This window comes from Quercus suber, unplaced genomic scaffold (assembly GCF_002906115.3).
Source record: "Quercus suber isolate HL8 unplaced genomic scaffold, Cork oak 2.0 scaffold_143, whole genome shotgun sequence".
Taxonomy (NCBI): domain Eukaryota; kingdom Viridiplantae; phylum Streptophyta; class Magnoliopsida; order Fagales; family Fagaceae; genus Quercus; species Quercus suber.
The window spans coordinates 828,188-900,276 of NW_027069604.1; the positions used below are offsets into that span (position 1 = coordinate 828,188).

The 72,089-nt window shown below is 33.4% G+C and overlaps 1 protein-coding gene across 6 annotated transcripts; it reads left to right on the forward strand.

The window, feature by feature from the left end:
• Nucleotides 1-20,409: 20,409 nt before the first annotated feature.
• Nucleotides 20,410-58,093, forward strand: LOC112022486 (probable LRR receptor-like serine/threonine-protein kinase At1g56140). Of its 6 annotated transcripts, none has more exons than XM_065776862.1 (25): nt 20,410-20,754; nt 22,041-22,227; nt 23,330-23,401; nt 23,617-23,688; nt 23,798-23,869; nt 24,179-24,250; nt 27,638-27,709; nt 27,832-27,903; nt 28,394-28,465; nt 28,698-28,769; nt 28,851-28,922; nt 30,452-30,523; nt 30,618-30,683; nt 33,653-33,721; nt 33,929-33,967; nt 37,745-37,809; nt 39,602-39,996; nt 49,757-49,985; nt 50,083-50,232; nt 50,751-50,869; nt 51,792-52,002; nt 52,101-52,332; nt 52,425-52,575; nt 54,697-55,054; nt 57,872-58,093. In XM_065776862.1, exons 1-25 carry the CDS (start codon nt 20,631-20,633, stop codon nt 57,913-57,915), a joined length of 3,159 nt encoding a protein of 1,052 aa, XP_065632934.1. In that variant the 5' UTR covers nt 20,410-20,630; the 3' UTR covers nt 57,916-58,093. The 6 variants fall into 6 exon arrangements, 5 of the variants coding, with proteins under 5 accessions (XP_065632934.1, XP_065632936.1, XP_065632935.1 ...); XM_065776864.1 differs by having other exon boundaries at nt 49,757-49,910; XR_010630246.1 differs by lacking the exon at nt 57,872-58,093 and having other exon boundaries at nt 52,444-52,575; nt 54,697-54,809.
• The last annotated feature ends 13,996 nt before the right edge of the window (nt 58,094-72,089 follow it).

Genomic DNA, 72,089 nt, shown 5'->3' on the forward strand with positions numbered 1-72,089 from the left:
TCTAATGCGAAATAGTTAATGAATCTAATTTTTATTGTGTATTTGGAGCTAGTGGAGGATTTACTTTTGGGGTTTGTAATGGTGGGTATTGTTATATATGTTGTTGTTTTGTAGGTCTCTTGAAAATGACATGTATATTGAGGAAGAAATTCATAAAGTGTTGGGATCTCTTATGGTAAAGAAGAGGCTTTGAATGACATGATTATAAATTGGAGTCTAAGCCTTGTAAATGAAATTGTTGATAGACTTTGGAAGTGAAATACATTATTTGTGAGGTTAATTACTAAGCTTGCCTAATTAATTGCTTAGTTAGCAATCTCTAATTCATAGTTAAATGCAATGTCGAACTTTATGCTTATTGTGGTAGGTTTGCTTGGTATTGTTTATGTTCTAGCTAATCTCCTTTGGAGCTCAGAGAGTTAGGCCTTTTGCAGGTTGCAAGGTAAGTAGTTTTTTAATGGGATTTTTGGAAAATAATCATGTTGCATAAATGTTGTTTTTCGGTCAAACACATATTGAAAAATTATTTGTAAGATTATGTCTTCTTAAAAAGTATTGTGTTGTGGCCCTATTATATATGACTATTTATGTATAGTGCATCATATTTGGTAATGCGAATGGGGAAATGCATGATTCTTGGGAATGAATTCTATGGATTTATTGCATTATTTGCAAATTCTAAAGATGTTTTATCTTGACTTGTGAGATTTGGGAAATTGATAGAAAATTTTATTGACAAGAAACGATTTTGGAAAACTTGAAAACCTTGTGGATATATGGGGTATTTCAAAGGTTTTTGTGAAACTACTTGAAATTGAATCATGTTTGATTTCATGTAAACTGTGAGCTCTTTATGTTTTCACCCTTAAGCCGTGACATGTGATTACCCGGTGATTACCCAACTTGATGCCTTAGTCTTGGTGACATTAGTATCTTGGCACCCCATCTTTGTGGCAGATTGATGTCTTTGTGGCATAACTTGATGTCTATGTGGCACACTTAACGTCTAGCGGCTTGTTATGTGGCCTTGGGTTGGGTTTTCAAGTTTTAAAAGGGTGTTTTGATAGCTAACAGTAAATAGTACGTAGTTTCATGTTGGAATACTTTGAAAAAGTTTGGTGCTACATTCTATTAATCATTCTTGTCATTTTATTAAAAAAAATGGATTTGCTAGATTTTCATAGAAATTTCCAAATTATAACACGTTTTGTAAAATGTCCATTATCATGAAACTTGGATTTCCCCCACCCCCATTTTGTGCTACTTACTGGGCTCTATCTCATTCCATTTTTTTACAAAGTTTTTCAAAGTAGGCGACTATCTTTTTGAGACAGCTTTTTTTTTTTTTTTTTTTTTTTTTTTAGAATTTTATAAAAGATGCTTATCATTTCCAATCTAACAAATCATGCATTTCTCCATTCGCATTACCAAATATGATGCATGTTTCGTAAATAGTCATATACAATAAGGTCACAACACAATACTTTTTTAAGAAAACATAATCCCACAAATAATTTTCCAAAATGTGTTTGACCCAAAAATAACGTTTATGCAATACGGTTATTTTCCAAAAATTCCATTAAAAAGCTACTTAACTTGCAACCCGCAAAAGCATAATTTTCCAAGCTCCAAATAAGATTGGCTAGAATCTAAACAATATCAAGCAAACTTATCACAATAAATATAAAGATTGACATTGCATCTAGCTATGAATTAGAAATTGCTAACTAAGAAATTAATTAAGCAAGCCTAGCATTTAACCTCACAAATAATGTATTCCACTTCCAAAGTTTCTCAACAATTTCCTTACAAGGCATAGACTCCAACTTGTCATCATATCATTCCAAGCTTCACCTTTACCATAAGAGATCCTAACACTTTATGAATTTCTTCCTCAATATACATGTCATTTTCAAGAGACCCACAAAACAACAACATATATAACAATACCCACCACTACAAACCCCAAATGTAAATCCTCCACTAGCTCCAAATACACAATCAAAATTAGATTCATCAACTATTTCACATTAGAAAGCCAAAACTCCCAAATCTTCACCACTTAGCTAACCACCATTGCAAAAATCATAAACCCACTCATCAAATACATCCACCAAGACCAAAACACATAAATATCACTTCTAGTGCTGATAAATCACATGGGTATTATTATTAACGTTTAGATAAACGTAACCTCAAGCAAAAGCATATAAACCCACAAAAAGATTAGAAATTTACTTCAAATAGTAGAGGTGAGTGAGCCTTACCGTTTTCCTATGGAGTTTTCTAGTAATCTTGCTGGAAAAAGATGGTGGAGGTGATGAAAAGTGAAGGTGCCAGTGGGAGAGTGAGGGAGTGTGAGAGAGAAGTGTTTGTATTGTGTGAAAATAAAATAAAATAAAAAAGAAAAAAAGAAAAGAGAATATGGTGGAAAGGAGTGATGGCCGGTCAAAAAGGGAGGGAGATATTTGTTAATGTGTGGTGAGGAAATAAGAGATAGGTGGGTCACATGTGTGGCTTCTTAAAAAAATATTTAACTCCCCCCCCCCCCCTTTTTTTCTTGATTTGGGCTGGGGCGTTACAATTCCTCTACATGTATAAATCCACCATATGCCATATTCAACCATCTCTTTAGGTAATATAAACCATCTTTCAAACACAGCCTTGTTTCTAAAAAACCAAATAATCAAAATAAGGCAATGAATAAGACACCTTTCATCAAAACTACAGCCAAGAAATTATCGAAATCATGTTTAAAATAATTGGTAATCACTAAAAATTTATTGATTGAGGTTACAATAAATCAAACCTTGATGCTACAAGCAAACCACATTGCTTTGGCAATTGAACAAGCAAACATAAATGATTCAAAGTTTCTTGATTCTCTCTCTCCATAAAACACAAGCTGAAGATATGCTTTGTCTTTTGTGTAGTGGGCAGAGCATTTTGAACCAACTTCAATCATGGTTTTCAGACCTGGACCGTTCAAAGAATCAGTAAAGGAGGAGGTTCAAGGTTTTTAAGGTCGAACCTAGGTTAGACCGAGGTCGAACCGTTTGTCTTTTGTGCAATGGGTAGACCATTTTGAACTAGTTTCAACCATGGTTTTCAGACCCGGACCGTTCAAGGAACCAATAAAGGAAGAGGTTTAAGGTTTTTAAGGTCAAACCTAGGTTAGACCGAGGTTGAACCGTTATGATGTCATAATTACTTTAGTAATTAATTAATATGAAATAAATAAAATAAATATATACAAATTAAAAAATATCTATTAAAATTTAATCTAAGATGATTAATTTTGATGATGCACGAAAATTAGTAGGCTGAAATACTTCAAGCTATGGTAATGGCTATGAATCCTAAAAAGAAAGAAAGAACTGTCAAAGGTGATCGGTGTGACCTGGCCAAGGACCCTCCGATGGTTAAGTTAGTTTTCTCTCTAGGATACAAGGAAAGAAAATAGTGAATGGTCTGGACTTACCTTGAGTGAATAGGATTTACCCCTTTTATAGAGAGTTAGACGTGGGTCTACTTATTTGGATACATTACCATCATGGGTAATGTTGGCAGTTGAGAAAGAAAATGGGTTATATGGAGCGTTGTGTGTGGAGTTCCTTCAATGTGCCGTGCAACGTGTCGTATTCTCTTTTATTTGAACATAATAGAGAATCATTTGAAAAATTCACCAAGTATGATTTGGTCATCCATATACTAGCCGTCCGTAGATCATCCCATCCATAAAAGACCGTTATATAATCCTATAATAATGGATGAGTACTATTGGACGAGTTGATGTAATTTTGTCTGTGCTTTGGATAACGACACAAGAACGAGTAACACTTAGTATTCATCCCCATCAGTTTCCCCCTTGTCCTTAAGTTGTCTGCCAATATATATATATATATATATCATTTTTTTTAAATTTTTTACTTGATTGTTGACACATGGCTTGATCCTGAAGTTTGTCAATCATGTTGTTTCGTCCTTCAAGAAAAATGCCACATGTTTCCTTTCAATTGGTCGCGTCGTTTCCTATGACCAACTGTGTTGACTATAAATAGTAGAATTCCTCTCCTACCCTTTCACATTTCCAATATTTTCTTCTTTGAAATTTGTCATCCAGCGCCTCGTCTAGAAGTCTTCCTGCGTCCTTAGGCCTTCTTTGTTTAGAGTCAAGTATCTTCTCCATCTCGTCTTTAGGTTTTCCTTCATTTTTTCAAGATGTTTGAAATCATTGTATCTTCATCTAGAAATAGCAATAATACGGAGATAGACAAGTATCAGGATAGCACTAGTGATAGTGGCTCTAGTAGTAGTAATAGTATCAGAAGTAGTGGTAGTGGTAGTAGTAGTAGCAGAGGGAATACTATGGACGAACAATACGTGTCTGGAGTTCCTGGGGTTCCTTCAGAAGTCCTTCAAGAGGAGCTAAGGATAAGGGTTGCTTCGAGGTCGCATGTGGGTACTTCCACTAGTGCTCCTTCATCCACCACTCAAGACAAGGTAAAAACCATTTATAGTTGTTCTGTAGGTGTCCATTCTAAGACTGATGAAAGGAGACTTACCTCCCTTAGAAGTTGGTATCAGATTCCAAATGAACTTAACCCTAGATTAGCCATCTGGGGCAAGTGGTGTTGTGACCCTCGTCTTATAGTGGGTATTTATGAGGCTTACCTCTTGGGGGGACTTAGGTTGCCTTTTAATGCATTTTCTAGAGAGTTACTCACTAGGTTAGATTTAGGAGTTTGTCAACTTAACCGCAATGCATGCAGGCTTATCATCTCTATGCAGATTTTGTGGAGGGAAGTGTTTGAGGGGGATTATCCTCTTACTGTGGACAAGTTCCTCTATTGCTACAAACCTTCAGAAATTAGTCAATCCCTGGGTTTTTATCAGTTCTCAGCCAAGGGTATAAATTGTAGATTGATTAAGTCTCTCCTTTCGTCTGATAGGAACTAGAAGACGGAGTTCTTCTTCGTCTCTAGTTTTTGGGCTGGGAACCCTATTGAGGTAGTTAGGAATTCATTTCCCCCCTATACTGGAGAAATAGGGAACCTTCATCCATAAGGTATGCTTCTTTTCTACTCAATATTTTCTATCTTTTTTGTATTCGTCTAACCCCCCCAATTTGATTTTTTCATGGGTTTTTGGGGCTTGGAAGTGGAGAAACCAGGCAGCATTTTGGGGAAAAAAAAGGAAAGGGAAGAAGGCACGAGCATTCAGTAGGAATTTAGTTTGAATTTCTATACAAAGAATTCGACTCTACTGGAGTCGTTTTCTATGTATAGAAAACGACTCCAATGGAGTCGATTTCTTTGTATAGAAAACGACTCCAGTGGAGTCGATTTCTACACAAACATGTTGACTTCACTGAAGTCGATTTATTTAACTACGTGTCACAAAATATAGGCAATATGAACAGTAAAATCGACTCCTCTAAAGTCGAATTGTTAGAAATGCAATATGTTTGAAACGTTGTCTAACTAATAATATTGTTTGGGTTTTGTAGGTATTTTCTAAAAAAATATCTTTAAAAATATCACATTAATATATTTTAACTTTTTAATATTGGCAAGTACAATTACAAAATTCCAAATATCAAGGGGGCTTAGTTGTAAACCATTCCGACAAAGTACAAGTACAATCAAAACAAAGAATTCCAATCCCATTAAAAAAAGAAAAAGTCCAATCCAAGTATCAAGTGGCTTAGCTGTAAACCATTTTGACCATTGCTTTTAATCCAATGGCCAGTAACTGTGTTGGGTTCTTCAATGTTCATACCAAACTTCAAACCCTACAGACGTTATTGTCTTCTTCTCTTTTTGGCTTTCCCCTACTGCCTCCGCCTCTCTCACCCTCCTTTGTCAACCTCTTTTCCACAATTTTCAAAAAAACAAAAGTTGCTCTTTCACAATTTTCCAACAAGCAAAGAAGAATCAGATGAATATGCAGAAGCTAGAAGCAGATTTGTAGTCTCTCTTCCACAGTTATCTATTCTTCTTCTTCTTCTTCTTCTTTCCCTGGGGAGATCTGATGTTGGGAGATTCATTTGGCAATATTTTGTGATTTTTTTAAGGACTGTCAGACTCTTGCCCGGTTTTGAAAATCGGGCGGTTTGATCGTGGTTTAAAAGATTCACTGAAAAATAAAAATTTCCAATTTTGGTAGTTTAAAAAACTAGAATGGTAAATGGTTTCCGGTTACTGCAGTTCGACTGGCCGGTCCGGATTTCAAAACCATGGTTTCAACAAGATCGCCATGGTGAAAGAAATTGAGAAGGTAGTCAAATTTCATGAATTAGATTGCAAACAACATAATCAAAACTTATTTTCTGTACTAATAAATAAATTAACATTGGCCATATGAGCTTAAGCCAAACAAATAAATAATTTTGTAATTCCATACAATTATGATCAACCTTCCCATTAAATTTCTAAGGTATAGCCAATGAAGAAAATTGGCCTTTGTCCCTTTCGTGCAAAAAATCTAGCATTTTGCCTCATTTCTCAAACTAATTAGACAAATGCTCTTGTTTTGAAACTCAATTTTCTCATAATCGAGTTTCAATGTAAAACTCGATTTGTAGAAAATCGAGTATGGGGCGATCAAACTTAATTTTTTTTTAAAAAAAAAAATTGCATGGAACTTGAGTTCATGAAGCTCGAGTTCCATTTAAAACGCCACTATAGGGTTCCCTGAATGCAGCTATAGGTATGAGACGATCAAACTTAAGAAAAAAAAAAAAAAAAAACCTTGCCTGGAACTAGAGTTCATGGAGCTCGAGTTCCATTTAAAATGCCACTATAGGGCTCCCTGAATGCAGCTATAGGTATGGAGTGATCAAACTTAGAAAAAAAAAAAAAAAAAAAAAAACTTACATGAAACTCGAGTTCATGGAGCTCAAGTTCCATTTAAAACGCCATTATAAGGCTCCCTGAATGCAACTATAGGTATGGGGCTATCAAACTTAAAGGGGAAAAAAAATTACATAGAACTCGAGTTCTAGAATTTTTTTTTTTTTTTTTTTAATTTTCAGTTTGTTATAACTCGATTGTCCAAAAATCAAGTTTTAAATTGAAACTTGATTTTTAGAAAATCAAGTTTCAAAACAGAGGCATTTCTTTAATTAGTTTGGGAAAGTGGGCAAAATGATGGATTTAAAAAAAAAAAAAAAAAAAAAAAAAAAAAAAAAGGGCAAAAGCCTATTTTCTCTTATAGCCAATTATGTACCTTTTAAAATCTAATTCAACGTTCCCCTTGAATTTTGCTGTTTTGCTGTAATTACTTCTTCCTCTAATTTAGCAACTTCAGCCATGAATTCAACCCATCTTGTTGTTCTTCTCCCGAAGGTTCCGCCTATTCGCTTTTTTTTATATAGTTATTATAAGTAGATATGTGCAATTTGTATTATTTATTGCCGACTTGTTTAAATTTATTCACGACCTTACTGTTTAAGCTCACCAACTTTACATTATTTGCGATTCAAAATTTGTCATTTTACAGTTCCCACTCTGGTAGTCTTACTGCATGGATCTCTTAGTTTTTTTTTTTTTTTTTTTTTTTTTTTTTTTGAGAGAAAGGATTTCTTGGTTCGTATAACTTGTCTCAGTATAGAATATCATAGCCAATCAGTTATATTCCTCGAAGATTCTCTAAAAATACAGTCATATATGCCAAAGTTTAAAAAAGAAGAAAAATGTAAATAATATTTATTAATAAATAATTAAATAACAAAACGAAAAGAAAAGATTGTGCAATAAGATAAGCACGTACGCTCCATAGATATCCGAAAAACCACGTACTATACGTCAATTAGCACGAGAAAGACAAGAAACTAGGGAGTTTCAATAATTCAGATTTTTTATTTTTATTTTTTTTGGAGAATCCGCTCAGCATAGTCAATATTCAATATATATATATATATATATTATTATCTATATATATATATATATATAAAACCGAAGCTTTTAAAGCTCCCACAATTTTCCACGTCACCGCTATTTTCTTTTTCTTTTTATTTTAGATTCTTTTTATTCTAGGTTTTATATCTTATATATTTATTATTTCTCTTTTCAGTATTACAATAGTTTAGTTTAAGTAAAACTCTATTAGATATATTTTGTTGCCTCTCCAGAGTTTATCACATCATTATTATTGTGGGGCCAGGAAATTGGGTAGCCTGGGCCCACTCCAAGCCAGGCCCAAATGGCCCACGCCGAGAATGCACGATGGGTCCGAGGATGACCCTGTCCTCGGGCGTCCGAGACCTCGGAAAAACACGAGGACCGCCCTACCAAAGGACTCTTGGAATATCCGAGGAGGAGAGAGCCCAATGCCACGCGTTGGCAACAGAAGTACGGAGAAGGGGCAAGCCCTGGGCGAAGTGTCACCTCGGCATTGAATACGCTCACCTAACCCTTCTGGCCGCATTAATGGGGATGTAACCCCTTGACAGGGCAACATCGATCAGGGTGAACCACTGGAGCATGGATATGACCTCTGATGGGACAGACGGTCAGAAGAGAGGCCAATAGATGATCAACAGGAGGAGGAAGAGAGTGATATATAAGAAAGGTGAGCAAAATGTAAAGGGGAGTTTTTGGGGACGGGGTGGGGGGAAGAAAAAACCTCCTCAGCCATGGGCCGAAGAGCATCTCCCAGTTGTAAATTGTTCTTAGTATTTTTCAATAAAAGGGAAGTAGTTCATGCTTCATGCACGCCGGCGAGCGCCTAAACCTTCAATCCACTCTCTACAAATTTATTGTTCTGGGTTCGTCGGGCCTTTAACCCATATCCTTTGGGCTTGGGTTACAAAAAACGACCCTACAATTGGCGCCGTCTATGAGAAGGATTAGTGCGCTGACCGTCGCAACAGGNGGCCCACTCCAAGCCAAGCCCAAATGGCCCACGCCGAGGATGCACGATGGGTCCGAGGATAACCCTGTCTTTGGGCGTTCGAGACCTCGGAAAAACATGAGGACCGCCCTACCAAAGGACTCCTGGAATATCCGAGGAGGAGAGGGCCCAGTGCCACGCGTTGGCAACAAAAGTACGGAGAAGGGGCAAGCCCTGAGCGAACTGTCACCTCGGCATTGAATACGCTCACCTAACCCTTCTGACCGCATTAATAGGGATGTAACCCTTGACAAGGCAACATCGATCAGGGTGAACCACTGGAGCATGGATATGACCTCTGATGGGACAGACGGTCAGAAGGGAGGCCAATAGATGATCAACAGGAGGAGGAAGAGAGTGATATATAAGAAAGGTGAGCAAAATGTAAAGGGGAGTTTTTGGGGACGGGGTGGGGGGAAGAAAAAACCTCATTGGCCATGGGCCGAGGAGCATCTCCCAGTTGTAAATTGTTCTTAGTATTTTTCAATAAAAGGAAAGTAGTTCATGCTTCATGCACGCCGGCGAGTGCCTAAACCTTCGATCCACTCTCTACAAATTCATTGTTCTGGGTTCGTCGGGCCTTTAACCCATATCCTTTGGGCTTGGGCTACAAAAAACGACCCTACAATTATTATCTATATATTATAAAATTGAAGATTAAAAATTAATTATAATTTTTGAAGATACCTCACGTTAGAATTAAAAAAAAAAAAAAAAAAAAGACTCACTTTAGGTTTCAAAAAAAAAAAAAACTTTAGGATTAAGAAAAAAAGAGAGAGACTCCTGGTAGGACTCTCTCTTCTCTCCTTAAAACCCAAGCAATTACCATCTCAAAACCCTAAACTTAACTTCACTTTAAGATTAAAAGAATAAGAAGAAGAGAGACTCACGTTGAAAAAAAAAAAAAAAAACATAGGTTTTTTTTTTTTTTTGCTTTCATATGTGCCTAAAATTTTCATTCTATCTTATTATTTTGTTATGTTTAGAATTGATTTTCTTTTAAGTATTTGGGTTAATCTCTATATTTTGATTGTGTTTTTGTGGGTTTGGTTTTTGGGTTGAAATTTCTAATAATTATTTTATATTGTATATGGCAGATGCTTAAATCAAAGCTGCAACCTATGTCTTCCAGCCCAAGGAGTGGTAAATTTTTATTTGGTATATTATATATGAATTTTTTGAATTTGCAGGGTTTTGTTTGGTTTTGAAGTAGAATTTGGGGATTCTATAAAATTTGGAAGTTTTAAGTTTTGGAATTTTTGGTATTTGTGTCTCAGTAGGTTGATCTTAATTCTTTACCTTATATATTTTTGCTTTATTGAGAATTTTTATTTGGGTTCATGTGATTTTTTTTCCTTAATTGATGCTTTCATTTTTGGTTGATTAATTATTTGTTTGGATTAATTTAATTAATTATTTGTTTGGATTCAACGTAAAAGATAATGGAATTAGGTGTTATAAATTTGATAATATTCCATGTTTTGAACTGTTTATATTGTTATCACTACGACTAAGTAAGATTTGTTTATATCTTTGTAGTTTATATCAATTTTGAGTGTGTGTATATATATCACTTTTGGGAATTTTGCTTTATTAATTTAAGAATTGTAAATTACTTTGTAGGTTTCAGTAACTATGCACCTGTAGTGAGATGTTGACAATACACGCATATATATATGGTATTAACATATTATAAAAATCTTTCATACAACCCAATAACATTCTACATTAGACAACACTTCTAAACTATAGAAAAGCATAGAAGTTAAATATTTCTTCCCAATGTATTTTATTTAATTATGACGGATCTTTTTTTTTTTTTTTTTAAATGCTAACTAGCAAAATGTCTATAATATGCATATTATTAACCCAATTTTCTATTTCTAAATTTCTTAGATTTTATTATATCAATCTTTTTTTTCTTTTAAATTCTTGGTGGGCAAATCAGTCTCTTATTAATTCTTTTACCTTAACGTGATGTTGGTTAATTGTCCTTCTATTCAACTATCCCGTACATCGCACGGGTTAGCGACTAGTTATATATAAAACCGAAGCCTCTAAAACTCTCACAATTTTCCACATCATCACTATTTTCTTTTTCTTTTTATTTTAGATTCTTTTTATTTTAGGTTTTATATCTTATATATTTATTATTTTTCTTCAACGTGTAATTATCTTATCAAGTGTTACAATAGTTTGGTTCAAGTAAAACTCTATTATATATATGTTTCAAGAGCTTGAAAATTGTTCTTAAAAAAAAAAAAAAAAAGCTTGAAAATTCTACTTCAACTAAAATTCTATAACGAAAATAACCCCTAATGCAAATTAGACTTCTAGCCAAATACAATAACACTCTCCCATCGCCTCTACTCTCTCCTATTTAAGAACTGCTTGTGTAGAAGACCTAAAACCCAAAAACTATTTGTGGAGAAGATGATGTTTGAGGACCCTCACCACGAAGTGAATATTGAAGCTGACATCTTTTTATAAAGATTGGTCAATATCTTATATTTATATGTATGGCCGTTTTCTGTTATGTTATGGTTTAGCTACATTGTATTGTCAACGGAAAATATACAAAGCTATGGAGGGGTAGTTGTTCCTCTTACTGAAATCCATCTTTTGCTGGACTCTTTGAGTTTTGACATATCAAACATTAATTTCAAGATTCTTATTAATACAAATAAGTTGAAGGTACGTTCATTGTATGGTTTTGTTTTCAGCTAATATAAACTAATTTGCGTTTGTCGTATGGTTTTGTTTTCAGCTAATAAACTAATTTTATTAGCTGAAAACACAATGGCTCAAATGGTCTTTGCAGTGAGAGGTTCAAAAGTTCTTTGTGGGATCATGTTATAAATCATTGTTATCTCTATTACTTGTGAATCTTATTATAGGCTACATCAGCATAAGATTGTCTCTTCTTTTATAGGATGCCTTAGAACATTTATTTAATTGTTTTCAGTTAAATTCCTTAATATTTGTTGGTATTTCAGACACGTTCATTGTATGGTTTTGTTTTCAGCTAATATAAACTAATTTGCGTTTGTCGTATGGTTTTGTTTTCAGCTAATAAACTAATTTTATTAGCTGAAAACACAATGGCTCAAATGGTCTTTGCAGTGAGAGGTTCAAAAGTTCTTTGTGGGATCATGTTATAAATCATTGTTATCTCTATTACTTGTGAATCTTATTATAGGCTACATCAGCATAAGATTGTCTCTTCTTTTATAGGATGCCTTAGAACATTTATTTAATTGTTTTCAGTTAAATTCCTTAATATTTGTTGGTATTTCAGACATTTTAACATATGAATTTTTGAGATATTATTTTGCAATATTGAAATTATTTGACGACTATAGTGATAAATTATTTCTTTTAAAGGTATCACTATAGTCACATTGTTTTATGTTGTTTCTATAATTTGTAGGTTTTGACTATTTTGATTCTTTAAATTTTTTTGTCATTTTGAAAGTTTTAACATCGACATTTTTGGGTTTTTTTTTTTGGTAATATCTAAAACAATTTGGCAGATTTCAACCGTTATAATCATAGATCATTCTTTTCAAAATAACACATATTTCTCTATTGCGCAGTCACATATATATTTTGTTTTGTTTCAATAATTTCTAGATAGTGAATCCTTTGATTTTTTAATATTTTTTGGCATTTTGGAAGTTTTTATATCTGAATTTTTTATTTATTTTTTTACAATATTTGAAAACATCTAGCAAATTTTTTGCAGGGCATTGCACATTCAAGCAATAGATTCTTTATCAAATTTAAACATAAAAGACTTGAGTAATTTATGTGATGGTATAGTTTCATAATTAAGTTAGGATTTTATAAAAATTATTTTAGTCTGCTACACAAATAGGTAGGTAGGTTCCCGTGCGTAGCACGGGTTTGCGACTAGTATATATATATAACCGAAACCTCTGAAACTTTCACAATTTTCCACGTTATCATAATATTTAAATAAAATTATCATTTTATTAATTATTTTTGTTTAGTCCAAACTTAACAAAGAGTGAAACTCTTTCTCTTTAACAAGTCCAAGTTAAACTCAAACTCATCATTATCATATATATATATATATATAACCACACAAAAAAATTATTTTTTAAAACAAAATTATTTAACAAGAAGTGAAATTTCATTAAATACTAAAATCCTTTTGAAACAAGATTACAAGAAATCCTTATAAAATACTTTTGCCGACTTAAGCAATCCAAGTCCTACTTGGATGCTTATCAAAAGAGTCCTACTTGGATTCTGTAATTATGCTCCACGGCACAAACTAGCCTTTGCTATATATATATATATACACACACACACACATGCATGTTTTGTGCCTCAACATTGGTTTTGTAATAGAGTTCAAGCTGAGGCAATTTACTTCGGGAAAATTAAGGTTTCTCCTTGTGGTGAGAGAGCTCTTTTGGGTGTGTATTTGGAGTTTGGGTTTTGTGAAAATATTTCGATACTTCATTTGTAATCTACATCTTTTTCCTGAATTATACAAATTTTTGTACTCTTTTACACACAAATACATAAGAGAGAGAGTCAAACTTAAACTTAAACTTAAACGTTGATAATTTATCTCCATATTTGTGAGGTTAATCATGAACACTATAAAAGCAGTGCAAACCCCAAAATTTTTTTTTTTTAAGCCGAGTAAGGGTATGAGCTCTTCTTCTGTTATTTTCTTCTCCTCTACTTTGTTAAATATATATATATATATATATATATTATGATTTTTCATTTATTTTTTAAAAAGTGAACTACTTTGTTAAATATATATATATATATATATTATGATTTTTCATTTATTTTTTAAAAAGTGATTTTCGAACATGAACCACCAAACCCTATGCCTGTGATTGTATATAATTTTTTTTCATTGTTTAAAGTTTAGACTTGTTAAAATTTGAAAGTTATTGCTTTATGGGTTTGTGTACTTTTTTCTTTTTCTTATATTTCTCTTTTGTATAGTCATATATTTTTTGAATTGTTTCAATAACTTATTCTTTAATTATATATATTTTTTGTCATTTTGCAAGTTTTAACATCTAAATTTGTGTATATTTGAACATGTTTAGCAGATTTCAATGACTATACCATGTATTATTCTTTTGAAGGTAATCAATTTTTCTTTTTATATCTCTATTGTGTAACTATATACATTTTGTTTTGTTCAAAAATTTATAGGAAGTAAATCTTATGATTCTTTAATATTTTTTGGTCATTTAAAAGTTTTAACATCTGTATTATTCTTTTAATGGTAATGCATATTTCTCTTATATTTATCTGTTGTGTAGTCATACATACATATATATATATATATATTATCTATAATTTGTAGGCTTTAAATCTTTTGATTCCTTTCAATAGTTATAGCCATAAATTATTCTTTTGAATCCAACTCACCTTTCTCTTATATTTCTCTATTGTTTAGTCATATATATTTTGTTTTATTTCAATAATTTCTAAGTAGTGAATCATTTGATTCTTTAATATTTTTTGGTCTTTCAGAAGTTTTAATATTTGAATTTTTGAGTTAGTTTTTACAGTATTTGAAACTGTCTAACAAATTTTTTGTAAGCCATTGCACGTTCAAGCAATTACTTATTCATCAAATTGTAACACAAATTGAAGTCACACAAGAACAAATCATGAAATGGTATATTTTTTTAATCAATTTAAGATTTTATAAAATTATTTTAGTCGACCTCAAAAATAGGTAGGTTTCCGTGAATAGAACGAGTTAGCGACTAGTTTTATTTAATTGCTTGGAAATCAACTATGTAGGTAAACATTTTGGATGTCTAGAGGGACAGACTCCATCTCTACTAATAAAAGAAAAGACAACCTAACTTTATTAATTAAGACATATGTTACAATATTGTCTTGCCTACAAACTTGACAACAAGAATAAGTCGGTCAAAATAGGGATATACCATTTTTGTGCAAACTTTTCAGTAAAATGCCCCTATTCTGAAACTATTTAGGGAAATACTCTTATTTTGAAACTTGATTTTTTAAAAATTGAGTTTCAATGAAAAACTCGATTTGCCCAAAATCGAATTACTTGCAATAATTTCCATGGAACTTGAGTTTCATGAACTCAAGTTCCATTCAAAGGACTTGAGTTCCTAGAACTCGAGTTCCATGTAAAAATTTTCAAGTTTTTGCCTATAACTCGATTTTGGGCGAATCGAGTTTTTCATTGAAACACAATTTTTAGAAAATCGAGTTTAAAATAGGGGCATATCCCTAAATAGTTTCAGAACAAGGGCATTTTGCTAGAAAGTTTGCACAAAAGGGGTACTTTGCCATTTTGGCTAGAATAACTCTGTTAAAAAAAAAAAAATTGAAGTCTTTGATAATATCTCCAAAGGAAATTCAATGTCATATATATATAACTTATATGTGTGTGAAAACATGGACCGTGAGACACTACAAAAAATGTGGGCTATAGCTGTGTTTTTTTTTTTAGCCGCGTTTATAAAAAACGCGGCCATAGCTGACCTATAGCCACATTTCTAAGGATGATCACCGCAGTATAGTCATTTTATGATATTATTATTGTTGTTTTATTGCTTTGTTACTAGGCTATTGGGGTTGAGAATGCCGTAGAGGAGAGAATCATTTGTGGAGTAAGCACTATGTTTGTTTTGCTAAGAGAGCGTCATTAAATAGAGAGAGATCTTTGAACCCTATTCCTTCTATTGATTTTGCTTTTGCACATGTTCTCCCAATTGACCTAATGTATCTTTCTCCAGTCCTCCCTAATGTATTAATCTCATGGCAGAGACCCAAAGGTATTTTGATGTAGTTCATGGAGTATGCAGGGATTGCTTGAGCTATTGCTTTGATTAATAACTCCCTGCCTACTTGTAACAAAAGTTTCTTCTCCCATTCTTGTAATTTTCTTCAAATCCATTCTTTTATGAAGTTGAAGCTTACTTTCTTTCCTCCTCCACACAAGTGAGTGGACATGCATAACAAAAGACTATAAAAAAAAAAAAAAAAAAAATTGAAGTCTTTGATAATATCTCCAAAGGAAATTCAATGTCATATATATATATATAACTTATATGTGTGTGAAAACATGGACCGTGAGACACTACAAAAAATGTGGGCTATAGTTGTGTTTTTTTTTTTAGCCGCGTTTATAAAAAACGCGGCCATAGCTGACCTATAGCCACGTTTCTAAGGATGATCACCGCAGTATAGTCATTTTATGATATTATTATTGTTGTTTTATTGCTTTGTTACTAGGCTATTGGGGTTGAGAATGCCGTAGAGGAGAGAATCATTTGTGGAGTAAGCACTATGTTTGTTTTGCTAAGAGAGCGTCATTAAATAGAGAGAGATCTTTGAACCCTATTCCTTCTATTGATTTTGCTTTTGCACATGTTCTCCCAATTGACCTAATGTATCTTTCTCCAGTCCTCCCTAATGTATTAATCTCATGGCAGAGACCCAAAGGTATTTTGATGTAGTTCATGGAGTATGCAGGGATTGCTTGAGCTATTGCTTTGATTAATAACTCCCTGCCTACTTGTAACAAAAGTTTCTTCTCCCATTCTTGTAATTTTCTTCAAATCCATTCTTTTATGAAGTTGAAGCTTACTTTCTTTCCTCCTCCACACAAGTGAGTGGACATGCATAACAAAAGACTATATCATTTGCAAAAATATAAATGGGTTAGCCTTGGGCTTCTTTGGAAAATAGAGAAACTTTGAATATCACCATTCCTAGCAGCCTGAGATATAAGACCATGGAGGCCTTCAGAGCAAAGCAAGAAGAGAAAGGGGGAGAGAGGGTCCCCTTGTCAAATGTCTCTAGTTGGTATAATTAGTCCTTTTGGTTCACCACCGACAAGGATGGAGTAAGTAAAAGATTTTACACCCACCATCATGAGACTAATCCACTTTTTATTGAAACTCATACATCTCAACATTTGCTCAAAGAAAGACCATTCCACTCTATCAAATGCCTTACTCATGTCGAGTTTAATTGCTATGAATCCATCTTTCTTAAATTTGTTATTGCTTCTTATTAGTATACAAGAAAGTAATTTCAATAGTATGTTCAAACTAGAACCAGTAAAAACTTGCCACTTGGTATTAATTATGAAAATATTATGAAAAATGTTGTAAACATAATACTTCTCAATTATGTCATGTTTTTTAAGGCAAATCTGATGTTCTAGCTAGATATAAAAGAGGCATGTATGAGCATGATGATACTCACTGCGCATTGTCACAAATTAGCTGGTTGCATAACTGGTTCTTAGGGTTGTTGTGGGGGATTACGCAAACAAAATATGAAGTTTGTTTTCATTTATTTATTTATTTTTAAAATTTTGGTTTGGACTAATTAAGTGTGATAGTCAGTTGGTTTATGAGTTTTGGCTGACCTGTTCTATACTGGAAACATGGGACAAAATGGGCTTTCGCCATTTTTGGACAAATTAATTAGCTTTATACCCCCTTTCCCAAACTAAGTAGGGAAATGCCAATTTTTTAAAACTTGATTTATGATAAATCAAGTTAGGCCCTATAGTGGCGTTTTAAAGAGCCTATAGTGACGTTTTTTAAGACCTATAGTGACATTTTTTAACTCAACCTCAAATTGCCTATAACTCAATTTCATTGAGGTCGAGTTAAAAAACATCACTATAGGTCTTAAAAACGTCACTATAGGCTCATTAAAATGCGACTATAGGGTTTCAAAATTTTTTTTTTCCTAACTCGATTTATCATAAATCGAGTTTTAAAAGAGGGGCATTTCCCTACTTAGTTTGGGAAAGGAGGTATAAAGCTAATTAATTTGCCCGAAAAGGGCAAAATCCCATTTTGTCCTAGAAACATGTGATAGCAGCTTCCCTACGGCTTATTATTGAATTTGATTTTCTGGTACGTTAATATATAGTAACATTTTATCTAACTCATGAAAAATATTATAATAAAAGGTATTTTTAATTGCTTTGAACCAGTCTCCAAGAAATATAAAAATATTGAGTGTGTTAAACTAAAATATTTGATTCACCACCAATTCAGCAAAAAAGGAAAAAAAAAAATTGATTGATTCACCAACCATCTATTGTCATCGATCGAGGAGGTATAGGTAGATCTGAGCTGGGCTGAGAAGATTTCATCTTTGTTTAATGCACATGCAAATTGTCATGAGCTGGTGCCACATGAATTTTTTATTTTTTATATTTCCTTTGAATAACTAGAAATCTTAGTTTATAACTTATAAATTGTTAAATGATTATACTATGTATCTTAAATTCCATGTCCTTTAAAAAACAAAAATCCAATGTCATTATCTTCAAAGTCACATTAGTAAGGAATGCCCAATATATAAAAGATGTTGAGGAGTGTATAGAAGATGTATTATCGACTTCTCTGGGGAGGATGTGGCGAGATGCATCCGCTTTTCTAAAAGGTCAAATTTCAAATGAACTAACACACATAAATGAATAAAACTTATATTAAAAAAAAAAAAACTAAAAGCTTTTCTAAAAGGTCAAATTTCAAATGAACTAACACACATAAATGAATAAAACTTATATTAAAAAAAAAAAAACTAAAAAATACTTTTGGCCCTTAACATTTGGAGTTGTCTTTATTTTAGCCTTTTACATTTCAAAATTTTCATTTTTTCCTTCATGCTTGGTTTTGTATTGGCCTTTTATGGTTCATTTTGGTTCTTCATCTAGATTTTGTTAACCCTTTACGTTTCAAAATTTCATTTGCATAAAGGGTCAAACAAAAACTAAATTAAACATAGATGGTCAAAATAAAAATGATGAAACAGTATATGGTCAATATGAAATCAGAATTAAAGTATATTTTCGTTTAAAAAAAATATGTTGTCGTGTTTGGCCGCCAAACTTGAGTACTTGACCCGTAACTGGTAAATTGCTTTTTTTATTATTTATAATTTAATTTTTGGATGAGAGGGAGAATTTAAATTTTTGGACTGTCTACATTTGGTGGAGTCATATTGCTATTTTTATAATTGATATTTGACCCATATTGCTATTTTTAGCACCACCAAATACAAAACTATGCTTACATTTGGTGGAGCTAAAGCCAAATAATTTGGCTTCACAATTACAATCACATCTACTTTTGGCTATGCATTGTAGCTCATATGTAATAATAATAATAATAATAAAAAATTATTCATGTGTTCACACATCTTTGTATTATTATTCACGTGTTTACACTGCTTTGTATTATTATTCACGTGTTCACACTACATTGTAGCTCATTCACGTGTTCACACTATAGTTCATATATAATAAAAAAAATTATTTTATTGTATTGTTTATATTATTTTAGTGTATTAAAAGTTAAAATAAAATCATTGATGTTTAGTGTTTTATAAAATGAGAAAGTAAAATAGATAAAATAGTTATTTTTGGAGTTATATTGCTAAATTTATAACTCCACGACGTTGTTGAATTATCTCTTGGTATAAAATTGGTATTATCAAAGCAGAGCATAAAAGCCAAGTCAAAATCTTTTAAGGAATTATTTAGGTCATGGTTGTGCGTGCACAACATGTCAACGTAACACCCAACCAAAGCTTTGATATTTAGATTCAGAATGGGGGCAAAATGGGTAATTATCTTATAATTTTAAAATTAGAAATATTTAGGTACAGTATTTAGGTGCTGTTTCTTAGGTTCCACTCTTAAAATTCTGTTATGTGGCTTTTTTCTTATGGATGGAAGTGTATTTTTTAAGTTAAGTAGCCACATGACAGAATCTTAAAAAGGGAACCTAAGAAACAGTACCTAATGTATTGTACATAAGTTTTTTCCTTTTAAAATTATATAGCAAAATACCCCTCTTTCCAAAGCACTTAGTATAATGTCCATATTTTTTAAATGAGATTAAATTATGTAAGGATGCAGTGTAAAACCCATATTTTATCTTTCCAATTCCAACATATTACATTATCTTATTGCATATTTAAGAATAAGTACAACCATATCTAATCAATTTTAATATCTATATATAAATCTAACCAAATTAAAAGTTTATTGAGATATTATTAGGTGTAATATGAGGTATTAAATTTTGCGTAAAATGCTGATGTGGCAATCTCCTATTGGTTGGTATAAACCGTGGGGTTTTACACCCCATCTTTACCAAATTTGTACTCTTTTGGAACATGATTTTAATAAAATCAAGTTATAGATGAAACTCGATATTATCAATATCAACTTCTATGCATATTTTTCTACTTAATTTTTTTTGAAAATTTAAGTGGAGCTCGACGTTGCTAATGTCAAATTCTACTTAAAAATATACATAGAATTCGATTGTGAGAATATCAAATTTTACATAGAACTCGATTTTATTAAAATCGAGTTTCAAAACATGAATATTTTGCTAAATATTTTAGAAGGAGAAGTATTTTACTACTTAATTTTAAAATTAAAAATATTTACCCGCCCATATTACATAACTTGATAAACAATGTGCAAGCTCAAGACAACCGTTTTCCAGGAAATAAAAAATACAAAAGGAAAAGTTCTAGTCAACTTCCAAATGGATGGAGTAGGGGACTTTCATACTTGGGAAATGCATTTGATAAGTCTGGTGACTCTGCAAATTGCGAAGAATCTTATATGTTTGTCTAGCTCTCTGTAATCCAAGCGGTCATCAATTTTGTTAATCAATCTCATAGAGAAAGATTAAGCCATGGTGCGATCACCACCATTTCTAGCTTTAGCTTTTTGTGCTGCAATCATATTCGGCCAGCTGCTGGAAGTAGCCCAATCTCAAAGTCAAAATAAAGCACAACCTCGCACAGATCCTGCTGAAGGTGTGCCTCTCTCTCTCTCTCCCTCTCTCTTTCGGGAAGTTGAATTATAGTGCTGTTCTTTGCTTATATAATTATGATTTTTTTTTTAATAATTTAATAATGGAAGAGAGCAAAATTTGAAAACAATTTTATTGAAAATACTAAGAAATATTTTTTTTAAGAAACACTGTGCAAATATAACATGAATAATAATCCGAAACTTTTTTTTTTTTTTTTTAACTAATAGTTGAGCATATAGTCAAATACTTATTGTTCTTTTCCTTGGAGCTATACTATAGCTCTACACGGATTTGGATAAGGTGCATGCAATATCTCCAAATCTACTCACAACAAATTTCAACTTTATCTACTTTTTGGATTCTTAACACTTAACTTTTACACTTTTTATCCAACGGTTGAATCACCATTAAAATGGTATTACCTCAATCCAGCTCTACACTATTGAGTCACCCTGCAGCCAGTTTCTGTTTATAAATGAAAGGAAAAAAGTTTGGGTTTCATTCTCTCAACCAAACACAGCAAGCAACCAGTAAACAGCTAGTACAACTACCTCTGTACCCAGCATAACACTTTCCTCTGTGGAAGGGTTAGTGTAATTTGGAGTTGCAATTAGAGATTGGGTTTTGCTTCTCTAATCTGATTGTGGATTGTTTTGATGGATACTTGTAATGGTCTGACTAAGTCGGAGCTGGGTCATTGAGGACGTGAAGTGTTTGTCTTTATGCCTCAACCAGCTTTCCTTTTTACTTATAAATAAACCTTGTAAAACCAACGGGCTGCACAAGCTAAGGAAGGTCCTCAGTCCAATGATTAGAGGATTGTCCTCCTTTTCTTCTCCCTATTATACAAAATGTCTATACTATTAAATGACTGAGAAGCACCTACAACCTTTAAAATTTAGGGTTGTTTTCATTTTAACACTTTTACCTGTTTTAAAATTTTTATTTTCAGTTTGATTTCGTCTTTCATATTTGCTCTACTGTCCAATTGTTAAGGACCTGATGGTTGAGTGTGTGTGTCCATTAAGTCACGTCACACATCTAACACGTATTACTAAACTAATAAATGGATAGAAGTGTCAATATAAAAACAGAATTAAACATTATGGACCAAATAAAATTTTTGAAGTAAAAGACCCAAATGAAAACAATCTTAAATTTTAAGAGTTCCAAAAGTGTATTTTTGTTTCATTAGTAAACATCTATGCTTTTAAACACAACCAAAAAAAAGAAAGAAAGAAAGAAAGAAAGAAAGAAAAAGTATGTTAATTGTGAATTTGGTTGCAGTGAGAGCTTTGAATTCAGTATTTCAAAAATGGGGGATCTCAGCACAACCAGACCAGTGGAACATAAGTGGGGAGCCATGCAGCGGAGCAGCCATCGACTCGACCAACTTCGATGACCCAAACCGGAACCCCTTTATAAAATGTGACTGTTCGTTTAATAATAGCTCTACTTGCCACATCACCCAATTGTACGTTTCTCTTTTATATTCTCATGCCATTTTTTCATAGAATACAATTTTTATACATTAAAAAAAGGGTTAAACACACACTAGTGAAAAGACTACTTTTTTATATATATATATATATATATAAAATTTTTACTTGCTAAACTCACACTGAAAATTGAAAGACAAAGAATACAACTATGATGGACGTGTGTGCTTTAAACTTTAGTATAAGGTAATAAATCCCATAACAACTAATTTCTCAATCAAAATATTTAATCCATTACAAAATTTTTTATTCTTAATAATAAAGATTACTTTTTTTTTTGTTTATTTATTGTAATTTTCATTCAGTGTTCTAAATGTGTCCTTATTGAATTGTTCCATGAAATTTTGGTCCTAGAAACTAGAATCATGAAGGAGAGGTCATGGAGCTATCATAAATTAACCTGGTCATAATATCCTCCTAAAAGAAATCTCATGTCCTTACTCACATATATGGTTACTAAACATAAAAAAAAGATTGAATTTGTCAATGGTTCACAAGGCTTTATAAAAAAGGGGACTGTACTTGAACTGTATGTCCCAGGTTGAAAAAGAATTTCACTAGGCTTTATGATCATTAATTGGCAACTCACCATTAATGGTCCGATTGGATTGAGGGGGAGGAGGGAGCGTAGAGTAGAGTTGGCCCAAAATTAGCCTATTTTCAGCCAATTCTACTCTATTCCTCTCCGCTCCCCCTCCCTCTCCTCTCAATTCAAATGGGCCCTAAATGTAAACTTGTCACTTGTAGAGAACTTGTATGACATTAATTACTAATATTCTTGAGTAGTCATTCAATCTGCCACCTTTACAAAGCTTAAAATTTTAGCAATCCACAAATTAAATTCACAAACAAACTAAGGCAAAATCATTTCATATCATAACCCTTTTTGTTTGTTTGTTTGTTTTAAAATTAAAAAATCCTTAAACAGTTTGGCAAAATTTGGTAAGTGACTAGAATATGGTATATGTAATATTACAGAACCTATACTGCAAAATATTTTGAGCATCTTCAGTGGATGAATCTTTCTTTTCATGGTTGAATGGTTGATGGCCTTGGTTTTTTTTGTTTTTTATTCAGGAAGGTTTCTGACTTGGATGTTGTTGGTGTAATTCCAGAAGAACTATGGAGTTTGACTTTCCTCTTCAATCTGTATGATTTCTTCTTTATATGTTTATTTACTTGTGTTTTGCATCAATATAGATTACCTTTTTTTTCATGTAAGCTAGGATTGAACTTAAACTTTGAAACTGTAGTTCATTAGTCGACCAATTGAAATTCATACTAGATGTTATATGCTAGTTTTCCAGGATGGCTCATTTTCTTATAGTCTGCTAAATGTGCTAAGTTTTCAACATTTCTTACAGGAATTTGTCCCAAAATTACTTGACAGGTAGCCTGTCTGTGTCGATTGGCAATCTAACTAGCATGCAATACCTGTAAGCCCATCCATATTTTGCTTTGAAATTCATAAAACTTGGAACTTGGTGTACATCTTATTTTAGTTAATCTTACCCTTTTTTTTTGCTCTGATGTTTAATAAATTAGGACTTTAGCCTTTAATGCATTATCAGGTATGCTTCCAAAGGAACTTGGAAATCTTATGAATTTAATATCATTGTAAGTTACCCTCATTCAAAATTTGTAAGTCATCTATATGGCATTTTGGTGGCCTTGTTTTTCCCAGATACTGTGGCCTTCCACTACTACCATTTCTTTGTAGTAATATTTTGGATTAAGTGTTTCACAAAAAGAGGAATTTAATACTCATCCAGATGCAAGTCTATTCTTTGTTCTCTACATTTCTTATAACTTAAAAAAAAAAAAAAAAAAATTATCCTGGAACTCTGCATTTCATATTCTTGCTGCAAAATAGAATCAAATCATTGTTTTACATTTTATTTATTGTTTTATGTGTTAATTTTGTAGGTCTCTTTCAACAAACAAATTCTCTGGTTCTCTGCCATCTGAGCTTGGGAATTTAGTGAAATTAGAAGAGTTGTAAGTTTGACAACAATCTAACCTTCCTTTTTCATTGTATTTGTAGCTAGTTTTTGCTATTCATAGGATTGTAACACCACATCTTGAACTATCATAGTATCACTGTAATTCTGTTGGACTACACCCTTTGATTGTCATCAGCAGGGTGGTTACTGTTAGCTTTATCGTTTGGCCGTCAGACTAGGCTAATCAAGTCTTTAATACCATCTTACATGGCATAAAAAGAAGTGTTAGTGAATGGTTAGACCCTTAAATACCTGGAATCCACAAACTAGGGATGTGGAATCCATTTAAAAAAAGAAAAAAAAAAGAATAGACTGATATTTTATTGATAACTTACTTTTCTAATTTACATTTTGCATTTGGGGACTGATTTAAAGGCCCTATAGAATTTAATTGTTAAGATAAAATATTCTCAAAAAAGATTCTAGCTAGTATTCTAATTTTCTTTTTAACTTTTGGTTTTTAAATTCTTTAACTACTTTAGTTGAGTTGTGAAAATATGAGATATTAGGATTGAAAGAGATAAAAAGAAATGAGAAAATTGGAGAGAGAAATTTGAGAAAAAGGTTTAGGCAACACTAAAAAGCCCTTCACCTGCTAATACAAAAAGTAACTCTTAACACTCCCACTCAAGTTAGAGCATATAGATCAAACATGCCTAGCTAGAAAGACAATCGTTGAAAAGTGGCATGAGGTAATGTTTTTGTGAGGATATAACCAAATAGATAATCAAAAGGAACAAATGAAGAGAGACAAATTGTTTCTTCACCAATAAATGTTGAATGAAGTGATAATCAATCTCAATATGTTTGGTATGCTCATAGAACACCAAATTGTTAGCAATAAAGATAGTAGCTTGATTGTCACAATACATATGAATAGGAGTAGAAACATTGATATCTCCTATGTGTATCTGCTATGCATATGCATAGGAGACATTGAACCCATAACATCTCAGAAGTAGTATCAGCCATAGCTTGATATCAACTTTAGCACTAGAAATGGAAATAACACTTAGATTCTTACTGTGCCAAGTAACAAGATTACCGCCAACAATGGTACAATAGCTATAGGTGGATTGTCTATCAAAATGACTACTAGCTTAGTTAGCATCACTAAATACTGTCACAGATAGAGAAGTAAGGGCTTGTGCTACAATCCTCATCCTAGAGCACTCTTTAGATAACTCAAGGGCTTGTGCTTCATAGTGAGATTGATGAGGAGCATGCATATACTGTCTAAGCACATCAATTGTATAAGTAATATCAAGATGAGTAATGGTGACGTAATTCAACTTCCCAACACATTGTTGGTATCATGACATTAGGATAGATATCACCTTGTTCACCATCAAGTTTAACAGTAGAGTCCATAGGATTATCAATAGGTTAATCACCTAAGAGACCAGTCTCAAGCAGAAGATCAAATATAAATTTTCTCTGAGACAAAATAATGCCTTGAAAATAATGAGCAATTTCAATCTTGAGAAAATGAGGGAGAGCAACAATGACCTTGGTATGAAACTGTTTGCCCAAATAACTTTTTTAAATCAGAAATACCTATGGAGTCACTGCTGATGATATTAATATCATCCACATACACAATCAAGAAAATAATTCTAGTGGTGGAGTGACGGACTAGCAAAACGATCAGAAGTAGGGTGTCAGAATCCATACCCTACTACAACTGCACTAAGCTGATCATTCCATGCATGAGAAGATTGCTTTAGGCCATACTAGGCCTTTAGCAAGTGACATACAAGGTGATCACTACTAGCAACAATATATCCAGGGGATGATTTATATACACTTCTTCAAAAAGTTCTCCTTGAAGGAAGGCATTCTTTATATCAAGTTGATATAAAGGCCAGGAAAAACTAATTTCAACAGATAGTAGGATTTGAACAAAATTGAGACATGCCACAGATGAGGAGGTTTCCAGATTATCAACACCATATGTTTGTGTCCACTCTTTTGCTACCAATCGTGCCATAAGGTGCTCAACATAACCATCATGGAGGTACTTAACGGCAAGGTTTTCCTGATTCAAAAAAAGAGTGGGGTAGGTATTTATCAGTGATGGAGTTAGGGGTGAAAAGGAGTTGGGGATTTGTGATTATACTGGGAGGCTAAGATTATGGGGCTGGGTGAATCAGGTTATTTTTGGTGTGGTGGAAGCACTGGTGCCTCTGCAAGTTGAGTGTCCACCAGCTAACCATGACAATCTTAATCAGGCATGGCGGCAAAACCTAGGCCAACATTAGGATACATGTTCATATAAGGATACCTTAATATTTAGAAATGTTAGAGTGGAGATCACGCAAACTGAAAAGGAAATATCTGTCAAGTGTGGGATATGGGGATAAACGTACAAGGAAATATTTGTCAAGAGCAAGATATGGGGGTCAATGAATTTTTTGAAATTTAACTTAAGCTCATTTTGGCTTGTGGGCCTAGTGGTGAACAGGAAGTGAAATAGACCGGAGCTATGGATGACAGCCCACAAGACGAGAGGCCTCCTACTTGAAGGGAAAACCCCAAGCCACGGGCTTGGATCAATTAACGGCCGATATTCAATATGAACATGCATTAAAACATGAACATGCATTCTAACATATGGTGTTGTGGTGTTGTGATGAGGTAAGTGAAAACATGACTAGCATGATCATTCACATGCACATGACATATAGGATGTGATACATGATGGGATGGAATGAGATGTGTGATGATATGAAATAAAATGAATGATGACATGGAATGTGATACATGATGTGATGAGATGAGATATATGATCAAATTAAATGGAAATGAATGCATGATGTATGATAGTGTGTGTGTGGATGCTTGTACATGATAGGCCATTAAGGGATTCCTTGATAGAAGAGGAGGCAACAAGATCAGTTATGTGTAAAATTAGAGAAAAATACCCTTCTAAAAGAAATAAGTTGGAGGCAAAATTGAGAGCTCTTTTGTTGAAAGAAGGGGGGCAATAAAAATGCAAGTACTTTTGACGGGTGAGCAGACAACTCTAGACCTGAAATTGCATTTTCTGAGAACTTTGTTTGATTGGTTGTCGGCGGTAGGATGTCTTTCTTGCTCCAACTTTTTAAGTTTCTTGATCACTATACTTTTAAAGCTTAATTGTGATGTACATCTAGTATAAATCTTGCGTACTTAGTGTTTCCTTTTTCTATTTAAAGTTATTACTTACAAAAAAGCAATGCTAATATATCACTATCTTTTTTCTAAAAAATAATCCTAATATATAAACTAAAAAATAATAATTCTAAGATATTACAACGAGCTAAGGTTAGGATATCAAATATCAGTGTTTTTTTGACAGTATCGAATATTAGTTAATTATGTAAATTGTTTACCTTGACAGTAACTTTGATAGTTCTGGAATTAGTGGCGAGCTCCCTTCAACATTTGCTAAATTACAGAACCTCCAGATAGTGTAAGAACTAGATGCCTACTACTTTTTTCAATTGAAAACTTTCCAAAAAAATTCCATAAAGATAAATATAAAAACATGAATTGTGATGGCATAGTCTGTGGAAATAATTCTTTTGGTCTCAGGTGGGCATCAGACACTAATCTTACAGGCAGGATACCGGACTTCATAGGGACTTGGTCAAATCTTGTGAGCTTGTAAGATGATATTCCTAGCCTTAATCTCTTTAGTTTCTTCTAAATCATGTTTGATGAAGCTTAGTTTCGTTACTGTACATTTATGATTTAGAAAATTTTAGTATTTAGTACTAATTTGAAATAAAAGAAACAAGAACAAGATAACAGAAGGACCAAAGGGGAAAAGAAATTAATGTGTTTTAAAATCGACATCCACAATTCTTAAAGCTAAACAACTACATCTCACATTCACTTGATTTGATAATATATCACAATGGAACCTCTTTATAAAATGGAACTTACACAAAGTGAACCATAATTCAATTACATATTTTGAATTTATGGGATTTGATTAACTCAGCTCTGCCAGCACATGCTAACTAACAAATTGTTAGCATTTTGGTGTTAAATTGCAAAAAAAATCTCAGCAACAGTTTACTTGCATATTCTACAGAAAAATAAATGCGTTTGTGCACAATTTATGATCAACTACTCTAATACAATTTTGTAGAGCGCTTGAAGGAAACTCTTTCCAAGGTCCAATTCCCTCAACTTTTTCCAGTTTGACTTCCCTGGTAGACTTGTGAGTAATTTTATGAGATTATTTAGTGCACTCAGTATAATATGCATTCCTCTCATATAAGGGTAACTTTATTTATGAGTTGAGTATATACAACCCACACTTATATGAGATGGAGGTGTAGTGTACTGGTATATGGAATTAATTTATTGTACATCTCTTAGTCATTTTTGTTTGTATTATGCAGATTCCTTAAGCTAACAATCTAAATATCTAATGTGTGATGTCATTGTAGGAGAATCAGTGGATTGTCTAATGGAAGCTCTTCGTTGGCATTTATTAAGGATATGAAGTCTCTAAGTTTCTTGTACTACAACAGTAGAGCAGCTATATTTCTTTGTTTCTCTTCCAGATAATGGTATAACAAATTGTGGTACATGTTTTGCAGAAGGCTGAGGAATAATGACATTTCTGATTCAATTCCATCAAATATAGGAGAATACCAACAACTTTCATTTCTGTAAGTAATACCCATTGATTGTGACTCTATAGATAAATGTGGAGCTGGAAATTTATCAAGTTGAATTTGAATCAAATCCAGAGCAATGGAATTGGGGACCTCTCTGTTATTTATGAGTTTGGACAACCCCAACCTGGTGAAAGAAATTCATGAGGTTCCTCCACTAAAATCTAATTGTTGATCACATAAAGTGATAAAATCATTAGGTTATTCCCTGATGCTTGCAAAAAGAACTCATTATTTATAATTGAATGAGGGATCCAAATTATTTCTGTTTTCTTTGATCTCTTTTTTCAATTTTTCTTATAGCGATGATACATCTCTTTTAAATATTGCCTACTCTTGTTGCATAAGTATCGTAGTTGTTCATTACTTCTTGTAGATAACAAGTTTTTTTATATATCTAGAACCATGTGATGATAACTTTTTGTGGAAATTACGGGTTCCTCATATGTGATTTGGTGCTATTTCACTTTGGCTGAAATGCATAAACACCTCTTGGGGTTTGGATCAATTGCAAATTGACCCCCTGGGATTTCAAATTTTCCTTGTAACTCCCTAAAATGCTCATATTTGTGAAATTGACCCCTCGGATTAACTTTTGTTTGATCTCAATGATGGAAAAGAATCAAGCAACCATAAATGATACGTAACAACTGATTTGTACCAAATGAACCACGAATAACAACATATAAGAAATTTGTGATTTATTTATTTATTTTTCAGATTTGGTAAGCATTTTTTTCCCTTTTTTGCTCCAAATGAAAGACAAATAACAATATAATAAAAGAAATTTGCAATTTTTCTCAAATTTGGTAAAGCACATGATTCTCAAATGATGCAACTTGTTGATTCTTTTTGAAAAACAGTATCACATTCAATGAAAAATACTCTCTTTACCCCTCTGTCTCTCTCTCTCTCTGTTTCTCTGGAAGAAAGGTGAATGGAAGATTATTCTTTCATTGAATGAGAATGAATAAGAATTTACATAGTAGCTTTGCTTTTATATGTATATGTACAAGCAACTGAAGCAAGTTTAAAAGAGAAAAAACAAAAAAAAAATAATTTCTAAAACTAATTGATCCGTGAATTAAGGAGTTAGTGGCTACAAATGCGGAAGTAGTTAATGCTCAATCACATGTCTGCATCTGGCTGCTCCTTATCAACTAATCTCTGCTGCATCTTCTCTTTACTAACCTCTTCCAGGTTCACATGCCTCAACACTCTCAGCACTTTTCTTCTTGTTTTTCTTCTTAATACTTTTCTATAGCTAAGAGCAAACAAAAATTAGTCTTAGGTGTCAATTTCATGAATGTGAAAATTTCAAGCAGTTATAAGCAAGAATTAAAAGCCCAAAGAGTCAATTTGCATTTGACCCAAACCTTCAGGAATGTTTATATATTTTGACCTTTTACTTTGAATATTTATGATTTAAAAATGTAACACGTTTTTGAATATCTCTCATGCAAGGTATAGTTTCCCCATTACTTTTTTATCAATCCATCTAACAATTTATTTTGTGGTTTTAGGGATTTGAGTTTCAACAATATTGTAGGACAAATTCCAGACTCTCTTTTCAATTTGAGTTTGCTCCATTACTTGTAAGTTGTAATATACCTCATTTGCTTAATTGCAAATTCTTCAGCACAACATACTCAATACATCAAAGAATGTACCATTGCCTTTCATTTTCAGGTTTCTTGGAAATAATGAGTTAAGTGGCACTTTGCCTACACAAAAAATCCCCTCTCTTCACACTGTGTAAGTACATGATACATTATTTGCATTTAACAACATTATGGTGCACTTAATGAAGTTGTGTAAAAATTAGCATCTTTTTCCTCTCGTTTTACCCCCTTCTTTGGATAAATATCAATTGTATTGCTGAAAGGAGATAAACATAAGATGGTTCTCAACCATCTCTCTCCTTTGGAAGAAAAATCCAGAAAGAAAGCAAATATATGGAAATATGGTGTTTGGGTTATTTTTATGCTTATGACACGTGTCACATTTTGATAAGTTAGTGGCTAGGCTTGGATTCTTAGGGTAGTCAAGTACGGTAGTCATGTCAATGGATTACTCGTTGGCCGCTATCTTTGCATTTTCTCCTAGGCAAAAAATATAATATAATATGAAGAAACAAAAGAATAAAATAATTGTATTATTACTTGCTTATTCCATTGTGTACAATTCTGATTAAATAGAGAAACCCTAAAACTTATAATAGGAATACAATAATAGAAATAGGGAATCAAATAATCTCTAATTACTCAGTTTCCTTCTCTGAATATTTCCTTCACCTTCACGCTCAAGATTATACCATATATAGCTTTCCACACATACCATACATAGAATCTGTCAACACTCACCCTTAAACTGAGGCATAGATATCTCTCATGCCTAGCTTGTCTAGAATTCTATGGAAGTGATTAGTTGCTGTCCCCTTTGTCATGATGTTTGCGAGTTGATCTCCAGGTTTTACATATGGAGTACAAATGATGCCTTTGCGCAGTTTCTCCTTGACAAAGTTTCTATCAATTTCAATATGTTTTGTTTGATCTTGTACAACTGGATTATGAGCAATATTGCTGCTTTATTGTCACAAAACAGCTTGATGGGATCCTTACTGTCATATCCAAGCTCCCTCAATAATATCTTCATCCATAATATCTCACATAGCCCATGGGCCATTGCTCTAAACTTAGCCTTTGCACTGGATCTTGCAACCACTGATTGTTTCTTATTCCATCAAGTAACCAAGTTACCTCCAACACATAGACAATATCCAGAAGTGGAGCATCGGTCTATGATTGAACCTGCCCAATCAGCATATGTATAGGCTTCTATCTTCAAATGATCATGTCGAGCAAATAGTACTCCTTTACCCGATGAGGATTTCAAGTAACGGAGAATTCTATGAACAGCTTTCATATGTGTCTCTCGTGGCAAATGCATAAACTGACTTACCACACTTACTGCATGAGCGATATCTGATCTAGTGTGTGATAAGTAGATTAGTCTACCAACTAGTTGCTGGTATTTGCCTTTTTCTTTTCCATTTGCTCTTTGACTCCAGCCAAAGCCTCTCTCTCTCTATGATGAATATGATGAGGAAAAAAAAGTATTTAAACTTATATATTATCAATTATCACTATTACATTTGATAAATTTGAGTATAGATGTTATAAATATATTTTTATTTGATTTATTTGGTTAGTTTTGTCAAGTATTTTAGCATAAGTGATAATTAAAGTAGTCATTAGTTGCATATGTTCTAATTTTATAATAAATATATCATTTAAATATGTATATATACATATATATATATATATATATATTTTTTGTTTTTTATAAGTATATATACATATATATATATATATATTTTTTTTTTATAAATTATACACTATTTGTGTATCTTGTGATACACAATACATAAAAATGAAAAAATGATTTACAATAAGATTCATGTTTTGAAAACTATGATTTAAACTATGATGCATTTACAAATAAATGTGAAGAAATATGTTAGGTTATTATAAGCAAGGCGAAGCAAGTATATTTGGTGATATTAAACGAATATATTCATCTATGTAAGGATGTGTAGCAATATTTAAGATAAATAGAAACATGTCAGAGCGGCAAATAACCCATCTTTCTCTCTTGGTTGAAGCAATTTTGAGGCACATGCAATAAGTCAAGCCCCAAGGATCTACACTAGCAAGTGTGAATGTATCTTAGCCCCTGCCACCTCAGTGATATAAAAAGTGGGAAAATACAACATTGAAGAAATTAAGTGAAATAAAGGAGATGACAAGAGATTGGTGAGAGAGGAAGAGAAAGGGCATTCGGAGAGTGCTGCTAAGTTTGAGTAACGAGAATCAATTTGGAGACACTTTAGACCTGCTGAATTAGAGAATATGGATGTTTGGATCTCTCTGAGTGAAGTTGGCGCTGAGGTTTCTACTACAACTTTGGTGTTTTTGCTATTGCTGTAGGATGCTTTGTTTAAAGCATTCCCAGCAGAATGTCTTTTCTCCTTTTGCTCCCATGCTCTTTTGAAGCTCCAAAACTCAAAGAGATAACTTGTGAATATAGGTCTGAGAGAGTGAATTTTCAGGTGTTGGGAAATGGGCTGCAGGTGATTTCAAGGTAGTTTTGCAGGTGGCAGTTGGCTTGGTCCTTGGGCAGTGAAATTTGCAACCCAACCCATTTGCCAGGTCAATGATTCCGTACTACTACAGATGCCTTTCCACAGCCAAGAGCCAATTTTGGTTTTGGGAGCTTCAAGAAATAACTTTTTTAATTCAAAAGTCTTTTGCTTTTTTTCTTTTTGGTTAATTGAATGCATAAGGCTTCTAAATTGATTAGAAAAGAGAAGAAATTATTTCCTTTTAGAAATTTCATGGACCAAATCCAATATTTTAAAACTTGAAGGACCAAAATCAAACTTACACCTAGTTTCTAGGACTAAAACTATAATTTACCATTTAAAGAAAATAGTAATTTTGATTGCCTCTAAGTTGCATTTCAATCCCTAACTGGTTCATTTACTTAGTAACGTTATGCATCTATGGATTTCCAAGTGTAGTTAACGACATGGACAAGAATGACATTATGATTTATGGGAAACATGTCAAATTATTTTTTATTTTTTTCTGCAATGTAAATTAGTACTGAACATGCATTGATTACATGGACCATGTAACATCCTTGCTATGTTATGTTTGCAGTGATTTGTCTTACAATTACTTGGTGGGAAGCAGTTTACCTTCTTGGGTCAACCAACCAAATTTACAACTGTATGTTTGTTATTGTTTACTTCATTGTTAGGTTATGGAATTTGAAAGTTTTCTATATACATAGTTTATTTTCCCAATTTCCAATATCCAATATCCTATAACCTACAACTCTTGACTATTTATTTCCCAAGAAATCATACAAATTCTTGAATTTTGAACATGGGTTTCCATTCTCTTTCACTAATGATGAAACTGTATACTTTGCAGTAATTTAGTTGCCAACAACTTCACGCTAGAAAACAGCAGGTAAATCTATCTATGCTATATGTAAATGATTGAATTTGTTGGAATGATATATGTATCTCATACATATCACTCACAGACGCACTGCTGAATAAAAACCAAGATCTGCTTGTAGTTTTGCGCAAAGTGACAATTTTACATGGATCTTCAATGCTAGATAAAAAACACATACCTTTGATACTTCCAAACTGGAAGCCAATAAAAAATCTTGAAGCATTTTGATCTTCACCTCAATGACTTATGGCCAAGGGAGTGAGCTCTTCATTTGTTGAAACTCCTAAAACCGTTTATGCTTGTAGCAAGGGAGACAGAGAAAAATCATATTTCTCTCTATTCCTTGCTTTAGACAACACTGCCTAAAGAACAGGGAAATAATAATTTACATTTATTTTTATTTAATTTTGCAAGTGAGTTGTATTTTTATTGGTCAATGTATTTTACTTTAGGTCCTAGTAGTTAAGTAGGTAATAAATATTTATATTTTATTTGATTCAAGAATATTTTTGTAGTTCAACAATTGAGATTCCCAAGTTATGTAGAATCAGGATTTCTATGTCAATTAGAATTAGAGTTTCCAGCGTCAGTTAGAATAAGTGTTTAGCAATCAATTTTAGCACAATAATGTACTCCTACATAAACGGATTATTTTGATAATGAATAAATTTTTCTCCTGAAATTTTCCTTGTGCAACTCCATCCAACCCGCTACTGTTGACTCCTAGAGATTCCCAAAGCTAAAACTAAATGTTTGTATATTGAACTGTATAAAATTGTACACAAGTATAGGTAATTGTGAAGTACAAATTAAGTACATAAAAGTAGACTATACCACATGAATAGTATAGTTGGCATGAGCCCATTGGGATTATATTCTAATAGGTGAAAGGGAGATTCAAACCCAAAGTCTTCTTATGAAAGAAATTAAAAAGTATAATTGAGGCACAAGATTCTTGATAATATAAGGTATTTTTTGGTAATTAAATTAGTTTAACATATACATTAAATAGAGTTGACCAACAGAGAGGAAGCCAAATTGGCCTAATGCACAACAAATCTTCCCAATTAGGGTTGTAAACAAGCTAAGCTGAGTTGAGTATTAAAAATTCAGGTTTGTTTATGTAATTTTATTTAGAACTTAAGCCAAGCTTGAACTTACCAAAAAAGATTACACGTTCAAGCTTAGTTCATTTTCTTGTGAACAAGCTCGAGGTTGTTCACAAACTACTTGATTAACTTATTCTTTTCCCATATTTAGGAAACTCATGACTAATATTTCTTACCCCTTCACAAATCTATGAATTTTACTATGAATGAATTGTTTATATTATCAATAAACTACAAATACGAATTTGATATTATATGAACCTGGTTACAAGCTTGCACAATCCATTCTTAAGTCTAAATAAGTATATTTTTGAACAAATATACATATAAAATATAATATTGTATATAGTTAAATATAGCCTCCATGTTAACAAGTTTGTTCATGAACACATTATTATATTTGAACTTGGCTTGTTTGCTAAAAAAAACAAATATAAACAAGTTTTTTCTTGAATTGAGCTTGAGCTGGTCATTTACATCCCTATTCCCAATATGTTAGGGTGAGCCAATGTTTAAAATAGTTAAGCATGTCCTTTGTTTTTCTGTTTTATATTTTTAAATTTATTTTATTTGTTTGTTTTCATTTCTCTTTGTTATATTCTTCTATAACAGTGTAATAGTATTATGTGATAGAAAAATCATTGGTAATAAATACAACATAACTAAACAATTGCATGTATTTCTATACACTGTTTCGATTAAATGTATATATCCGGTTCCAATTCTAATCAAGGTCTTAGTCTGTTTTGAATGTTCATTGTATTTAATCTTACTTGTATTGCAAGTATATTAACCCTAAAGTAGTGTATGGTTAGTTTAGAATTTATCCTACTATAAATACCATTCAATGGCTGCTTTGTAATACATAGAACTTAATAGTAATGATTTAGCCATTAAGGGCTTTTTGTTGTTGATGTAGTTCTCTTAAGATCAAACCACATTTATTCTTTGTATTCTCTCTTTGCCTTTTTTTTTTTATTTTTATTTATTTTTATTTTATTTTCTCATGCACTTTATATTGGTTTCAAAGCTATGTTATGTCTTTTCTAACACAGTATCAGAGTTATGTTTTATCTTTTCTAAATACTAGCCCCAAGTGGCCTCCATTAATTATTAGAATTCAACTTTTCTGGTCTCTCTTTCACCATTGCTACCGGACACTCTGTTGGTTCATCTTGATTAATTCCCTGTTGTGGGTAGGATTCTAACAACCTTATACGCATCTTTCTAAGATTTGATACTTTATGATAAGATAGTATTAGCGATTTCAACTACATTCGATGGACACGTGCATCTTTACTCTCTGTCTGGTCTTTGACTTTCATTTCAGTTGTGTCATCAACCATCTTGATCAAATATCATGGACCAGGCAGATCGGCCACCTCCTCTGTCGGCTTTTTTTGTCACACATCTCTATCATCTTTAGGTTGCATTACGACCATGCTTTTGATAAGTGGTCTTTATTGGCATTCTCTTTGGCCATGCGTCTCTATAACAAGCAAAGTATTTTAGACCATGGCTTTGGTTAGTGGTCTCCACAGGCATGGCATGCATTATGCTTAAAATTCAAACCTCTGTCATCACATGCCATCTGACCTTCATTTTAGCTTATCATTTGCACTTCGTTTGGTCAAGCCTGGTACATTTCACGTTCATTTCAATCATGATTTTTGAGGTCTTACTTTTTCTCTAAACTCAAGTTATTTCAAGTTTCCACCATGAGTTTGAGGGAGATTTGTTAAAGATATCAAGGCCTAATCCTTGTCAATGCCCAAGCTTGTTGTCCATGTGCTTCATATCTAATCCTACTCGTATTTCAAGTATTGTAACTCTAGATTAGGGTATAGTTAGTCTAGGGTTTGTTATACTATAAATACCCTTCAATGAGTTCATTGTAATGCATTGAGCTTAAAAGTAAATATGTAATTTCTCTATTTCAATTTCCTTCTCTTTTCCTTCTTTATTTTCTCTTCATATTTTTGCATACACTTTATAATGGTTTCAAAGTTAAGTCACATATTTCATAACATAGTACTAGAATTATGTTTTATCTTTTCTAATATAGTATCTGACTCGTGTCTTATCTTTCTAATAGCCGAAAATTAGAGAAATTCTATAACCATCTCCAACAACTCAAGAGTCATTAGTTATCAAAGTATTCAAATTGAAGAATAAATTTTATGAATTAGAACTGGTCAAGCCATGTTATATCACCTTAGTGAGATTTATGCAGTCAAATATGTCTATCGCTGTATTCTCTAGATATGGGACATTAAAAACAAATATAGATTAATTACATAAAATGTAGGAAATTAAATATTATTTCGTGGAATCATGGCCGACTAAAATACCTAAAAAAAGAAAAAAGAAAAAGGATGAAGATAGAAATATTATACACTCTCTTAATGGAAGTGTGCTTTCCTGTTAAGGATCCATGCGACAATTGTAGTTATTTCTAGTGATTGCAATTTCTATCTTGCGTTAGACAACAAAACTTATTTGGAGATTCTCTTATCATGGGGCAAACATGTGGAAGTATTATTAGCAGAAGGTTTATTTGGATATCACTAAGGAACCATTTCCCATTACAAGAGCGAAATTTTAATCCCTATAAGAATATATGTGTCAATCAAATATACAGGCTTGAATAACTAGTGTGTTTCTCTTCTGTTTTTAGTGCTTTTCCTTCAGGATTAAATTGTCTCCAACGGAGCTTTCCTTGCCATCGAGGCTCTGGTATTTGTAAGTACTATAAATTTGAGTATTTTTGTATGTTTGTAATTATCTTGATTAGGGTATAAGTACATATAACTTTTGTTTTTTAGGGGGGAAACACATGAGAAATTATTCATTCTTATGGGAGGAGCTGGGTTCCACACAAGTACCCACACCTCCTATGAGAGGAGGAATGATTCTTCTTATAAGAGTGAATAATTTCTTTAAATACACATTAATTACTTGTAAGGTAGTGTATAAAGGATGTACATGAATTTAGGAGCAAATAAGAGCCTAAATATATGTAATGAAACATTAAACAAGGGGCTTTTTAACATTTCCATGTACGTCTAGGGAGGTTAAACTTCATAATGTAAAAGCTCATACTGATGCTGGTGAAGCCCCATAGTGAAAAGATTTGCAATTTAATTAGTGGGGGGAAAATACTACACACAATGACTGTCAAATAGGAAAAAAAATTATGAATAGAGTGATAATCAAGTTCAATGTGCTTTTTCTTTAAAAAAAAAAAAAAGTTTCAATGTGCTTGGTGTGAGCATGAAAAATCAGGTTGGAAACCATGTAGGTATTGCTGAGGTTGTTAGTTAAAGGGTGATTTAAAAAAAAAAAAAAAATTGACCAGATTGGTGTTTAAATCCATATTAGATTTGTGATTTTTGATTTCGTGAGATATCAAATTTGCATGATTAATCCTAATGCTTTTAGATCTGTTTGTCACTGTTTGGTTGGTGAGAAAATATATATGTCATTGATTGGTTGGTGAGAAAAGGGAAGAAAGTGAAAGTAACATTTTGTTTTGTTATTTTTGGGTTTTTTATAAAACTAAAAAAATAAAAAAATTTTAGTTATTTCAAGAGATATTTATGAAAATTCATTAGTCACATTCTTGGAATGTGATGCAAATGTAACTAATGAACCAAAAATTATAATCTTATATTACTTTGATAAGATTACATGAATTTAAGATTATAATAATAATAATGTAACATTACAATATAATGTAATATCATGCCAACTAATTACCCCCTTGGTAGTGCTCCATGGTTTGCACTCAAACATAGAAGAACTTCATCATAGAAGATCAATACCCAATAGTATATATTGAAGCCAAATAAGGCAAAAAGTATAAGGGTACATACTTTGCCACAATTTGTACATGTGCCAAGTAGTAATTTGATTACTTTTCACCAAGCAGTATCAGTGGTACGCCCAACACACACACACACACACACACACACACACACACATATGGCTATAGTACAAGTATAATTATTAGTTACTCATGGGGTATAATGACATAGTATTTCCTCTCATACTAATAGTGGACACTACAATGAATTCAATTTGTGAGACTTTCTGCTATGTGAAAGGAGGGAATACCACATAAGTACTAATTAATTACTCGGAGTATAGATAAGGACACTCTCAAGTCTATTGTTTTCAATTTGTAGGATTCCATTTTTTACTAAAATATTTTATGCATGAAATCTCCATTGTTTTCGTTTAATTAGTCAACTTATCGTTTTATTAACTAATTTAATCACTTTAAATATTAAAATGCACCAACAGTTTGTATTAGACTATTAGACTTAAGTTAGAATCCTAACTTCAAGCATGTCGGGTATTGAAATGCATAACAAGTTTGTGAACAAATAAATTGAAACTTTATTGTATCTATAAAAAAAATTATAATAATGATGCTTGTGAACACTTTGGTATATACATAATGTGACATTGTAAAATTTTCACCTTTCATGAGCCTATATATCGATAAGTATTTCTTTCATATGAACTTCAGATTCTGGGTTTGCAATCAAGTGTGGTGGTCCTAATCTTACAACTTCTACTCAAACTCGATATGAGAGGGAGAATGAGACACTTGGTCCAGCTGCATATTATGTGACTAACACAAACAAGTGGGCAGTTAGCAATGTTGGATTATTTACAGGGAGAACTAAGCCAGCGCAAACATCATATTCAGATACAATATCTACCAATTTTGCAATATTTACTAATGATTTTGGGCCAGAGTTTTTCCAAACAGCTCGCTTGTCTGCTTCATCGTTAAGATACTATGGCTTGGGGCTCCAGAATGGAAACTATATTGTGACTCTCCAGTTTGCAGAAACAGTTTTTCCTGACAATAAAACGTGGAAGAGTCTTGGCAAGCGTATGTTTGACATTTATATCCAGGTTTGCATCATTTTATTGATGAATTGTTTTAGGATTTCAAGGTTTTCTTTAAACGAAGTGCTTTTTTTTTTTATTTTTTTTTATTTATTTTTTATCTTATTTTCTTTTTTAGTATTTTTTATAGGAAAAGTTAAAAGATATCCAATGAGCATTGATTTAAGAACTATTTTTATAAAGTTTTTATGTAAAAGGAAAAAATAAATGATTTTTTTGACAATTTTTTATATTTTTCATGAAAGTGATATTAAAATTTTCTTAAAATAGTCCATTAAAAAAATACCCTAACGAAGTTTTTATTGCCTACTAAGTTGGTTCACACCAATATATATAAGGTATTATTTTCTTTATTTTGATATGCTTTAATTGTGCAGTATAATACATTGTTGTTAACATTAGGGTCCTACATAGGATTGTTGAGAGAGTGTTAGAAACCTCAATTGCATTGTATCATTTACACATGTATTGCGACTATTGTAATAGGTAGTTTAGTTACCATTGGATTAATTGGTTGATTGGTTGATTAAGAGTTAGTTAGGCAAGTGGTTACTTAGCTAACTAACTAAAATTTTGTTAGTTGTTAAGCAAAGACTACCTACAAGTATAAAGGGATAAGAACTGAATGTATAATTCGTTGATGAATAATATTGTTAGACAATCTCCTCTCTCTCTCTCTCTATGGAGGCCCGGGTCCCATCGAAGTGACCTACACAATTCTCTCTTACCCAATTCCATAATCAGATTCCTGATATTTGGTATCAGAGCAGTTGATCCATACTCAAGCACCATGGCTGAAACTAGATCAAATTCTCAGAATTCTGAAAAGATTGTTGCTTTGTCCAAGGTTACCGACAGCCATGAACAATCTTTACAAGAAATCCAAAAACAGCTATAAACACTTACCACATTCATGCAGAGATGGGTTGATTCTGAAGAGAAACGTCAACAATCACCTGCTTCTAGAGGCTATTTGGTTAACACCACTAGTAACAATGGAGGTCATGAACTATTGTTAGTGAACCTGATCAAGAATTTGAAGCTGGAGTTTCCATGATTCTAGGGTGTAAGATCCAACTTGTTGGGTGTATAGAGCAAACCAGTTCTTTTCATATTACAACACTCAGGAGCATCAAATGGTGATTATGGCTACATACCATTTAGATGGGGAAGCTTTGATTTGGTTCCTAGATGTTGAACAAGCAGGTGGTTTTACAAGCTGGAATGTGTTTATTCAGGCCTTGTAGACTCAATTTGGGGTTACAGCTTATGACGATCCTATGGAGGCTTTGACAAGGTTCAAGCAAGTTTCTTCTGTGGTGGCTTACAAAGGTAACTTCGAAATTTTGTCTAATAGAATCATGGGTTTATCTGAGTCTCATAAAATGAGCTGTTTTCTTAGTTGGTTAAAGGATGAGATAAGATTACCAATTAGAATGTTAGTCCCCAAATCTCTTAATTAAGCTTTTGGGTTGGCAAAGATTTAGGAGGAATACTTAATAAGTAGTAGAAAGGGATTTAGGAATGTATCTAACATTGGTAAAGCTTCAATCTTGGGTACGCCTAAACTGGAAGCTAGAGTAGAGTCAAGAACTAAGTTTCACTTGCAGAGGTTAACTGGAGCATTGGAGCACAGATGGAAGAAAGGAGAAAACAAGGGTTGTGCTATAATTGTGATGAGAAGTGGTAGATGTGGGATAAATGTAAGGGAGCTAAATTGTTCTTGTTGGAGGGGATAACTATGGAAATGGAATCTAGAGTGCGAGTTTGTTTAGACCCCTTAAATAGATTGTTTAACCTAATTTATTAACTAAGTGATAACTTAGATTAATTTTCAGATTTAAGTTAAAACAAATAAATCATATCATGCAAAGTTGCGGAAAAGTAAATAACACCACGATATAATTATCCAGGAAAACCAATGAAACTAACTTGTTTCAAGATAAAAACCTGGAGAGGATTTGACCTAGCTATCCTCAAGGTAAACCAAATCCACTATAAGAAAATTGAAGTTGTTATAAAAGATTTAATCCTAAATCTAATGCTATCTCATGAAGTAACTTACTAACACGACCAAGTGCAAGCTCCGAATCTACGGACTCCTCTTCTTGGATTAACAGCAACACAAGCACACCCTTGCTTGTGACTTTGAGACTTCATTCAAAGGTTTCAGATCACCATCAGTAGTTGATCTTGTATACAGCAACTAGTTCTACCAATCCTTGATTGTAGTTTAAGCTCCGGTAGTATCTTGTGTAGTTAGAAGGTATAAAACCTCTCAAATCTCACAAAGAGTAACACACAAGTATTCTCTAAAAGTCTTCAAAACGTAGTTAGAGTTTCTTTTTATATGTGGAGAAGTTTAAGTGAAATCCTAAACGTTTTTGTTGTGATTGTACTGAAATAACCTTCTGCAGAAAACTCTATTTGTGATTTTCGATCGGTTGGGTCTATTTCTCGATTGATCGAGAAAGGCAGAACTTTAATTCTCTTTTCTGCAATCAGCTGGACTTTAAAATCTTGAAACACACTTATTTAAGCACACTCTAAACATTTAGACTAGACTTGTTTTGCTTTCGGTTTGCCAACACATTACAACCATGATTCTAAAAATTTAATCTAAATCTTTAGAATCTAACAATCTCCCCATTTGGCAATCTATGACAAAACACACATACCAATTTAATGCTTAAATAAAAACTAGCTCAAATACAAGTTATTGTCCTAATACATATCTTACACAACTGCTAATTATTAGTTGCTAGTATAATCAGTAGCTGTTGAAAGATTTAACCTGTAAATTCCTGAAACACTGAAAACAACTCATAAACGCATGTGTGAAAAATACAGTTAAACAACAAATAACAAATATAAAATCAAAAGCAAACTAAAGCAAACAAACTCTCCCCCTAAGGTAGATACATCAAAAAAATTATTTTCACCCTCTTTCAAAAAAAATTTCATCTCCCCTAAATAAAAACAATTATAAAGATTCGAAATATGTTTTAGAAATGATTCCTATTTGTTAAAAGAGGAAAAGTTAGATCTGATTCCTATTTGTTTCATAAATTTGAAATTCGATCAGTTAAGAGGAATAGAGAGGAATTGAACAGCAATCAAGAGGACCAGATTGCAACTCACTTTTTTCATCCTGAACTTGAGTTTTTTGTCTTGGATTTGAAAGTACACTATTCTAACTCAATAATATTTACTTTTTGTTATGGTTTGCCAACACTACAAACTCAAAACCTAACATAGAGCTTATGGGGTACAGTTGGTGGAGATCAATGAAGATGAAGTGGCGTTAGAACCTCAAGATACAACTCAGAAGGGTGGAGTTAATCCTGCTGAAATCACCCTATATGCATTAGTAGGAAGTCCTTCTTCTAATACCATGAGGATAAAAGGAAAAATCAAGAATCAAGAAGTGGTGTCTCTCATTGATTCTGGGAGCACCCATACTTTCTCAGATGCTATTGTGTTACCTAATTTGTAGCTACAGCTTGATACTTCTCGGATATTAGAGGTTAAAGTGGCTGATGGCACAATTATCAAGACCTTAGGGAGTTTTCATGGGGTCACTATCACTATGCAAGGCTATAGGTTTGCCATGGACTTTAATGTACTGCATTTGGAAGGTTGTGAGGTGGTTCTTGGTACTCAATGGTTGAGTACTTTGGGAGAAATTAGTTGGGACTTTCAGATATTGACTCTGAAGTTTCTTCATTTGGGTAAAAGAGTCTTCTTACAAGGCTTGCAGCCTACTACCTCTACCATACTGGAAGTTGACAGCTTCTTTAGTGGACCAGAAAGAAAGGGTCGGGTGTTTCATATTTCTCTTGCAGATTCTGCTACATCTGTTCAACCTCACTTGCTCGTAGTGCTTGCTGACTTATTGGTTGAGTTTTCCAAAGTTGTTGCTGTCCCTACTGGCTTGCCACCTATTAGAGACCATGAGCATAGCATAACGCTCAAGGAAGGTTCCCAACTTGTTTGTGAAAGACCTTACAGGTATCCTTATTTTCAAAAATCTGAAATTGAGAAAATTGTGAATGAATTGCTAGAAGTAGGTTCTATTCAGCCAAGTCAAAGTCCATTTTCTTCACCTATATTGCTTGTAAGGAAAGCTGATGGTAGCTAGAGGATGTGCATAGACTATAGGGCATTAAATAAAGCAACTATCAAAGATAAGTTTCCAATTCCAATGGTTGATGAGTTATTGGATAAACTAGCAGGTGCTTCTATTTTCTTTAAACTGGATTTAAGGTCAAGTTACCATCAAATTTGGATGAAGAGTGAGGATGTGTCCAAGACTGCTTTTAGAACTCATGAAGATCACTATGAGTTCTTGGTCATGCCTTTTGGGTTGACTAATGCACCATCTACATTTCGAGCATTCTAGAAAATCAGGAAGAGCTAACACTGGAGGTTGAGTCACAGCCTCTTTTAGTTTGGAGAAAGCTACCAAAGCCTTGCCACTCCATTGGAAAGAATCCTTCTTAAGGAGATCAGTTAAAAGCTGAGCAATGGACCCATAACCTTTAATGAATTTCCTATTATAGCTAGTCAACCCTAAAAAACCCCTTAGAGCCTTCACATTTTCTAGTATTGGCCACTAGACCATAGCAAAGATTTTCTTGGGATTAGCCTTAACAACCTCTCCAGATATAATATGGCCTAAGTGCTCAACTTCAGTGCACCAAAAAATACATTTAGATTACTTAGCAAAAAGCTAATGAGATAACTAGACCTCTAAGATAGTTCTCAAATGAGAGACATGATCATTCAAACATTGACTGAAAACTAGAATGTCATAAAAAAAAAAAAAAAAATACTAGAACAAATTTTCTCAAATAGGGTTTGAAAATAGAGTTCATCAATGCTCGAAATGTAGATGGTGCATTAGTCAACCCAAAAGGCATGACCAAGAACTCATAGTGATCTTCATGAGTTCTAAAAGCAGTCTTGGACACATCCTCACTCTTCATCCAAATTTGATGGTAACTTGACCTTAAATCCAGTTTAAAGAAAATAGAAGCACCTACTAGTTTATCCAATAACTCATCAACCATTGGAATTGGAAACTTATCTTTGATAGTTGCTTTATTTAATGCCCTATAGTCTATGCACATCCTCTAGCTACCATCAACTTTCCTTACAAGCAATATAGGTGAAGAAAATGGACTTTGACTTGGCTGAATAGAACCTACTTCTAGCAATTCATTCACAATTTTCTCAATTTCAGATTTTTGAAAATAAGGATACCTGTAAGGTCTTTCACAAACAAGTTGGGAACCTTCCTTGAGGGTTATGCTATGCTCATGGTCTCTAATAGGTGGCAAGCCAGTAGGGACAGCAACAACTTTGGAAAACTCAACCAATAAGTCAGCAAGCACTACGAGCAAGTGAGGTTGAACAGATGTAGCAGAATCTGCAAGAGAAATATGAAACACCCGACCCTTTCTTTCTGGTCCACTAAAGAAGCTGTCAACTTCCAGTATGGTAGAGGTAGTAGGCTGCAAGCCTTGTAAGAAGACTCTTTTACCCAAATGAAGAAACTTCAGAGTCAATATCTGAAAGTCCCAACTAATTTCTCCCAAAGTACTCAACCATTGAGTACCAAGAACCACCTCACAACCTTCCAAATGCAGTACATTAAAGTCCATGGCAAACCTATAGCCTTGCATAGTGATAGTGACCCCATGAAAACTCCCTAAGGTCTTGATAATTGTGCCATCAGCCACTTTAACCTCTAATATCCGAGAGGTATCAAGCTGTAGCTACAAATTAGGTAACACAATAGCATCCAAGAAAGTATGGGTGCTCCCAGAATCAATGAGAGACACCACTTCTTGATTCTTGATTTTTCCTTTTATCCTCATGGTATTAGAAGAAGGACTTCCTACTAATGCATATAGGGTGATTTCAGCAGGATTAACTCCACCCTTCTGAGTTGTATCTTGAGGTTCTAACGCCACTTCATCTTCATTGATCTCCACCAACTGTACCCCATAAGCTCTATGTTAGGTTTTGAGTTTGTAGTGTTGGCAAACCATAACAAAAAGTAAATATTATTGAGTTAGAATAGTGTACTTTCAAATCCAAGACAAAAAACTCAAGTTCAGGATAAAAAAAGTGAGTTGCAATCTGGTCCTCTTGATTGCTGTTCAATTCCTCTCTATTCCTCTTAACTGATCGAATTTCAAATTTATGAAACAAATAGGAATCAGATCTAACTTTTCCTCTTTTAACAAATAGGAATCATTTCTAAAACATATTTCGAATCTTTATAATTGTTTTTATTTAGGGGAGATGAAATTTTTTTTGAAAGAGGGTGAAAATAATTTTTTTGATGTATCTACCTTAGGGGGAGAGTTTGTTTGCTTTAGTTTGCTTTTGATTTTATATTTGTTATTTGTTGTTTAACTGTATTTTTCACACATGCGTTTATGAGTTGTTTTCAGTGTTTCAGGAATTTACAGGTTAAATNAATTACTTCATTTTTTTTCACGTGAGAAAATTTTATTACTTCACTTACATATGACATTTTATTATTATTTTTCTTTAACAATGTATTTTTCTTATTTACTTTACCCACATATGACAAGGTTTTTTTCTTCATTAATATAGTCAAATATAACATGTTAGTACTTATATTATGTAATAACAATATTAAGTATGTGCATTATTTTATTTTGAAATCAACTACATAAGTACAATATTCTAAAAAAAAAAAAAAAAAAAAAACTAAATAAGTACAAGATACCCCAATCATAATAAAATATTTAAACAAAAAGCACAAGAATATAACCTTAATCATAAAATATAGTTCTCTTTATGCCTTTGAAGGAATGATTATTATGCTATCTCCAAATAGTCCAAGAAAGAAAATGAGGTGTCACATTCCAAACTTAACTATCATCCTATTATACAACCCCATTAAAGAGAAGTGGTCTATGAAAGGGATGGCAAAAAATTCCCAGCCTGCTTGACCTATCTAGCCCTACCTGAATGTGTGTGTGTGTGTAGGATTATAAATATGAGGGTTGAAACAAGGTTTTTAATTGAATAATTTTTATAATTCTATAATCTATATCATTATCATTGATAAATTTGTTATCTCATTTTTCATTAAACGTAGGAATTTTAGGATTCTCGATCTAATTCTTCAGACTTTTTGTTGGGAATCTGATTATGTAATTGGGAGAAGAGAATTGTGTAGGTCACTTCAAGGGGACCTAGGCCTCCAAGAGAGAGAGAGAGAGAAGATTGTCTAACAATATTATTCATCAATGAATTATACATTTAGTTCTTATCCCTTTATACCTGTAGGTAGTCCTTGTTTAACAACTAATAGAATGTTTATTAGTTAACTAAGTAACCACTTGCCTAACTAACTCCTAATCAACCAATCAACCAATTAATCCAATGGTAACTAAACTACCTATTACAACAGTCATAGTACACATGTAAATGATACAATGCAATTGAGGTTCCTAGCATTACCCCTCCCATTCAAAGCACCTTACCTACAAGGTGAGGGAAAGAGAGTTGTAGCTGATGAAGGGATTCCCAAGTAGGATTTGCAAGAGAAGAGCCTAACCATTGAATCAAAACTTCAATAATGACTCGAGACCTTAAGATTTGGTCCTAGTCTGCAATACCGCAACAGGTTTTAAAATACTTGTCCTGATTCATCAACAGGTGGTAAGGTAAAAAAAAAAAAGGGTTTTGGAAAAAGAAAAAGAAAAAAAAAAAGAAAATTCATTTACATGCCAGCTGAAATTACCAAACCGGGTGGAATTTAGTGAAATGGACCGAAACAAGTGGAATGGAGCAAAATAAGCTAGAAGTTGGAATGAGATGGAATAGAATGGTACTTCGTTTCGGTTAACTAATTGGAGTGGAAAATTTTGGCTATTATGGACGGAACTGAATAGAATTCATAACTATGGGAAAGACAACCCAAGAATAATACCATTTGACCTATGTGAACCATTGTCATTTTATTAACATGGGTCATGCTAGCGGGTACCTTTAGAGCAATGGCTAACAATCCATTTTAAGAAATTTTTAACACCACTTTTATGGGAAATGGAAAAAGTTATTAATAAATTAATTGTTTTTTTTTTTCCTTTTCCCCTAAAAAATTTCTTTAAATGAATTGTTAACCATTGCGCTAAGGGTATCCATTAGCATTTTCCTATTAACATTAATTAGTTTCCTTTTAAAAAAATATAAATTAATTGAACCCCTTGAAAAGTAACTAACATTGATTTCATTGCTTTATTCAATAATGAGCTGTATTCATGGAATGAAAAAATTAATTTTTAAAAAGATAAGGAAAATTTTGGATTGAGATAATTAATGATTCAATTTTCTTGACTAGAAAATTCTTAAATTTTAGAATTGGAAACAATATACTTTATTTTATTTTTCTTTAATTTTTCCTAATTAATTTACTAATTTCAGTTATAAAAATAAAAATAAAGAAAGTAGAGGATAATTTGTTAGTATTTATGGTCAATAAAACATAATGTTGAGTAATTTTGATAGAATTGAATTAAAGTGTCATTTTCGTGTCAAATTGTTGGTGTTCGCATTTTTTTCGAAATTATATTTTTCTCTCATCATTATAGTCATCAATTTATCAACTCTTTTATTTATTCCAAATGCTATATAATTTTTTTTTGTTCTCAGAAGGTGATATATATATATATATATATTTATGGTTTGGAATTAGTTAGGGGGGGGGGGGGGGGGGGGGGGGTTGGTGGCCTCCCCAAAAACTCATTTGATTTCAAGACATGTTTTACCCCTCCAAATCGATTAGTTGGCCCCCCTCCAAAAATAGGATATATTATTTTTTTTTAAATTGATAAATAATGGATTCACCGTACATTTTTTTCCCTCCTAAATTGAAGATTAGAAGACTTAGCAATAGGAAGTGAGAACATGAACCGAAGGAAGTATGCAACTGTGAGGAAGTTACTTAAGGTATGTTTGGTAGACTGTAATAAGTACTGGAATGTAATAGTTATTTTCATGGTTTAATTATTCAGTAGTCTGGTTATGTTTTTATTATAGGAAATAATCATTCCTTATGAATAGCTATTTTTTAAAATGAGGAATATCTATTACTCTATAAAAGTGTTGTAATAACTATTCTTTAGTAGGTGTATTAATTTTTAAAATTAATATATTTTCAGATAAATAAATTTTCCATAAGCGTATAACAATTATGATAATAAAAAATAACTAATCCCTCTTTCAAATTTAAAAAAATATTATCTTTTAGGAAATATAATTATATGAGTAAGATATTTCCTAAAATATATTTTAAGTTTTTACAATTTGATTTAAAATGCATTCATTCCATTGTCTTCATGGTTCTAAGTATTACATCACAACATCTTGTATTCCTTGTAATACATATTCTTATTCTTATGTAATTACTATTACAGTCTACCAAAAGTGTCCTTATACGTGATCCGTGTAGTTTAATAGCAAAAGTTTGTGTTTAAATTTTGTTTTGCCACACAACCATGCCCGTGGAGAGGCCTTGACACAAATACTTATTATACTTCTGCGGTTCTGCCCAATAATGATATGTTAAAAATACTATTTTGGTCCCTGTATATTTTGGGGTTACAGTAAGAAATTTAGAGTTCTCTATTTTATCAGCTTTACCCTTCAGTTGAAACTCTCGATTACTTAAAAGATAAACTGACTGAAGCCTTTGAAATTTCGAATATGTTTATGTTAGGGGAATCTTGTCTCACAAGATTTTGACATACGAAAGGAAGCGGGGGGATCTTACATAGGCATTGAGAGGGATTTTCCGGCTCAAGTATCAGAAAACTATCTTGAAATCCATTTCTTTTGGGCTGGGAAAGGGACTTGCTGCATACCTGTTGAAGGTACTTATGGACCTTCTATTTCCGTCATAAGTGCCATCAATAACAACCCATTCTTAGTCCCGAATGCTACTACAGGTACCATAATGCAAAAATTGTAGATGCAATAAGAAGATGAGTTACTGCTTTCCTTTAATGTTGGTGTCATGTTTTTGACTGCCTTTCTTTTGTATAGAATTTACACCCAGTTCTAGGAGTAGCAATGGCAATTTGATTGGTCTGATTGTGGGTATCAGTATTGGTGTTGGAGGCATTCTATCTGTTTTCATAGTTTTCTATATCATCCGCAAAAGAAAACGACTTCAAACCAATCACAATGAAGAAGGTGAGCCAGGAATCATGTTACACATTTATGGTAGTTGTTGGACTTCATTCCATTTAGTCTACGAATTAAAATAACTGAATTTTTTCCTATTTTACTAATTTATTTAGTGATTTGGCCTCTCAGTGCTGCACGTTGTGTTTCGTACATAACGCTGCACATTCAACTTCAATTCAATTTCACGTTTGCATATAAACTGCAGCTTCATAGAGGCTTTTATACCAAAGCCTCTTCTACTATGTCTGGAAATAATAAAAAACACATGCCCATATGTACGTGTACACACACATGCATATCATGGAAAAGAAAGGAGAAACATGAGTCACTTCACCAATGAAGCCCCATCTTCAATCCAACAACATTCTAGAAAAAACCATATTGATAATTAATGCTTAACATGGGGATGCTTTCTCAATTTAGCAAGTTGAAATTATCCTGCAATTTCTGCACACAACTTAATAAAATTGATTACTAAACAATGGATTTAGAGTTACAACCTGTGTTTATGTTGAAATTTGCAGAGCTCTTAGGAATAGACGTCAGACCATTCACATTCAGCTACGCTGAACTAAAAACAGCTACAGAAGATTTTAATCCATCTAACAAGCTTGGAGAAGGAGGATTTGGGCCTGTCTATAAGGTAAGTTCCTATGCAATTAACAACATCATGTGCATAAATATATGTCGGTGCCATAAGGTCTGCAATCTGACGTAAGTTAACAGAAATTAGACATATATTGCAATCGCCAGGAGCTTTTAGACGTATGCTGCAATTGCCCAGCAGTAAAGAATCACAATGCAAAATCATCTATTTCATTTTTGTTTCTATATATATATTTTCTTTATTTCACATTGCTCATGATTTCTAACATCCTGGCAGTTGCAATTGTTGTAGAAGTACATACATGAAAATAATTGAATATTCATAACACAAATCCATAAGCCCTTTTCTACTTCTTCCCTAGTTCTAATGCACTCACATTCCCAAATTTTTGTTAATCTTTTTTAATTTTTTATTAAAACCGTGGTTCAATCAGTAACCCAATGATCCCAAAACCTACATAGAATCAAACTTCAGTCTATGTCTAATAACTGTGCATTGGAGAAAATAATGATCTGAAAGGAAAAGTTTTTGATTCCATATATTGAAATTGTAGACCAAATATTTATATGTGGTAATCTAGTCATTCTTTTCATATACTTTCCATTTGAATGGTATCAGTTAAAAACTGAAAATGGTTAGGTTTGGCCTCCAATTCCAGGGTATAAATAGCCATTCCTCACACACACACACACACACACACACAAAAACAACATTGAGTTTTATCCATGTAAATTTATCTGTAAATGAATGTATGCAATTTTGTTCAACATAGTTTGATTGTATTTGAGCCATCAATTAGATAAGAAGTGTGAATTACATCTATTGGAGCCACCCACCTCATTGGCTAGGTTCTCATTTTCTATATACACTAGTAGATCAAAATTATCTCTTGATGAGTAACGATTTATCGTTTAATTATTTTCTTTAATATTTGTAATTGAAACTCAATGCAAAATAGGGAACACTTAATGATGGAAGAGTAGTTGCTGTGAAGCAACTGTCTGCTGCATCACACCAAGGAAAGAACCAGTTCGTCACTGAGATTGCTATTATGTCTGCTGTGCAACACCGTAACCTTGTGAAATTGTATGGATGTTGTGTTGAGGCAGATAAAAGGCACCTTGTTTATGAACATCTAGAGAATAAAAGCCTTGATCAAGCATTATTTGGTATAAGAACACATCTTTGTTGCTGCTCTATCTCACTTTATGTGCACATATATTTATGCAGAGTAAGTAGTTTAAATTTTTATGCTTGCATGAGACAGGAGAAAGAAGTTTGAATCTCAATTGGTCAACACGCTATGATATATGCTTGGGTGTAGCAAGAGGTTTAGCTTATCTTCATGAGGAGTCACGACTTCGAATTGTACATAGAGATGTGAAAGCTAGTAATATCCTACTTGATTCCGATCTCATCCCCAAAATATCAGACTTTGGCTTGGCCAAGCTATATGATGATAACAAGAGTCACATAAGCACTGGCATTGCAGGGACCATGTAAGACCCCAGAAGCTTAGCTAGTTACTATTTTATTTCATTTTTAGTTATGTTAATATTCAATTGTGCATATAATTGTGTTACTAATGTAGTGGATATCTTGCACCGGAGTATGCCATGCGTGGACACCTTACAGAGAAGACTGATGTGTTTGCCTTCGGCATAGTGGCTCTAGAGATGGTTAGTGGGAGGCGAAATTCAGACCCAAGCTTGGAAGAAGAAAAGATGTATCTTCTTGAATGGGTATGAACTATGTTTATGTGTTGCATATAGAAGGTTGCTATCTTTCTTTAATTGGATGCGTAGTCGTTTGAGTTGGAGAGAAAATTAAAAAAATTTATATATTAAAAAATTTATTTTGACTATGCAAAGTAGTTGAAAGATGTTTCTGCTATCTTGTAGCTATCCCAATGCTAGTTTTTTTTTGGATTTTGTTAGCAAAATTTTAGTTTCAGGCTAGTGCTTTACTAATGCTGTAAGGATTATCTTTTCCTTCCCAAAGAATGGGAGTCTTATTATATGGAGTTATCACTTTATTTATTCATATAATTTTTTTTTGAAAACCTCAAAATTGCACTAAATTGAAAAACGATGCATTGAATCTCTAATAAGAATAAAAAACATGGCTTTTGACGATAATTAAATCTGAAAATAAAGCTACACTACTTTAGTCCTAAACACAATTTAAAATTTTAAAAATAGAAAATGACAAAAGCAATACATGGGACATGAACAATACCTATGATCTATGCCCCCATATTTGAGTTTAGGTGCTAAGTTATGGATTGGGAAAGCGTAAGGCTCTTGCCCCACTCAGTCCTACAACTGGTTTCTAGTGTCTATTAGCAATATAAACAATTTACCACAAAACAACCTTGAATAACATGTATTCATATTGTTACAATCAATTTTTTATAAAAGAAAAAGATAAAAGAGCAAAACATCACATTTCCACAAGAAGTCTAGAGATATCCATGTGAAATAATTAGAATGATTAATATTCAACATAAACAAATCATTATCTAATGAAAGAAAAAGTGAAACAATACATGAAACCTAACTAATCAAGCATTTCAAGCATGTAATAAACATGCAAAACCTGATATGCAAGAGTGTACTTTATAATGCATGAAATCTATGGATATATGAGAGTAAAAATAACAAATTTAAGTGAAATGAAGATGATCCTTGGAACAATCAAGAAAACAGCTGGATTTGTTTAGATCTTTTACAATTTTACAAATTCATATGTAAATATACTTATCGGCCCCCCTAAGATTTTAAGGATAGGAAAAATACTAATGACTAAGTTAATGTCCATCTTAGATTCACAATCTCCATGATACATTGGTGTAGATGGCTTCAAAAAAATTTAATATTTGCTTTGTTGTCGTGGTTTAAAGATGTTTACAATGTTAGTTGTGTTTATATTGATTGTAATCCACTCTTTTTTTGTAATTGTATTAAACTTTGGATCGGAATGAGAGAAAACTGAATTTTTTTTCATTGAATTGATAAACATTACAACTCTGTTAATATATATATATACACACCCAAAACAGAGTAGAAAGGAGAAGGAAAAACTAAATAGTTGACTTGCACTGCCTGAAATTAACAATCTATCAAACTATTGAAATAACCAATCACAAAATGAGATGTGGCTACTCTAACTACTTGAATACAGAGACCTAAAGACGTATGGTTTTACATAAGATTCAAACTTGGACAAATTAAGCTACATGTCATACTGTACAAAACTTGCAGCAACTGAACCAGAGCTGAACTTGCAGAAGCCTACATCTTTAACGCTTTGTACCAATATATTATAGTTTACAATAAAATAAAATTTTCTCCTTTTTTGAACCTAAAAAAAAAAGATTTATTCCTCTCTTAAAATAGCCCAACCACATTTAGTGATGCAAAATTGGCTTTGGCTTACAAAATCAAAATGGAAGATGATATCTTGACAGATTCTTTGATTTTATACACTGATATTTAGTATATAATCATAGATAAATTATGAAAACAAAAAGAAGGCCGAGTTCCCTTTTAGTAGATTAGTGTATTGTAATATATTAAAAAGTTTGTTTTCATGAATTTGGTTTTTCATACTTTGTCCTCTCCAACACCACCACCCCCCCCCCCCAAAACTCTAAATCCTAGCTCTCTCCTTGTCACAGCCAATACCTTTAGACTATGTGCTGAACCCCTTGACTCATTTGAACAATTGGATTTCTCCTTTCCACCACCTTTGTACTATATTCTGAACAATTAGAAGGTTGACTCATTGAAAAAAAATGGAATACTCACTGTCACTGCCTATATACTATATTCTGAAGCCTGGTAACAAAATATCTTTCTCAGGCTTGGCAACTACATGAAGACAAACGTGAAGTCGATCTTGTCGATGTCAAATTATCAGAATTCAATGAGGAAGAAGTAAAACGAGTCATACGAGTATCTTTTTTGTGTACTCAATCATCACCTACATTACGGCCATCAATGTCGCGTGTGGTGGCAATGCTTTTAGGAGACATTGAAGTGAGCACTGTAACTTCAAAGCCTGGATATTTGACTGACTGGAAATCTGATGATCCTAGAAGCTTAAGAAATGATGTTGCAACTAGAGGAAATGTTAGCATCTATTATGACTATTCAGAAAGTTCAAGCATGGTGGGTTACATAGATAATTCACCAGTGAGTGCTTCTAAACCCATGCTTGGTAAGGCTATCAAACAGGGTAGATGAGAATTGGTCTATACTTTTCTTCATCATTTTCAATTCCTGATTACATATATATAATCAGATATATAATTTTTTGTAATATTTTCTTTCTCAAATAAGTTTGACACCATAATTCATTATATGTCATAGAAATGGAGTTTGTATCAAATTATGACTGAAATACTCAAATATATGGCATTACTGAAGAAGCCATTCAAATATTTCACATGGAGATTTATCTGTTTTTTGGCCATCAAATTTACTTTGTTGAAATTTGATCTAGATAAAGCATATGATTGGTTGGAATGGGATTTTATTAGAGAAAAACCCAAATTCTTCCATATTCCTGAATCCCTTAGAAAGCTTATCATGAATATGATCACATCCACCTAATTTAAGATTTTATGGAATGGTAGTCTTGCTGGAGTTCCTACCCAATAGGTTAATTACACAAGGGGAATTAGGGGATCCACTATCTTCTTATCTCTTTATTTTATGTTTGGAAAGGTTACCTATTATGTTGGAAGATGTAGTTAGGAAAAAACAGATACAACCTACTAAATTTTGAGGACAAATTAGAATCTCACATCTGTTCTTTGCAGATGATATTTTCTTATTTGTGAAAGCAAAGCAACAAGGTTGTCAAAAATTAAAGGATATTTTGGATCGGTTTTAGTGCTTGTTCAGGACAGATTATTAGTACCCAGAAATCCAAGATAACTTTTTCTCCAAATACTAGTAGGCTGGTTAAGGAGATTATTCAAGGAATATTTGAGATCCTTACAGTCAACAACCTGGGAACTTATTTAGGAACACCTATCTTTACAAAGTTCTTATCTATAGCAGGCAGGGCAACTTTGATCAAATCAACCACTTCTGCTATTCCTATATATGCCATGCAAACAGCTATGATTCCCCAAATAATATGTAAAACGATACATAGGATGAATTGTAACTTTTTGTGGGGAGACACTAGAAATCATAGGTGTTGCCACACTATTGGTTGGGACATGGTCACTAGGCCTAAAGAGGAAGTTAAATTTTTTTTTTAAAAAAAAATACGAGATATGAATATTGCTATGCTTACCACCAAGCTTGGAGACTCTGAAAAACTCCAAATTCTTTATGGGCTAAAGTATTAAAGAGTAAATATTTTCCACATATATCTCTTCAAGATAGCCACACGACCCCCTTGGCCTCACGCATTTGGAAAGCTATCCACCTGGAAAGTAGATATCTTTTTAAGATTAAAGGTATGCATTGGATCACAGGGGAAGGTAATTATGTAAACGTATGGTACATGACTCTGGGGTACCGGGTGGCCCATTGAGGAACCAAATAGGGTGGCCTTTACAGCAACATGAGGAAACCAGAACTGTGGACACGCTGAAACAAAATCTCACGTGGACTATGAAAGATCTCACCCTACAACTACCTGACCAAACTACGGATATTATTAAAGGAATTCCTATTGCTCAATTCCACTCTCCTCAAGGGAAATTAGTTTGGTCTAGAAATAATGGTATCTGCTCTGTTTACTCAGCCTACAAGTTCTTGCATGAACAATAACAAGCGGCGACTAATGATCGTTTTCCCACTTGAAACTTTATATCTTTACATCAAAGTGGGATTGATCAAAACTTGTCCAAGATGCAACCAAATTGAGACTTCTCTACACGTGTTACGTGATTGCCCATGGGCAATTCATTTTTGGCACCATCTTCCTGGATTTTAACCTTTAAATTTCTTCCAAGAGCCACTTCAGAATTGGGTCAAAATAAACTCAAACTCCAATCATTCTGAGCAGACACATAAGGTACTTTGGAAGCTCCTTTTTGTCATGTCAATTTGGCAACTTTGGCTAGCCCGCAGAGAACGACTTTCTAAGTACTCTTCTAGCACACAATCTCAACTTATCCACACAACTAACTCTTGAATTTTATTATACAGCATCTAACTCTTGTATCATTTATTAGAGACTTATTTAAATTTATTCATCACCTTACTGTTTAAGCACGCCAAATTTACACTATTTGCTATTCAAAATTTATCATTTTACAGTTCCCACTGTGGTAGTCTTACCGCATGGATTTCTTGGTTCGTTACCCTATCGGTTATATTCTTCGAATATTTCTCTAAAAACACAATCACACCAAAGTTATAAATAAATAAATAAATAAAAGAGAAAAAGAAAATGTATTTATTAAAAAAAATTAAATTATAAAACGAAAAGAAAGGATTGCGCAACAAGATAAGCACGCCCCATAAATATCGAAAAAAACACCAACCAGAGAGTTTCATTAATTCACTTTCATATATTAAAAAACATCGACTTTACGATTGGCAGGTTTCATTATTAAGTATTTCTTTTTGTATTTCTCAAAAAAAAAAAAAAATTTCTTTTTGTATCATTGTTGATGAAACTAAAAATCATCAATTGGGTCACTTGTTTAATCTAGAGGGCTTTTGAGATTTGCAACAGAAATAAAATTAGTTGAAGAGACTACCGAGGTGAGTCCCAATAGGGGAGTCTTTGATGTTTGAGTCAGTATCTACCTGTACATTTGTAGTCTTTTTGATGTACCTTAGCAAATGGACATATTGTCTCTTTTATAGGTAGCTTGGGTAGCTATTGTGCTTATAAATGTCTTCATATACATAATTGTAAGTAATTATTTCCTTGTGTGTAACGGTCTTTGTCTTAATGGAAGTTTAAGGTTGATGAGTAACGATTGTTATTAATGTGTTGAATGTGTTTGAGCGATTATATCTTTTTCTATGATGGTCTACTAATTATGCAAGGTCCTTCGACCAGTTTTATTTCTCTTGCAGATCTCAGAAGCCCGTCAAAAGCTCTAGATTGGACGAATGACCAACTGATGATTTTTTGTTTCATCAATTGTTTTGGTTATGAACAGAAATTCTTAAACATTTTTAGATGCAGTTGCAATCAAAAAACAACTAAAAAACTAATGACTTGTTGATTATATCTTCATTGATTTATATGGAATTGAATTTCCTACCGACACTTTCGGTTTGTGCAGTTGGCTTGATAATAGAGAATTCTTTGGATGTATTTTTTATGATACTGCGGAAGACATTGGGGTTTGTTTTGTGAACCGGTCAAACAATGAGAAGGAAGCTACTTAGTTTAAGGAATATGCAACTGACGACATTTAACAAGTAAACTTTGTTAGAACGGGCAACAGTGGTTGAGGATGAGTTTATTCATTATAATCCATTAGCAAATATATATATATATATATATTGAGAGAGTCCCACATGAGTAAGTTAATTAAAGAATCCTCCAGAATTCATGAGCAAATACACTCATTAGAAAAAGACATGAGTGATTAATAATTGGAAAGCCAAGTCTTAGCACTGCTTTATATAGGCTAGCTAGCTTGGGGAGCTACGTGTATCAAAATTAGAATGAGTATTAATTTGAGAATAACTTATTTAATTTTTAATTAAAAATATATCATAGAAAAAAACAAAAACAAAAAATGTTAATTGTTTTTTTTTTAAACTGAAATTACTATAGCCAAAACAAAATAGTGGACCCGCAATAAACAAAATTGTGAGAAAACCAAGGAGTGAGACTCATGAAATGGTGACATTTTGACCCAAAAAAAAATCTAATTGAGACACACAAATGTAATAGTGGTAGAAATAAGCTAGCTAGCCGAAACTTGAAATAAGCTTTTTTCCTAATAAAACCACGTGGCATCTGCAAATAGTGCACAAAATAAGCTAAACACAAGTTTAAAAGCTAATGCCGAACAAGCACTCAACGTAGTGACACAAATCACGGGGGCCAAGCTAAAAAGTCTGAGGCAATTAGTATCGTTCTTGCCAGAAAGTGGTAAGGAAATATAACGAGGCTTCATTAGGAAGAGCTTTGTTTCACCTCAAGAGATAATACACAGTTTTTTAAAATACAGTTGTCTTGTAATACCATATAAACAAAATGAATTAATAAAAATATGTTTGGTAATGTAACTAGAATAACAGTTTTTAGTGTTTAAATAACATTACACATATTTCTACATAACTTTTCACCCACATGTATTTTTAAAAAATATAAACAATATTACTAGAATAACATTATTAAACACCCTCTAAGTTAACCCAAATGCACAAGCTTGCAACTTGATCTTTTAAAAGAATACTTTGTTATAAATTGTGTATTTTGTATTTATTCTCAACAAGGAGTCAAACAAAGTTTGATTTTTTTATTTAATTAGAAAAAAAAAAAAAAAAAAAAAATTTTTTTTTTTTTTTTTTTTTTTTTTTTTTTTTTTTTAATTCTGGTTTGCACTAAACTGCTATAATTAAATTTTTCAGCAAAATAATAACAATAATGAAATATGTGATGGCACGTTAAATTGACTTGTAGACCAATCCTCTACCTACATCGATTGAAGAGGTATAGCTAGGGCAGGGCCGGGAAGATTATACTTCTACTTCCATCTTTGTTTAATGTCAATTACTCACTAATGGTGATGTCTGTATTCGAGTGACAGTTCAACACGATTTTTTAGGTGCATGTATTAGCACCCACAGTCAAAATTTGTTTGATTTTTATTTTCTAATCCAATAATTTTCCCCCAACTTGCCCTTTAAGAAACTCAAAGTCACAGGCTCACGGCATCTCTTAATAGTCCTTTATCCATCACTTCAAGTAAAGTGGATGATTCTAGCCCTTTTTTTTTTTTTTAATTATTATTGAAGAAAACTAAATAGGAAGATTTCTTTATTGCATAAAATGGCTAGCTAATTACATCATTGAGTTCATCTCTGTTTATATAATCACAAAGGAGAGAAAGCTTAGCTGAAAAGGTGGGATTCTGTTATAACAAAATTAACAAATTAACCACCTGTTACACGTGTGAGAAAGCAAGGATTCAAGACAACATGGTTTCTACTGTCTTTTGGTCTACTGTTCTTCATGCCCCTTCAAGGTCATGGTGAAACACCACATGAGCATGGAAACCAACCAGTGAAACCGAGGAGATGTCAAGCCCTTAGTCAGAATATTAGCCAACTTTTCATGAGAAGAAACAAATTTAACTTGAAGATCATAGCGAAGGACTCTCATAGACAAAGTGGTAATCTACGTCTATATGCTTGGTTTGAGCATGAAAAACATGATTAATGGCAATGTGAGAGCAGAGAAATTATCACACCATAGAATTGGAGGATTTTGAAGAAAAACACCAAAATCCTTGAGCAACATACGAATCCAACATAGTTCAGCTGTTGAAGAGGCTAGGACCCTGTACTTAGAAATGGACTTCCTATCCATAAGATCACTAGCCCAGTTTGCATCACTGTAGGCAGAAAGAGTGAAAGGACCTGGAGTGAAAGCCAAGCCTTGATGAATTGTCCCTTGCAAATACCTCAAAATACACTTAGCAAGTAGGAGAAGATTAAAAGTAGGGAAACTCATGAACTGAACTAGCAAGCTCGTTGCACAACAAAGGATAGAGTAGGCCAAGTGAAAGTAAGATATTGTAAAGCCCCCACCATACTCCTATAGACAATGGGATCAGACAATAAAGGACTGTCATTGGCAAGGGATGAACATTATGAGTACAAGGTGTTTTGCAAGGCTTGCAATCAAACACGGAAAAGTTGTGAAGGAGATCCAATGTATACTTAGTTTGATGCACAAATAGCCTAGCAAGAGTATAATCAATCTGAAGCCCCAAGAAGTAATGCAATCCGCCCAAGTCCTTAAGATCAAAGTCTTGACCTAATGTAGCAACAAGGGAGGCAATAACAATAATATCATCCACATAGAGCAACAAGAAGATAATATGATCACCAGGGTTATAGATAAACAAGTTCCCATCTACACTAGAAGCAACAAAGTCAACATGAAGCAATTGAGTACTAAACCTTTCAAACCAGGCTTGAGGGAGCTGTTTCAAACCATGCAAGGCCTTATGTAGCAGACAAACATGATTAGGATAGGATTGATCCACATAGCCTTGAGGTTGGGCCATATACACCTCTTCCTTGCGAATTCCATGTAAAAAGGCATTTCCTACATCTAGCTGCTTCAAAACCCAACCATAGTTCACAGCAAGAGCAAGGAGCAATCTAACAGTAGTAAATTTAACTACAGGACTAAAAGTTTCTTCATAGTCCAAGCCATACTATTGAAGGTAACCTCTAGCAACCAACTTGGCTTTATACCTGGCTATTGTCCCATCACTATTCCATTTAAGCTTAAACACCTACTTACAAGTGACAATGTTCTTATTAGCAGGAGGGGGAATAAGGGACCATGTTTGCTGCTTTAGAAGAGAATGAAACTCTGAATCCATAGCAGCCACCCATTGAGGATGTCTAAAAGCCATAGCAAAGGAGGGAGGTTCTTGGTAGGTGTAATTAGTGACAATCTTAAGGACCTTAGGCTTATGGATACCAAGTTTTAATCTTGTAATCATAGAATGAGTATTGACAAGAACAATGGAATTAGATGGATCAGATATAGTAGTAGGAAAAACAGAAATTATAGAACTTGAAGGAGCTGAGGAAGAACTAGGAAGAGAAGTGGCAGTAGGCATAGAACTAAGAGGATGAAGAAGTAGAAAGAGAAGCCAATGGAGGATCAGGCACATAGGAAATGGGAATGAGGATTGAAAAAGGTCAAAAGGAAAGGAATCAGGAGTGGAAGATGATGAAGAAAAAGAAGAAGTAGATTGTGAACCAGCTAGAGTAGTGCTAACAAAAAACCTTTGAGCATCAGAAACATCAGAAGAGAAAGGGATATGAGCATTTGTAAGGTTAGGGTTAATAGCAAAGGGAAAGACATTCTCATTGAACAAAGCATAACAAGTAGTATAGTCCTTATTGGTAGTGGGATCCAAACACATGCACCCTTTGGATAAAGGAGGATAACCTAGGAACACACTCCCCAGACCTAGGTTGAAGTTTGTGCCTATTATAGGGTCTGAGATATGGGTAGCAAGCACATCCAAAAGTCTTAAGAGTTGAAAGAGGAGGTGAAATAGAATTTATCTTTTCCCAAGGAGAAATAAAGTTCAGGACAGAAGTGGGAAGCCTATTAATAAGAAAAGAGGTTGTTAAAAAGGCATAAGACCAGAAATTTAATGGCAAGTGAGATGGATATAATAAAGCTAGACTAGTTTCCACAATGTGTCTATGTTTTCTTTTTGATATGCCATTCTATTGGGGAGTGTGTGGGCAAGAGGTTTGATGAAGGATTCCATGATCAGAATAGAAGTTTTAGAATTAGGAATTGACATATTCTTTACCATTGTCAGACCTAAGCACTTTGATTTTTGAGGAATATTGATTTTCCACTAGATTCTTAAAATGCTTAAAAACAACAACTAAATCATTCTTTTTTTAAGAAGAAAGAACCAAGTAAACCTAGTGAAATCATCAATGAACACAACATAGTAATTATAACCAAGCAAAGAAGAGATAGGTGCTGGACCCTAGACATCAAAATGCACAATTTGAAGCATAGATGTAGATTAAATTTCATGCTTGCTCAAAGTCTATGCATCTTTGCACTTATACAAGATTTACAAGAAGAACAACATTCATCAATCTTATTGAATGTAAAAGCATGATTAACAGATTGAATAGCAGAATGAAGTAGTTTGGCACTTGCATGCCCAAGTCTGTTATGCCAAAGGGAAATTTGAGCAGAATTAACAAAAGCCTATAGAGATTAATGAGCTTGGGTGGTAGAATAAGCAATGGAATTGGATGAGTGCAAAGAAGATAGTGTAGGAAGTGGATAGATACCATCTTTACTCAAACCTTTGTAAAGGATCTTCCATGTAGGTAAATCCTAGATAGAGAATCTATAAGCATCAAAATAGCAAAAAAAAAAAAAAAACATTGTTTTGCAAACAAAGTTTATGGACAAGTAACAAATTGGAAGCAAGATTAGGAACTCAAAGTATACCATCAAGTTTAAAGTTGTGAGAGGAAGTACATAACTCACCACTACCAATATGAGTGACAAGGAGTTCTTGACCATTTCCAACAGTCACAATACATCTTAAAATATATCAAACACTCTTCCAAGAACATGTTACAAAAGCCATTTTCATGGAAGGCATATAATTATAATGCTAAAAGCCCTTCATATGAAAGACACAAACTTATAGTTCTCAAAGCCCTTCTCATGGGAGACAATATTGTTCATATTTGACTAAAAACTAAAAGAGCATTACATGGGAAAAATCATTAAATTGCATGATAAAGGGGATAAACTTAACCAACCTATGCACACAGCTAAACATATTCTCTCTCCCTCCAGTTGCACCTATTTTTCCCCTTCAATCATGAAGTTAGTATGAAAGGACTCACAATATCATACCACACTACTAGACTCATTTTATCATGCTGCTGAAATGTTATAATTCCACTGATGTTATACGGTTGGAGCCACAAACTATGAAGATAAATCACTATATCTTTAGCTCCAAATTTACATTATTAAGTATATTTTATTTTATTATTATGCCACTGGAATGTTATTAGCTCACCAATGCTATATGGCTGGAGTCACAAATCATATAAAGAATAAAATGGTGCTATACGGCTGGAGTCAGAAACATAAAAAGATAAGTCAATGTTTTCTCCATCTTTGAAATTGCATTATTAAGTATATGTTAACTCATTATCATTGTACTGCTGGATGCAAGTTACTTTAATATTATCTCACTATTTAGTAAAACATGATCTCACTAATACCTCATTAATGAACATATATATTAATAAATTGATCTACCATTGCTAAATATTTTATTCGGACATAAAACACCGATCGACATATATTATTCGGACATATACCACCGATGGACATATATTACTTGCACATGAACCATTGCTAGATGTGTAATGTTTGGACTTAAACCACAGCTAAATATGTATTATTTGGACATAAACCATTGCTAGATATACGCTATTTGGACATGGACCATTGCTGGACAAACCTTATTATATTGAACATGAACTCTACCATAGCTAGATATGGACTATTGGACTCATCCAGTTATTGGACATATGACAATTAATTAATCATTCTAATGGACATCACTTAACACACATAAAAATAATGTTTAACTCACCATTTAATCAAATCTATTATGCTATACATATTATTTATTTATTTTAACCATTATCATGATTCTAAGACTCTGGGCTTTATCTATTTTGTAGGCTTAAAAATGCACCAGAAGCCATTGGTCTATGTGGCCCAATGTTGAGTTCTGGATTGAACTCCCAAAAAAAAAAAAAAAATCCGGGTCTAGCAGAGTCACACCTCCAATGGAAGACATGTGGTTACAAGCAAAAACACCCTTGACAAGTAACAACAAAGTTATGTGCTTCCAAATGAAAAATGAGATCAAAAGAAAATAACCCTCTAAAAAATGAATGGCTCAAGAACTCACTTGGGTTATAGTCTTTACATTTAATTTTCAAGATTTTCAAAGTCATCTCTTTTTTTTTTTTTTTTTTTTTTTTCTTTTTATGGGAACACGAACTGGAATATCATTGCCAAAAGAAGAGGGAGTACAACAGAGCAAAGAGAAAAGAAGCTCAACACAGTACAAGCCTAAATACAATCTGCCTGGATAACGTGTTGCACCATAGGAGGACAGGCCCCCTTCCAAACTTGAGAAACTTCATTTTGCCTTGCATACTGCGCAAGCTCATGGCCTGCTCTGCGGTATTCTCTTTTCACATGTTTAATTCTCTAGCTACTAAAAGAAGAGAGCAAATTGAGGATTCCCTGATACACATGACCAAGACTGTCAATTGTTTCAGTTGCTGTGATGCTTTGAACAATTGTTAAGGCATTAGATTCCACAATGATTTGAGGAAGCTTTTGTTCTTTGGCAAGAAGTAAACCACACTATATAGCCAGTGCTTCAACTTCTACCACCAAGTACTGTCCTTAAAGATATTTGTAGCAAGCAGCTGTAACTATACCAGTTGCATCTCTTATAACTACTCCCATGCTTGAGTTCCTTTCATTTTCAGACGTACACCATCAACATTGATCTTCAAAACCCCTGGAGGAGGCACTGTCCACTTCTTTTCTGTCAAAGGCAAGTTTTGAGAGCATGCTAGTGAGGCACTCTTGAATTCTTGTATATATCTCTTAGCAAAGCTCCAAATATGATTAGGAAGCTGACTTGAGGACTCGTGCACGTTTTTTTTCTTATTATACCAAATTGCCCATGCAACTCTAAAGAAAATCTCCAGGTCTCGTGATGTACCAAATTCAGATATTTGCATTGCAATGTCTATAACATCCATGTTTACATTCAGGAAATCTACGGGGCCATCCACCTAACATTTCCACACTCTCTTAGCCACTTCACACCTGACTAAAGCATGGATAATTGATTCTGGCTCCTTCCCACAAGCAAGACAGATTTCCCATAAATTAACTCCTCTTCTTTGCAAGTTCACAAGTGTTGGAAGAGCATTCATACACATTTTCCAAGCAAAGATTCGCATCTTGGATGGAATGTTTAAGTGCCATAGCTTGTTCCATAGAGAACTCCTTGGATCACCCGAAGAGCTTTCACCTTCTTCCATTGTATCTAATACCCTAACAGTGATATAATAGGCACTTTTCACAATGAATTCTCCCATTTTATTACCCACCCATATGATTTGGTCCTCTAGAAGGTTGTGGCTAAGAGGAATATTCAGAATAGTTATGATTTGGTCCTTTAGAAGGTTGTGGTTGATAGGCATATTCAGAATAGTTCTTACTTCGAAAGGCAAGAACAAGGATCTTACTACATCAGCTTTCCACCTCTTCGTATCTCTGTCAATCAGCGCCGAGACCTTAGGATAATCATCAAAGGGTTTTTTTTGGGGGGGGGGTTGGGGGGAGATTATTTTGTATGTTGTTGAAGTAGGCAGCCACTTATCCTCCCAAATGTGTATCCTATTGCCATTGCCAACTCGCCAACGGGTACCTCTTTTCACAACTTTCAACCCATTCAAGATGCTTCTCCAAGCATAAGAAGGGTTGGATCCAAGTTTTGCTCTAAAAACATCACCATGTGGATAATATCTAGCTCTGTAGATTTGGGCCACCAAAGAGTTGGGATTCAAGATTAACCTCCAACCTTGCTTAACTAGCATAGCAAGGTTGAAAGCCTATAAATTTTGAAATCCCATTCCTCCATTCAATTTTGACTTACACATTTTCTTCCAGCTTACCCAAGCAATTTTTGATTCTTGACCCCTTTAACCCCACCAGAATTTTCTCATCATACCTTCAATCTCGTCACAAAGACTTTTTAAGATCTGGAAACAACTCATAGTATATGTTGGAATTGCGTGGGCAACAGCTTTGATAAGGATCTCTTGGCCACCCACTGAAAGAATTTTCTCCTTCCACCTCGATAGTTTTTTCTCCACCCTTTCTTTAATTTCTGAAAATATTTCAACTTTTGACTTGCCAATGATTGAGGGTAGGCCTAGGTATTTGTTATGTCGAGTATCTTGCATTGGGCCCAACATATCCAGCACTTCACATCTTCTATCATCTGGAGTATTATTACCAAAAAAGACTGAAGACTTATCTGCATTAATTTTTTGACCCAAGGCTGCTTCGTATAGCTGGAGAATATCAATAAGTTTTTGGCATTCTTGGTTATTTGCTTTACAAAACAATAGGTTGTCATCTGTGAAAAACAGATGTGTGATCTTGGGGTTGCTTCTACATATTGATACCCCACCAATTCTTTGATTCCTAGCTGCATCATTAATAAGGAAGGAAAAACCATTTGCACACAATAGAAAGATATAAGGTGAAATTGGGTCTCCTTGGAAGAGACCCCTTGTGGGAATTATACTACCGTAAGCAACACCATTAATGAGGACATAGTAAGATACTATAGTGATTCAATGCATGATCAAATTTATCCATTTTTCATGAAAGCCCATTTTTTCATCACTTGTTTAATAAAACCCCAATACTTTTGAAAGAAAATGGCAGACATACCATCAGGACCCGGGGCTTTTGTTGGATGCATTTGTTTTAGTGCTGCCTCAACTTCCTCCCTTGTGAACTCTTTGATCAGGAACTGATTCATATCCATAGAGACTTTAGTTGGAATTGTATCAAAGACGTCTGGGATGTGAGTTAGATAGGAAGTGGTATACAAATTTTTAAAGTAGGACACAGCCACCTCTACAATACTTTCAATAGATTCACACCAGTTTTAATTTTCATCCATGATACTAGTGATGGAGTTTTTCTTTCTCCTTTCTGTAGCCCTTGTGTTGAAGTATTTCATGTTTCGATCCCTAAGGGCCATCCACTACACCCTCAATCTCTGCAGCCACATAATTTCTTCACTATCTAGTAAATCATTATTCTCCTTCCTTATTGTATTGATCTCACTATCAAGGCTGCCATATTTATCTATGAGGACCAGTGTACTGAGAGTCTCCCTTTTCTTCTAAATTTGCCTTAGAATTTTCCCGAATACCATTCTGTTCCATCTAGAGAGATTTGCAGCACTACATTTAAACCTAACAGCTATCCCATTTAGGGTGTTTAACTCTTGGCAGCCATCCCAAACTTCTTTAAAAATATCTTTGCATCCCTCCCTTTTGGTCCACATAGCTTCGAATTGAAATCTTTGCCTATTTGGCTGCTTTTGAACAGTAGTATCAGTTATCAAAAGTGCACAGTGGTCAGATATGGAATCTACCAAATGATGCACTTTTATGTGTTTATAGTAATCAATCCATTCAAGAGTAGCCAAGGCTGAATCCAATCTTAAATACATTCTTCTTTCGCCCTCTTGCATATTACACCAAGTAAAATCAGGGCCACAGCATCCAAGGTCTTTGAACTTACATTGATGTATTACTTCCCGAAATTCATCCATCTGCCTTTGAGACCTTCGTGCCCCACCCAGTTTCTCCTCCACCGACACAATTTCGTTGAAATCACCAAAGCATAACCAAGGGAGTTGATACTTTTAGTTTAGGCTTCTCAAAAGATCCCAAGATTCTTTTTTACGGTGGTTTCAGGGTTTCCATAGAATCCTGTGATGCGCCATTTGAATCCTGATTCCAGGTTAGTCACAAATGCATCAATGTAGTTTCCTGAGTAACCTTGAACTTCCACTTTGATGTCCCTACTCCATAACAGATCTAATCCCCCACTTCTCCTCGAACTAAGAACAATCAAACCATTTAGCAAACCAGTTTTTACCTTCTCTTTTTCCATCTAATATTTCTTTAGCTTTGCCTCCGATAGGAAGACAATTCTGGGCTTCCAACGTTGCACGACCTTGTGCAATACTCGAATTGTCTGGGGTTCCCAAGCCCCCAGCAGTTCCATCCTAAGGCAAACATTAATCTCGGCGGTGCTGCTCTGCAGTCACCGCCGTTTCAATGGATAAATTTTCACCCCCTTCATATTTTCCTTCACATATAGGTTTCTGAGCTCTACCATCAGACTTAAAAAAAAATTTCAACATTACCTTTTCTTTTTTAGGGCTTGTCCAAACATCTCAACATCTTGGGCCTTTCCTTTTTCCCTTGCTATTTTTTTCAATCTTCCCCTTGTTGTTGGTTTTTCCATTTGGTCTGGGCCTTGTTGCTGCACTTTCCTTCCCTCACTTGTGTCTTCCTTTTCTTTGGGCTCTATCGGGCTTGAGACTTCCAACTCTCCTATAACCAACCCAAATTCCTTGCCAACTCCTGCTTGAACTTTCTCGTTCCTATGCACTTTTTTTTTTGACTAATTTAGTTCTAGAGCCTTTTTTCTTATCACGTGCAACCTGCTCTAGACCCATTTTCAAACCCACTGATGCCGTAATGCCCCATTTGTTCAGCTTGACTTTCTCCCGATGATTTGACGTGATTGTATCCCTCACCGTGTCCAAGGTAGTTGCATCCACCATGATCACACCACCACCCACTTCAGCGGCTTTTCCACCCTCCATCAGAGATGGCGAGCTCCAATTTTCTGCCTCCTTCTGCACTTTCATTTTTTTCCTTTTCACCTCCTTTCTTGACAGCTCCTGCTGCCTTTAGCCATTCACCATATTGTCCCTCTGGATGTTGCTCAATTGGATTTAATTGGCAATGCTTTTCATCATGCCAAAGTATTCCACATATGTAACAAAATGTGAGAAGTCTCTCATATCGAAAATCAATCCAACATCTTCCACCCTCTTCATTCTTAACATATCCCCCTCTATGGAGAGGCTTGTCAATTGGTACCTCAACTCGTACTCTTCAAAATTTCACTTGATCCGCTTGCATAGCTTGTTTGTCAACTTCTAGAACCCTCCCAATCTTGCTGCCAATATCCTTCCCAATTTCTTCAATCATATTCTCAAATGGCAAACCCCAAATCTGCACCCAGAAAGGAGAATGGGAGAAACTGATATTTTTTGACGTTAAACCTTTCCTCCATCGATAGAAAGAAGTAGGTTGTTGTCAAAGTTCCATGGTCCACTTTTTTCAACCCACTCTAACTGGTACCTCGAGCTGAACTTGTACTACATAATGTTATTTCCAACCTCCATAATCCTCAAGTCAGAACCCATCTTTCATGCTAATTTTAATGTGTTTTTTAAGGCTCTTTGATTTTGGTGACGATTTATAAGTAGACACCCAAATAGGCTCAAAAAGCATTCTTCAAAAATCTCAGAACTACTAATGTTTGTAATGACAATATCCTCATCTTCTTTTGTGAGTTTTAACTTTTCCAAACTATTCACTACTTCTTGATCCATGCATTCACGAGAGAATGGGCTACCACCTATTTTGAGAGCAGCGTAGTCCAAGAGAAAACCCTTAGATAGGCCCTTAAGGGAGGGAGTATGCTCTTACCATGTTGAGAGAGAGAGAGAGAGAGAGAGAGAGAGAGAAAGAACTCGTACAGGGAAGAGCTACATGTTTTTCAAAGTCATCTCTATTTCTCAACCAATAAACATATTTATGTGGCTAAAGTGCATATGCATAATAGTTGAGCATAAAAAATAGTGAAATTCTTTAGATAGAACTAGCATAAAGAATTTTGACTTAAAACTCTTGCTACAGCAAAACTTTTTTTTTTTTTTTTTTTTGGGTTGAAAAATGGACTAAAACCAAAAACAAAAATCACTAAAAACAACCCAAATTTTTTTTTAAATATAAAATAAAACCAAATGCAAATCATATCAAGTTCCAAGTGTAGGATTGTCACAAAGTAATAACTCCGTAAGTCCAAGATAGAATCCACAGGGGAAAGTGAATTGATTAGCAAATCAAAAGAGAATAAAACTAAAATAATAAAGTTTAATTAAAGAGATTTTTGATGGTTTAGTGAAGTTAATTTAAATTGAAAGAAAATAACAATATATTAAGGTGCTAAGGTTTAGGGATCCAAACACAACACATCTATTGGTAGTCTTAACAATATTTCTATTATAACTCAACTAAAATTCATAAGAAGGATGATATTAGTTGGATGATTTAACAATAAAACCTCAAGAATTAATTGTCTAAGATAGTTTCATGAAATTGATTGATTTTAGGCAAAACAAAACTAGTGAATTAGTTTGCAGGGAATACTAAGCACTTAACGTGCCTGGAGTCTACGATAAATCAAAGAATTATATAGAACTAAACACTTTTCTAGATGAGTAAATCAATCAAAAACATAATAACATAAGCATTAAAACCATAAAATAATTGCTAAGAACATACCAATAAACGGTTGGGTTTCACCCTTTACCTTAGCAAGGCTTCTAGCAAGCCATAACACAAATAAAACTCTAAAAATTGTAAATAAACTTTAAGAAAACCTAAATTATGTTCTACAGCAGCTCTCCCCTGAATCCTACTACAAGTTGAATTCTCGTTTGGAAAAAATCCCAGGATTTAGGCTTCATTTAACCAATATTTTTGGTCAATTTAACTTCAGAATTCAAACTTTTGGTAAACTAAAAAGTTGTATCCCTTTAAGTTAAATTTCTAGCCCAACTTGAATCATCTCAATTGGATAATTGAGTCGAAAGTTATGCTCCAAATACTAACTGGTACATGGGCTGAAATCCTAATCCGAATTGAACTTGGATTTGGTGCAGATTTCCTTTGAGTCCTTACTCCAATTAGACTCGAATTTAATTGGATTGGCTTTCTATGACTTCATCATGGCCTGTGTAAAAATAAAGTCCATTAACTTTCTTCATTACACAAATCCACTTATTTAATTTCATTATCATACAGAAGTCAAATTCACATATTAAAATTCAATTAGCCACAAAATTGATTATTCAACATTATTTCAAAACCAACTATAAAATGCATGAATTAACTTAAAATAAGTATGATAATGCTTTCTAATAATGATATAAATATGCAAAATTAAGCTATTATCAATCTCCTTTGGAGCTTGGGGAGCTAGGCTTTTGCGGGTTGTGAGGTAAGTAGCTTTTTAATGGGAATTTTTGGAAACCATGTTACATAAATGTTGTTTTCGGGTTAGACACGTTTTTGGAAACTACTAATGGAAACCATATTTTCCTAAAAACTATTATGTTGTAACCTTAATGTATATGACTATTTATGAAAAGTGCATCATATTTAATATTGCATATGGGAAAATGCACGAGTATTTGGCATGGAAAAGAGAAACATCTTTGATTAAATTGGGCGAGTTGATACAAGATCTTCTTGACAAGAAATGAGTTTGAAGGCTTTAAGAAGCTTATGAATATCTATGAATATTAAAAGGTTTTGTGAAACTACTTGGAAATGAATTGTGTTTTGAATTCATGCAATTTGTGAGCTATTTATGTTTTACCCTTGTGCCATGACATGTGATTACCTAGCTAGATACTATAGTTTGTGTGACATTGGCATTTTAGCACCCATCTTTGTGATGGTTATTGAGTTCTGTCTTTGTGACGGGATGAGTTCCATCTTTGTGATGGGAGATTAGTTCCATCTTTGTGATGACATATGAGTTCCATCTTTGTAACGGTAGATTAGTTCTG

Coding starts and splice junctions, on each gene's coding strand:
- LOC112022486 (XM_065776862.1), top strand. CDS start 20,631: ATGGTGCGATCACCACCATTTCTAGCTTTAGCTTTTTGTGCTGCAATC. Junction 28,466..28,697: donor TTGACTTCCCTGGTAGACTT/GTGAGTAATTTT, acceptor ATGTCATTGTAG/GAGAATCAGTGGATTGTCTA. Junction 50,233..50,750: donor AACCAATCACAATGAAGAAG/GTGAGCCAGGAA, acceptor TGAAATTTGCAG/AGCTCTTAGGAATAGACGTC.